Here is a 68572-nt window from a genome sequence, read left to right as displayed (position 1 = left end):
CGCCAAGCCCGGACTTGGGCTCCCCTAAGGCACAGGCCACCCCCACGGCACCTGCTCGGCAATGGCCGCCTGCACGTGCCCAGGGCAGTGCCAGCCGGTCAAAACCAGCCGGTGCTGCCACGGAGTCGCACTCTGCAGTCAGTGTCCCGGGTCATCCGTTTCTGTAAAGTTTGCAAATGTGGGACCTTGTAAGCTCAGTCCGTCTCTCCCCAGCGGAGGCCACTCCATCCATCACGGGGTGTCTGTTCCGAGAGGCCGCGAGGGAGGAGGAGTGAGTGGAGTGAGCGCGTGGGGGGGGGGTGTAAATGTCTCGCTGGCCTCACGGAAAGGCCGGAAAGGCCGGCGGTAACAGCTCCCCCCGGGCCTGCAGCGATTCCAGCGGGTCCCTGCGGAGGCAACTCCACACGCCCCGCATCCCTGCTGCTCATCCCGGAAGGAAACGCGGTGGTTTGTCCCTCTCTGTGGCGTGTGACAGGCGACGAGCGTGTGAGAGGACAGGCTGAGCTCGGCGCCGGGCGGGCGGTGGCCGTGGGTTCCTGTCACTCCCGGCTGATGCTCGCCTGTTTGCCGGTCTCGGGGTTTGTAACGTGGCTTCTGTGCCCACCGCGGGGAGGCGGAGGGGCACGGCCAGGCCACGTCAGGCTCTGTGATTGTGGGCTGCTCTTGTCAGCGAGAGGCCCCCCACATTGGGGGAGCCTCGGACGCACCTGCCTCTGGGCTGTGCCCGGCAGCGTACGGAGAAGGGGGGCTCGGCGGCTGACTCGCCTGTTAGGGTTCGAGCTGGGAACTGTCCCCACGGGGGCTGTGAGGTTGTGTGAAGACCCTCCTGGGTCTCCCCTGATGCACGTGCCGCTGGGAGGGTCCCGGTCCTCCCCGGACCAAGCTCCGTGCACGAGCGTCACCCGCCCGAGCTCCAGCGTCCTCCCCGAGCGCCTTGCTCTAAATGGAAGCGGCCAGTGGCCAGACTCGGCCAGTGACGGAGGGTCGGGGTAAGAGTGGGGCAGCGGGATGGGGCGCGGGTCTCAGAACAGCCCCTCTCCCTACAGACCGTCCGGATGGGCCGCTGCCGGGGAGGGCAGGGCTCGGGCTGTGCCACGTGGGATCCCAGCTCAGAGGAAGTGGGGGGTCCAGAAGGAGGTGGGGGCTCTCCCGGAGGCGGAGGCAACTTCCAGAATGGGGGAGAGGCCGTCCCAGCGGGCCCCGGGGAGCTGCAGGGGGAGGAGCCCTCGTGGGGAGGGTCTGGAAGCGGGTGGGGGGAATGAACGGGGCCAGGGATGTCTTGGCCTGGAGATGGGGAAGCGGGGGCAGCTGCACAAACTCTGTCCTCACCCCCGGAAGGAAAGAGACCTGCTCAGGAAGTGGGGGGAGGGCCTGGGGGTGCAAACTCCAGACCAAGGCTGTTCAGCAGCTCAGGGGCTTCTCTGCGAGCTCGAGAGTCTCCGGCCGCTTGTGGGACAAGAACAGGAGAGAAGGGAGGGGGCAGGGCAGGCGGAGAGGGCGGGGAGGAGCCCAGGCCACCTGCAGACCCTCATGGGGGGGCAGTGACCTAGGAAGCCCACTGAGCCTGCTCCCCACCCTCCCTCTGCCCCACGCTCCCACCCTTCCCACCTGACCAGGGCCGTGACCTTGGCCGACCCACCCCTGGGCCCAGGGACTGTTAACAGTCTCCTCCGTCCCCCTTGGCTTCGGCACCGTGTCCCTGGGAGGGGAACCGCGACATGGGAGGCTGGGGTCCCGCCCGAGGGGACGGGCAGGGAAGGGTCGGGTGGACGTCATTTTCCCTGTGTTCTCAGCAGCCGCACCGAGCCCTGTCCCCGGGGCACCCCCTGGTCACCTCGGGATGGAGCCCTGTCCCCGGGGCACCCCCTGGTCACCTCAGGATGAGCGGAGGGAGAGCTCTGCTGAGGGCACGCTGCCGGTTTATAACTCCCGTGAGCCCACTCTTTCCTGGGGGGGCCGAATTCTGTGTTTTCAGATTCTGACACCCACTTTCCACACGTTTGTAACCAAAGCCATGCTTATCTGTGATCGACTCGATTAGGGGTCCCCACTCGCTGGGGTCCCCACTCGCCGCGGTGTTAAGGGGAGGGCCTCACACGGGGACCCCTCGCCCCCCTTCCTGTCTGTCTGCTCATTGGAGAGCGACCCCTGCGTGGCCCGAGCACCGGCACAGAGGAAGCGCCATCGCCGGGGGAGCGGGGGCTGCTGCCGGGGAGCAGGCGAGGGGCTGGGATGGCGAGGTGACAGGCCGACAGCTCACAATCTAGCCAGGGCGTGCAGGAGCCCCCAAAGCTTGTCACAGGCTCGTCAGCAGGCAGGACGGGATGGAAACCCCAGCTCTGCCCTCGGTGGCTGTGTGGCCTTAGAAAAGCGAGCCTCGGTTTCCCCATCTGTAAGATGGGCGCACAGCAGAAGCTGGCAGGGTGGCTCAGAGGACGGATGCAGCCCAACATCCGGCAGAGATGAGTTCCATTCCCTCCTTGGGTGTCCGTTCCCCCCCAGACACCCGGGTGGGGGGGGGTGTTGAGGCAGGAGGGCTGTGGGTGAGGAGTGAGGCCCAGGCCCCAGGCCAGCGGACGAAGGGCCTCCTGCCCGCTCTGAGGTCAGCTGCCCCCAACACGGAGCCGGCCCCCGTCCCCCGCGCAGCTCGGGAATGGCCGCGTCCCAGGTGCATCTCTGCCAGAGGTGCTGACGGCAGATCAGCGGGTCGACGCGGGGACAGGAGAACGGTGCCCGCAGGGCGTGGGCGAGGGTGGCTCAGGCACAGGTTCCCTGCCGGGCAGGCGGCTGCTGTGAGTCCCTTTCCCCGCGTGAGAGGAGAGAAGCTGGACACACTGTGTGTGGGCCTCTGGACTGGCCTCTCGGGAGGAAGCTCCTGGGCCGCCCTCCGCTGTGACCTGGGGGAGCGTCCCGGGCAGGCGGCCCTCGGTCAGCACACAGCTGGCGTTCCCTCCCCTTTCCTGTCCCACTAAGCGCAGGCTGAGTCCTTGCCCCCCAGCTGTCGCCTGAGGATTTCTGGTCCTAAAAGGACCGCTGTGTCTCTCCGGGGTCGAGGGCCTTTTGTAGAGAAGGGATGTCGCCGCAGCGAATGCAGAGCCTCGAACCTTCCACAACAGCTGCTTCCGGAGAAAGTCTCTCGGCTCAGACACCGTGTCGTCAGCGACGCCAGGTCCAGGCCGGCCAGAAGCTGCCTAACTCAGTGTGCCCGGCAGTCTGTGCGTGCGGATGAAACCGGTAGAAACCCACGCTAATTGCAATGCCAGTCATTTCCAACAGGAAAGTAAATGGTTTTAGTCACCTGACTGTGGACACAGGAGAGAGAAGGTGGCTTCATCCGAGGGTGGGCGAGGCCCTCCCGGCCCGGCTCCCCGGCCCCTCTCCTGCCTCAGCTGCTCGGCCTGGACCCGACACCCAGCCCCTCCTCCTGCCCTCCCTCAGCTATTTCCAGAAGCTTCTCACCGAGCCTTTGGGATGCCATGGCCTGGGCTCCCACGGCCGGAAGCCTGCTCTGGGCCGGGTCCCCTCCCTGCTGGGCTCCCCTGGGTTGTGACTATGATCTGTGGGTGCCAAGCTCTGCTCCCAGAGCGGGCCCAGGGCAGGGCCTGGCCCCGAGCACCCGGGAGAGCTTTGCTGAATGAAGGAGCAAGTGACCCACAGTTCCTTGCGGGTCTTTGGGGACTTCTGGACGCCCGTAGAGAGAGGTGTTGGCCTGGTCCTTTGCTGTCTGCGACCGAAGGCCTTCTGGCTGCGGCCCGGCCTCCCCGCGGGGGTGGAGGGGCTGGCCCAGGGCAGTGGGGAGAGGACTGCTGGGCAGAGCAGAGGGGCGGCAGGAGAGCTTCCTGAGGAGGCCACGCTGCTGGGAGGGTCCTTGGGGGGGACGGGACCTCCTGCCACCACCCAGCCCCCGGCACCCACCTCTGGAGCCCTGACAGCACCCAGCTCCAAGCCGGACTCCACGCGGGCTGGGGTCCTCCCTCTCCTGTCCCTCCTCGCAGCCCCGCTCCCCACCCTGTCCCCCTGCCACCCCGTCCCAGACCCGGCGCCCTCCACGGATCCTCGCTGTTCTCTGCAAAGCCCCCGCCCCTCGGAAAGAGCCTACAGAGACTCTCAGGAACAGTTTAGGGCAGAACAGCTCTCAACCAGCGTCTTTGCCAAACGCTTTCATCTGGGAGCGGGGAGGGGGGCAGCTGTTCACCAGGAGGAATCGTCGCACAAGGCGTGCTCACCTCTTCCACGTGGGCGATGAGGAACGGCCCCCATGGGCTTGGGGATGAGGTGCACCCCGAGGGGCCTGGCTCTAGGGTCCAGAACACCTCGCTGGCCTCCCAGGGTGGGCAGGCAGGGGGAGGGGACCCAAATCTCTTTGAAGGGCTCCTCCTGGCTGGGGGCCAAGCCGCCCCGCCCCCCTCACCCCCCCGCCCACAGCCCCCCGGGAACCTGCCTCAGGAGGTGAGTTTCTCAGAGTGAGAACCAGCGTCCCAAAGCCTCCTGGAGCCAGATCCTGAGTGGCTGGCACACGTACCCCTCTGCCCACAGGTCCTGAGGCCTCTGTCCCGTAGAACCCACGGGGGGGGGGGTAAGGGGGGGCTGCCCAGACGGTTGTCACTGCACACCGCGGGGCTGGTCGCCCGGTGGCAGTAACCGGCTCCCCTGGTGACGGTTCCGCAGGAGGCGTTCACGGCGTGCTCCCAGCCTCCACCGCTCTGGCACCGCGTGGGGGTGCCCTGAAGGCGGCTCCTGTGGTCCTTCAGCTGGCCCTCCGCTCCCACAGCCCAGCGCACCCCTGGCCCTGCCGGCCCCTGCCCCCTCCACCGCTCTAGCGTGTTGCCTCTGCAGCCCTGACCTGGCCTTGCTGGGGCTGGGTGTCCTGGAGGGAGAAGCAGCGACATGAAGAGGGAGACATTGCAGGCGAGGGCTTTCCCACTGGCCACCAGGTGGCGCCATTGACACAGGACAACCAGGGGAGGGGAGGGGGGGGGGCACCATTCCTACAGGACCTTCCAGACTTTGGCGCCTGCCCCACCCCCACCCCCAGGACCTCCAGTGACTGGCCTCCTGGCCGGAGCTTGTCTCTCAGGACACAGTTGTACAAGGGCCTAACCCTGACCCCTGGCGCGGTGAACATGGAATCCATGTTGTGTGCGAAAGGATGCCCCGCTGGTGCTTTCAGATCGTCAGGATCGTTCTTGGTGAGGCAGGGGCTGGGGAGGGCGCACTGGGCCTTACTGCTTCTCCCCAAACCAGTTAGCAAAGAAAGCCTAACCCTGGGGGTGTGGCCAATGGTCCCCCCCAGGACCCCAAGCAGGCCACTCACTCTGTCTCCCTGTCACTGGGCTGCAGGAGGAAGGTTGTAAGACCAGGCCTGTGGGGGGGATCGTGTGGACTGCAGAGATCATGCTGATGAAAGCGCTGTGGCGGGAGCCCGAGTCCTTGTCCCGCCGCTTACTCGCTGTGTGGCTTTGGGCAGGTGGCTTACCCTCCCTGAACTCCAGCTTCTTCACCTGTAAAATCGGGGCAGTACCACCTACCCCCTGAGGTTTCTGCCCGTTGCTACCTGGTGCAGAAAGGGGGACCCGAAGGCAAACCTGCATGTTGCGAGGAGGCGGGACTGCCCTCCACCAGCCCTCTCCAGAGCACGGGGCTTGAGGGAGAGGATGGAGGGGGGGCCCGGGGCCGGGGGACGCCGGGGACCGGAGGAGCGGGATGCTGTGGGTCTCAGGCACTAGGGTCACTGTGAGGGGCCCCTCCACGTGGTGGGCTCCTCCTGGCGCTGGAGCTTGTGAGGAGGAAGGAAGTGACTTCCCACGGCCGGAGGAGGGAGGAGAGGGGTCCCCTTCCCGGGCACTTCTGCTTCCTGTGCATCTGCTGCCCACAGTGCATTCTGGGAGGAAATCCAGAGAAGGTGGGCAGTTCCTGGGCAACGGAACCGAATTGCAGCCAGGCCAGGCCTCACGCTCGCCTGCTTCCCCCAGCTCCCCCGCTCCCCCGGGGCAGGTGAAAATCCTGGGGAGCGTGTTTTCCTCTCTAGACAGGGAGCACCTTGAGGGCAACACTGTGACATGTTTTGCACTTCCACTGCCTGGCATACAGTAGGTACTTAATAAGTGTGTGTGGGAATAAACTGAAAACAGAGGCCAGCGATTGGTCCAGTTTGGGAATCGTTAGTCTTCGTGTGGACAAGGCCCCTCAGGACCTCAGGGATCTCTGTGCTCCCCTGTTTCCTCCTCCTTCAGGGCTGCCGCCTCCTCCATGAAGCCCTCCTCCTTGCTCTGCATACACTTCTCTGCCGTTGAGCCGGGCTGGAGCAGTGCTTAGGAGCACAGAGGCTGGGGCCATCCTGAGTCACTTGCCCTGGACACATTTCTTAGCCGAACGGCCTTGGGCAAACGTTATTTAAACCTCCCCGGGCCTCCGTGTCCTCATCTGCCATGGAAGTGATCACCGCACCCCCGTCACGGGACTGCGTGAGGACTGAATGGAGTTGTTGATCGAAGGGCCTCGTGCGAGGAGCTGCGAGGAGCTGGTGTGTTGCTCAGTTCCGCTGGGTCACCGCTCCTGCCCCGGACACGGGCCCTCGACGTGGGGTCTGTCATTCATTCCTCCTCCGCTGCGGCCGGTGCAGGTGCGAGCAGATGCTCAGCAAAATGGACGGGACGGACGGATGGAGGGACAAGCAGACAGGTGGCTGGGCAAAAGCAAGCTCTGAAGAGCGCTGTCCCCCAGGGACCTCACCGGCAGGCTCTGCTGTGGGAGGAGGGGGGCTTCCCTCTGCAGCAGAGCCCCGTCCTCTGCCCTCTCCCACCTGCTCAGCAGCAGCTTCCTCCAGGGCGTGGGGAGGGGCCACTGACGGGTGTCCGTCCTGCACGTTCACTGCCCGGCGCCCGCCTGGGTGAGGAGGTGAAAGTTTTGATGAACATGAGCTTCTGTGGTTCCTGTCACTCTGGGTCCTGGGCCCACCGGCTCCTGCCCGGCCCCTTCCTGCCTCTCCCCGGGGGCTTCGTGGCTCTCCGTGGCTCAGACACTCACTGGAGACCCAAGACCCCACCCGCCTCTTATCCAGTCACCTCTGTGCCCTCCGGCCTGGGGGCTGCCAGGGAGGTCTGCCATCCCCTGAAGCCAGTGGGAGTCCACTCCGTGCCAGGCTTGGTGCTGGGCACCCTCCTCCACAGCCAGCCTGGGGGGGGGCCCTTTATCCCCTGACGCCACTCACCATCCGTTCACACGCCCGTCCGTGTTTATTGAGCACGTACTAGGTGCCGGCTCTGAGCTCTGCACAGGGGGCAGAGGGGAGGAAGCCCAACAGGAGGCACCAGGCAGGTGGCAATGCTCAAGGCTGCAGGGCTGCGGAGAGCGTGGCTGCAGTGTGAGGGGGCGGGGGGTGTGGGGGGGGGGGGGGGGGCAGGATCAGAGCTGGTGCCCCTGTCGCTGTTCTGAGGCAGCCTGGCACGCAGCCACCTCCTGATGCCAAGTCCTGAAGAGACTGCTGGAGGCGCAGACGGATGCCTTTAAAACGCTCCCTCCACGCGAGGCATTAACGCGCCGTCTCTCACCACGGCATCGAGGTGCTTAGACAACCTGCTCCCCACAGGCGCTCGGGAGCAGCGTGAAGCAGATGATCTGTGTCTCCCCGTGACACCTGCCGCCATGTATCACCGTGATGGATCGGCAGTCAATACCGCCGGGCCCCGCCGGTAGGAACGGTCTTGCGTTCATACGTCTTCCTCACCTGGTGGGCGTCCGCTCCTGCCCGCCCCTCCCAGCACTCCAGGCGTTGGTGGGAAAGCCTTGTAGCTTTCATCGTTCACGTTCACGTGCAAAGCAGTGTGTGTGTGTGTGGGGGGGAGGGGAGCTTGCTCAAAACATGGAAACTGGACCCCATGGGGCCTGCGGCGGGAGGTGGGGGGCAGGCTCCCGCGTCACACAGCGGGGCGTTAAAGCCGCCGGCGCACCGGCCCTGGTCTCCAGCAAGCTGCTTGGCCTCTGGGGGCGTAGTGTCCCCCTGTGTACGGCGGGGCTAATGACGTTGATTGCGGTTAATGGAGCAAGAAGGTGAAGAGCCGGCATGTGCTGAAACCCAGCCTCCCTGGCCCTGCTCCCTCCGAGCGCCAGCACGCGGTTCCTCACCACCTCGCCCGACCCTTCCCTCTGTCCCTCCAGACACACCACCGCCCCCCCCCACCCCCCACAGCTCAGCCGGTGCTGGGCTCCAGGGTGCCAAGGGGAAAAGCTCCCCATGTCTGTGCTGCTGGCCGGAGGACGGGGCTGTCTCTGGGCCAGATGGGAAGCCATTCCTGTGTCTCCTGGGGGGAGGGGAGCTCAGGTTTAGGGGAGCTGCAGGGAGGTGGGCTGAGAGGGGCATCCGCTGGGCCTCTGTGGGGACGGGGTGGCCCCTGCTGGTGAATGACCTGCCACGTGTGTGGGGCTGGGAACGGTGGCTCCTGCCCCCACCCTAACTGCCTGTCCCTCCTCCATCACCCACCTGCCCCTTCCTGGATCCTCCTCCCACCCCCACCCCAAGCCCTGCTCTCTGATGCGATCATCATCGGGGGCTCCTGGGCTATTGCCAAGGGGAAGGTTTTGGGACCTGGGCTTCTTTAAACAGTTTGAGGAGTGAGCGGCTAACCAAGCCCTGGGGTTACCATGGAAATCTGTGTCCTATCAGGTACAGTGTCTTCTGGACCCGCCACCAGCCAGAAAGGGGTCAGGAGGGAGGAGCCCACCCACCTGGCAGGTGAGGAGGCTAAGCCCCGCCCAGCTCTTCTGCAGGGGAGCCCAGAGCCTCACCTGGCGCCTGGGGGCGGGCGGGGAGGGGGGAAGGGGGCTGTTCCCACTGCTTGAGCAGGAAGTTGGGGTCACTGAGTGGAGCAGGCCACGTGAGCCTTGAGGAAGCAGAGGGTGGCCAGGGAGGGGCTTGGTGGGGACACGAAGGGGAACTGTGGCTGCCAGCGGGCTGTCCTGTCCTGGGAACTAAAGAGGAAGGAGAAACACTGCCCAGGAGACCCCATGGAGAGCCGGCCTCCACGGCGGTGGGCCCCGCCGGGCCCCCTCGCGGCCCCCCTCGCGGCCCCCTGGCTCCTGGGCCTGCTCCTGTGCCCCTGGACCCTGCGGCTCACAGGTACCTGTCCTCCCCCGGCGCTGGCTCTGCACATCAGAGCCGCTTTCATCCCGCCGCCGCCGCCGCTAATTCCCGTCTCCTCTGGGGGATTTGCTGGTTGCCTTTGAACACTGCACACTTCACAGGGGAAGCCGTGGGGACCGGGGATGTTTAGCTGAGGCCTTGCAAGGTGGCTGGGGGGGCGGGGCACTCCGCCCTCCATGCTGACAGCTCCCTCCCAGCACCGCCTGGCCTCGGGCCCTTAGACAGGGTGGGCGGGCCCTGCCGTGCCAGCGGCCACGGGCATGGGGTTGGTGCAGGGGTGAGAGTCCCAGGGACTCCAAGGCAGAAGCAGGACACTGAACCTGCCGAGAGGCAGAGCCGCCCCGGTGTTGGTGGTGTTGCCGTGTCAGCAGGGAGGGGAGGGGAGAGGAGGGAGGCTGTAACCGCTATTTTACAACGGGCGCCAGACCTCTCCGGGGCCAGCGCTGTCCCCTCCTGGCCCCAGGCCCGCTTGGAAGCTGGGTGGCCTGGGTCCAAGGCAGGACCTGGGTGGGTGACCCTGGGGTGAGTTCATCCAGGCCAGGGAACCCCCGGGAGGGTGCCTCGCCAGGGCTGCCCACACTGGGGTCCCTCGTGCTCAGGGCAGCGCTGACCCGGGACCCCCCTCACGAGGTGCGGTTCTCCCTCTTCACCCAGACCTCCATGAGGGCCAGGAGCCGCCCCGCGTCCCCCTCCGCCTGTCGCTGACGCCATGAACGTAGCAGCTGTTGTTACCATGAGTCAGCCTCTCTGAGCTCAGCGCCCCTCGAGGCACCCTAGGGGTGCTGTCCCTACCGGCACCACTTAGGGGCAGGGAACGGAGACCCAGGGCCGGGGAGGCCGGGAGCTTGTCCGAGGTTAGCGGGCGAGCAGAGGTCAGGTTCAGGGCTGGGTCAGCCCGAGCCCCGAGCGAGGACCCCAGGCAGTGGGCTCTGGGGTTCCACTAGCCTTTCTTTGTAAAGAACTTCCTTCAAGGGAAAAAAAAAAAATCTCCCCTCCTACCCGCCAGGGAGGCAAGAGCAGAATGCAGGGTGCCTGCCAGGCCTGCAGGCCCGGGCCTGTGACATGTCTCCTCGAGGCTGGTCACCTGAGGCCCTCCCGCCCCCGGGAGCCGGGCCAGGGCAGAGACCAGCGAGGAAACGCCGCTTGTTGGGGACGCTGCCTTTGAACTCACACTTAGTCATTTTTAGCGTAATTTCCCCAAGTTCCCATCCTTTCTGTTTGTGGGTCCCTCCTCCCCAAAAGGGCCCGGACACAGCCTGGAGACTGAGTGGAGGAGGCTGCAGTGTGAAGTGGTTTTGTAACATCTCGGCTGCAAACGAACGACAGATTTCTCCAGTGTTGCCGTAAATCATGAAAAGAGAAACTGCTCTTTCACAAGAGGGGAAACCACCTGTGGTCTCCTGGGCCCTCTGGGGGCGGCAGACAGCACCCCGTACTCCTGGCCCCGCCCCTGCAGTCCTGTCCGGGCTTTGCGGGTTTGATGAAGGAACCTGCCGCTCCCACATCCCCTAACCCCCCAAACTCCAGCCATCAGCCTGGTGCAGCCAGCTCCATCAGCGCCCACAGACCCAGCTCGCACCCCTCACCTGTGTCCCCAGGGGCCCTCGGGGAGTGTGGTCAGGGGAGCCCAGGGTGATGCAGGGTTGAGGCAGGCCCGGGGCGATCAGCCTGAGTTTGAATCAGTTCTGCAACTCACCCCGGGACCCTGGGCAGGTTCTTAATCCCATGGTGCCTCGGTTGCCTCATCTGGTAAATGGGTGTGATAGTAGTGCCTGCTTGCTAGCACGTCCTGAGACCAAGTGGTTAGGACACATGGTTAGGGCTCAGAGAGTCAGCGCCCGCCAGCCTGGCAGAGCCAACCAAAACACAAGAGTCAGCTGACAGGCTCAACATCCGGGCGAGCCCCCGGCCCCTTGGGGTCACTCTGACCTTCCCGTGGTCCCCAGCACACCCTGGTGGCATCTCTGGGCCTCTCTTGCTCCATTTTCTCAGAGGGCCCGGCAGCCGCCTGTGGTCTCAGGGGCCGCTGCCCTCCTGAGACTGGACACCTGCTCGAGCCCTGCTCCCACCAGGCCTCAGCCACCCCCAAGGGCCTTGGGGCCAGGCGGGCCAGGGGCAAGTCCTGCCTTCTTCCACCGACTGCTGTGTGAGCTCAGGCAAGTCACTTAACCTCTCTGAGCCTCAATGTCCTCAACAAATGTCAGTCCCCTTTCTCTTCCTGGCCGTTCCAGGGCCCTGGGCGGTGTTATTTCTCAAATATCCATCGAGGAGGACCAGTTCTAGGCACTGGGGGCACCCAGGAGTGAACAGGGCACAACCCCCACTCTCAGCCTGGGGAAACGGACTCTCCTGGAGTTACCCGGTGCGGGTGCGCCCGGCCTCCGTTTGCTCTGGACTCCGGTCCTTTCTGCCTTTGACATGAGGAGCCTCCTTCTCACAGCTCCGGCTCCGTCAGCGCCGCCTCTGCCTGTCACTGCGTCTAATCCCAATACAGGGCTTTGGAGGCTGGCAGAGAGCACCTATCCGCTGGGGAGTGTGTGTGTGTAGGGGGGCTGGAGGGAAGTGGAGCGAGATGGGAGGAGAGAGAGCAGGTGGGTGGGTGGCAGGCCCAGCAGGGACCAAGGCTGGGAGGCCAGAAGGCAGAGCCGGGAGGTTTGACTGGCGAGGAGCAGCGCTGGGCAGAGCGGCGGGATGGGTCCCGCGGGGCTGCCGTTCCGGTGGATTACAAACGCCCGCCAGGCAGGGGTTCAGACGCCGCTGCTGTCGGTCCTGTTGCGCTGCTTTCTCTAAAGTGTGACATGTGATGCACATACAGAAAAGCACAGCACCCCTTCTGAAACAGGCCAAGGAGGAGAACACGCGTGCCTCTGAGCCCCTGTGCCCCAGGCCCCCACCCCCACCCCTTCGCTGCGTGTCCCTGATACAGTCCTGCCCGCTTTGGCCTCTGCCCGGGTGCTCAGAGTGAAACCGCGGATCTTCCTCTGTGGCGGCTCCTTTCATTCAGGGCTGCGTCTTTGAAGATCTATCCAGTTGATGGTGTGGCCGACGTTGGTTCATTTTTATTGCCAAAGAGCAGGGCTGTGAACCACAGCCCGCGGCTAAGCCCAGCCCACGGCCTTTTGGTCTGGCCCACGAGTTATGAATGGTTCTTAGATTTTTAAAAAATATTCTGTTATTGATTTCAGAGAGGAAGGGAGAGGAAGAGAGAGATAGAAACATCAATGATGAAGAGAATCATGGATCGGCCGCCTCCTGCACGCCCCACACTGGGGACTGAGCCCGCAACCCAGGCATGTGCCCTGATCGGGAATTGAACTGTGACCTCCTGGTTCATAGGTTGACGCTCAACCACTGAGCCATGCTGGCTGGGCGGTTCTTAGATTTTTTTTAATGGTTGGGTGGGGGTGGGGGAGGAATCAAAAGAAGAATATTTCACGATACGTGAAAATTTCACTGTAGGCACATTTCCGTGTCCGTAAATAAAGTTTTATTGGGACAGGGCCACCCGCATCGTTCATAGCTCACCTAGGGCTGCTGGCGCCCTGCCTCAGAGTCAAGTCTCTGCAATAGAGACCATACGGCCCGCGAAGCATGAACGGTTCACCGGCCCTGTACGGACCGGCTGTCGGCGCCGGCTGGGGAGGCCCACTGGACGGCTGTGCGCCATCTATGTGGTTATGACCCACTTTCAGGTGCTTCCGCCGGGGGCTGGAATGCGCGTGTGGTCTCCGCGCACACGCGTGTGCGGTGCCTCCAGGGACACGTTCCCATCGGGGCTGCCCGCCCCCCTGGTGGACGCTGAGCTCCCAGAGGGCAGGTGCCCCGCTTGGTGCTGGCACCGGGAACACGTACGGTAACAGGACGATTTCAGCGCCTCAGCGACAGGCCCCCCCAGGGGTTCCAAGCGGGTGGAGGTCGATGCCACCAGGGGAGGCGCCTGGGCCGGGGGGTCCTGGTGTGAGCCTCCCGGCCCCTGAGCCTTAGGCTGCACTGGGCACAGGTGGGGAGACCGGACCCTCGTGTCTGGTGACGGGGAGAGGACGCAGGAGGGCTGGGCAAATGGACCTGGAGCGGGATCTGCCTCTCGCCCACTCCCTCGGACCCTCCTCCTGTTCCCTGCTCTGTGGGTCTGGCGGGGCCGCCCTGTGGTGGGAGTGTGGGTGTCAGGCACTGGGATGGGGGTCCATGACAGAGGATGGGAGGGGTGACTGGAGTAGGCTGCGAGGAGGAGATTGGAGGTGGATGTGAGATTGGCAGGCAACGCGGCTGGCCCCTGGTGAGCACAGTCTGCCCAGCCTGGGTCTGGGTCCGAGCCTGGGTCTGGGTCCGGGGAGACTGTGGCGAAGTCACCTGACCTCCTGGTGCCCGGCCCCTCCCACGCGGGCCTCTGGCCAGCAGCCTGGGGAGGCGCATCTAGGAGCCTCTGTGACTCCTCAGGGCGGGTGGGGGCCTAGGGCTGGGGACAAGGTGGTGTGGAGGGCTGGCTCCCCTCCCGCCCCAGGATGGGTGGGCTGCAGTGGGGAAGGGTGGGGCCAGAGCTGGAGCCCCTCCGAGGCCTGGGCCAGACCCCTGCTTGCTGCTGATGGGCCAGGGGGAGGGGACCCTGCAGGAGCGAGCACAGCCCCAAGCCCAGGGCAGGGAGTGTCCCCTCTCAGCGCTCGGCCTAGGGTCAAGGGCACAAGTCTGCAGGCCCTTGGCAGCACGAATTAAAATTTAAGGCCTGCAAACCCTGTGAATCAGCGCCTCCCCTTCTCGGACCCCACCCTAAAGAGCTAGGGGCCCGGAGACAACCTATACACAGGGCGATCCCCCGGGTCCCGTGCACAGCCACAGGCAGGTCACACCCTCAGCAGCCATGGCAGCAGTGCGTTTAGATAAGACCCCCTTCCTCCCAGGCGGCAGCCCCCTCTCCCACCCCCACTTCTTCTTTTTTATATATATATATATATTTTATTAATTTCAGAAAGGAAGGAAGAGGGAGAGAGAGATAGAAACATCAATGACGAGAGAGAATCATTGGTTGGCTGCCTCCTGCACGCCCCGCACTGGGGATCGAGCCCGCAGCCCAGGCCTGTGCCCTTGACCAGAATCGAACCTGGGACCCTTCAGTCCGCAGGCCGACGCTCTATCCACTGAGCCACACCGGCGAGGGCCCGCCCCCACTTCTGAGCCTCTGGACGACTGCCTGCCCCTGAGCCTCTGCTCCTGTGCCCACTGGCCTGGAAGGTGCCCTTTCCCTGCCCACCTGGCGACTCCAGCCTGTCCGTCAGTCCGCCAAGGTCACCTCTGCTATTCCTCTGCCCACTCTCCCACTGACCAGCCCTGCCCCAGGGTGTTCCCCTGTGATCTGAGGGTGCAGGAGCTCCGAGGCGTGGGGCATGTCTGAGCTCACCTGGGGCAGGTGAGGGTGCGGACACAGCCAAGGAACAATTATCAACCTTAAGAGGTGGGCGTGTAAGAAAAGCCGGAGAAAGGGCACAGAGAGGTGCGGGCTGGGGGAGCCTTGGAGGGAGGTGTCTGCAGGGCCAGGGTCAAGGCCAGAAACGGCAGGAGCCACAGCTTAGCGACCTGGGTCTGTGCTGACCTCCTGCTGCGGGGAGGGCAGGAGACTGGGCCGAGGCAGGGACAGGGGCAGGGACAGGGACAGGGGCAGGGTCAGGGTCAGGGACAGGGGCAGGGACAGGGGCAGGGACAGAGGCAGGGATGGGGCAGGGACAGGGGCAGGGGCAGGGGCAGGGACAGGGTCAGGGACAGGGTCAGGGACAGGGTCAGGGACAGGGGCAGGGACAGGGGCAGGGGCAGGGGCAGAGACAGGGGCGGGGACAGGGGCAGGGACAGGGGCAAGGACAGAGGCAGGGATGGGGCAGGGACAGGGGCAGGGGCAGGGACCAGGGACGGGCTGGCTGGTGGAGGAACCGTGCAGTGGTTTTGGCGCGGAGGGGACGGATCTTGGGGAGGTAGAGATTTAGGGGAGTCAGGATAACTGATCTGGTGGAGGGTCCCCCGGAAGGAGCTGGTGCACTGACAGGCAGGGCATTTGTATGTTAAAGAGGGGCTGGAGGGGCGGGGCTGAGCCCGCAGAGGGACGCGCTGAGGCGAGGGTTTTGGGCGGCGGCGGAGACCGCGTGGCCGTCTCTAGGTTTCCTCTCGTCACATTTCTCCGGGAAGATGATCATGTTACTCCCCAGTTCAGAAGCCCTCAGAGGCGCTCAGGTTTCCACCACAGGGTTGGCCCTCTGCCGTCCCCCTCCCTGGCCCCCCCAAACCCTTTCTTTCAACTCCGCCAGGCTCTTGAGTCTTCCCACTCAGTGCCCTGTTGCAAGACTTCTAGAAGCTTCACTCAAGGGCTTTCTTGTGCTTAGATCCCCCTCCCCGCCCCCCGCCCCCCGCCCCCTTCCGCTGCCTCCTACTCTCCCTTCAAAGTGCACGTGGTACAGGGACGGGAGGGAAGATCACGTGTTCCCACTGCGATGCCAGGAGCGGCCTGCAGCTCCACGTCCTTCTTGGTCCTGCTCTGTGGAGTCTGCAGTGAGCACGTCGTGCTTTAATAATGGGGGTGGAGGGGGGGGGCGGGGGGGGGGCTGAAGAATTACAATTTAAAAACCAAGTAAGGGCCCAGCCCAAGGGCCGCCCCCAGCTGGTTGCCCGGGGCTCCTCTGGTCTCGGCAGCCCTGACTCCCTTCGTCCCACACGTCCCAGCTGGCATCAGGGGGGCCCGGCCTCCCTGGTGGGACTCTAGGTGGGCACCCCCCAGGGGCACCCCGTGGGGTCCATTCCCCTCTCTCCATTTCCCCCACCCCCTTCAGCGGCAAGGAGCAGAGCCCCGCTCCACCCCTTGGCCCTAAAATCATCCCCACCCCCTCCTGACGCCCTTCCTCGAGGGTGGAGGGGGTGCAAAGGGAGAAACAGAGGCAGCGGCTGCAGCAGGCGGGGTCGGGGGGCACACCCTCCAATGAGCTCCACGGTTTGAGCAACTTGCTTTTCAAACGCGGCCAAGAGGGAGCGACTACAAAACCCCCGGCAACACCGCGAGGCCCTTCCCTTTACAAACACCCGACACCCCGCACCGGGCTCGTCCCGCGCGGCCGGCGGGCACCCACGGTCCAGGGTCTGGAGGCGTGAGAACTGCGGGCCGTGGGAATGCCCAGGCCGCACCTCCGTGCGCCTCCCGAAGGCGGAGGCGGTGAAGGAGGTGACAGCCGGGCAGATGGCAGCGTCCCGTGGGCACCGGGCTCCCCGCCCCGCCATCCGCACGCTCTGTTCAAAGGCTGCCCGCCGGCGCCTGCCCGTGCCTCCTGCATCAGCACTTGGCCACGCGCCGTCCTGTTCGATGCGTGTCCGCGAGGACTGGCCGTGGTCCGGGGCATCCTGGCGTTCACGCCCAGGCAGACGGGCGCTGAGATGAAACCCGCAGCCCCGCCTGCGTCTTCCCAGCAGCCCTCAGGGGCCTGTGCAAAGAGGCCGCTCCGGAGATGCCAGATTGAATCGGGGGCAGAACCCGGGGCCTGAGACACAGGCCGTGGGACCCTCTCCTCCGGAGCTGGGGCAGCGAAGGGCTCTCTCCCCCTCGGCTGACCAGGCTGGCGCTCAGCCCACAGAGGGGACGGAGCTCCAGGCAGAGGGGGGCTGGGGCCAAGGCCTGGCCCAGGAGTGGGGGGTGGGGGAGCAGCCAGGAGGCCGGGATAGCAGTGAGTGGGGAGGCAGGGGAGAGATGGGGCCGGTGCCAGATTCTGGGGTGAGGGGATGTCATCGCGGTGGTGAGGGAGGATGCTGGCGGGGACTCCTTGGACCACGGGCTGCCCAGGACCGGTCTGTAGAGGCTCACAGGCCACCAGCGTCTGCTCTGGGAGCCGCAGGCCCTGCTGGAGCGGGGGCGGGGGGGGGGGGGGGGCAGCGGGAGGCACCCCCTCACGCTGCCGGGTCCGTTCTCATGGTCCCCAGACTCCTGGGAGCCGCCGCCGTGTCTGCCTGTTCGATGACCCAAGTCTGGAAAAATGGCCTCGGTTTCCGCTCCCTTTGAAAGGCCGGTGCTGTCACTGAAGTCTTTTCTTCGGCTTGCTTGAGACGTTGCAATGGCAGCATGGAGTCGTGGTTAGAGTGTGGGGGTCCAGGACCCAAAGGGACCCAGCGTAACATCCCATCGCTGCCCACCTGGCTGAGTGACGCTTTTCCCTCCTCCGAGCCTCAGTTTCCCCATCTGCAAAAGGGGAGTGTGCCCAGGATGTAAGGTCCCACCAGCCCGTGGCCGAACAGGGTGCCTGAGAGTGCTGTGCAGGGCGGGCTGTGCCCCCAGGAGTGGCTCCGGGGGGGAGGTGTGCGAGTCCTGCAGACGGAGAGGTGACCCCGACGCTCAGGGACAGCAGGGAGCAGGAGGACTCTGAGTGTGGGAATAGCACGGCACAGCCTCAGGAGCCTGGCAGGCCTGGCGTCTGCGGGCAGCGATCTGAGGGCCGGGGCCGCCGAGCTGGGCTGTGCGGGGCCTGCAGACACGGCTGGACCCTCCAGGCCAGGCCAGGACTTGCAATGTTTCTTTAAACGGTGGCCCGCGGTCCAAGGATGCACGTTATAGTGCGACCGTCTGAGTCCGGTTGTGTGAAACGAACGCAGCGGAAACCAGGAGGTCACGAGCAGCGCCTTTAGCACAGAATGTCCATGTTGTGGTTGTGGTTCAGCTGCTTGTCTTGAGCTTGTACATTGACTTCGGGCTCCTCCCTGGGTCTCCTCTGCGGCCGGGGCAGCTGGGCAGCTATGGATTCCAGGGGCAGCGGGCAGGCTCGGCTGGGGAGCAGGGGTTCCAGAGCTGTCAGCCTCAAACCCGCTGTTCAGGGGCCACAGGTTCAAAAGAACCGGCAAAGGAAGGAACCAGGCCCAGCGGGTGTAGGCAGTGTTTCCCAACACGGGTGACGGACAGCGGGTGGGGCGGCTCGTGCCCTGTGCTGGGGCCTGTCACGGGAAGGCCTCGGGCGTCATCTGACTTCCTTGCCTCCTGCTTGTCCCGGGAGCGGCAGGCTGGCCCTGGGCAGCTGTACGCGTTCCTGGCCCGCCCCCCTTCCCCCCCAACAACCCTATATAAGCTTGATGTTGTTGTTTTTCCCGAGTTGCAGGGGAGACACCGGGCTTCAGAGAGGGAAAGTCACTTGCCCAAGGTTGCACAGCCTTTAGGTGACGGAGCAGGATCCAAACCCAGGCCTGCGCTTTCCCACGCGCCCCTCCCCACTTCCTGGCCAGGCCCCAGCTTCCCAGCAGTCCCTGGGGCTGCGAGAAGTGAGGGATGGAGGACGTGCCATCCCCGGAAGTGGGGGTAGGCAGCTGTGAGGGGTGGGGAGGGGGACACGGCGGTCCTAACAAACAGCCACGTTCTCAGGGGCAGCGGGCTGGGGCGGCCTGGGGAGCGGGCCTCCCGGACACAGGCTGCCCCTGTTTTCCAGTCCAGCCCACCCCATGGACCCCACCCGCCAGGTGCGCCCCCTCCCTGCTCTGCACCACCCACACTCACGGCTCCCCTGGCTCCCTTCCAGACGCTGATCCACGGGAAGGTGCCATCTGGGGGCGGGGAGAGCGGGCAGGGGCGGAGACAGCCTGCCAGCCGGGTGCCAGGACGGCGGCCCTGCGCCGGCAGGGTTGGGAGTGGACTCCCTCGTGCACTTTCGTGCCACTCAGCGGCCCCACTGGGCTGTGCCAACTGGGCTTCCCCGGCTCTCCCTGCTGCTCCGCCCAGGAATCTGAGGCTCCCCGCCCCCCACCCCGGGCCGTTTGCCCCTCTCGGCAGCCCCCGAGGCTGGCTGGCTGCCCGCCCACCTTGTCCCACACTCCCTTCGCCTGGACCAGCGGCAGATAATGATGCAGCAGCCCCGGGCACAAGCTGGGCACCACTCACTGAGCATCCAGCGCACTCCCTCGGGACACTCGGGCTCTGCGTGGGCTCCCTGCCGCCCTGGGGCTGTGGTGAGATGCGGGCAGGGCAGGCGGGGTGCCCTGCGCTCTCCCGAGCCCCTTCCCTCATGCCCAGCCCGCAGCCAGGCCCTGGGCTGCCTGTGACACCAAGCCCGCCCCTGATGCCTGCTGTGCCTGGTGCCGCCCCGGGCACCCCAGCCCTGTGCCGGCCACACCGGCCTGGTTCTGACCCCACTGCCTGGCCGGATGCTGCGTTTCTTCCTCAGCACAGACAGCCCGGTCCAAACCCCGGCTCCGCCACTTGGGACTCTCTGGCTTTGGGCCCCTCAGGTCCTCGGGTTTATTATTATTATTTTTTTATTGATTAAGGTATTACATGTGCCCATATCCCCCCACTGCCCTCCCTGTCCTCGGGGTTTTGTCGGGGCGGTTTTGCGGCTGCGTAGTTGCCGCGTGGGGTAGTGGAGGTGTTGAGCTGACACAGGGCATGTGTTTTCCACTCATTCCCTCCCCTCTGTCCTTGGGCCATTTCCAGCCCACTGTGCATATGTGTTCCTGCCTCCTTTGCTTCTTTTTTGTTTTTGTTTTTGTGTTAATCTTCACCCAAAGATAGTTTTCCATTGATTTTAGAGAGAGTGGAAGGGGGTGGGAGAGACAGAGCGAGAGAAACATCGATGTGAGAGAGACACATCGATTGGTTGCCTCCCCTGACCAGGGCCAGGGATCCAGCCTGCAACCTAGACACGTGCCCTTGACCGGAATCGATGCCGGGACCCTTCGGTCCGCAGGCCTCCGCTCTATCCACGGAGTCAAACCGGAGAGGGCTGAGTGCCTGCTTCCAGTTTGCTGATGACCTCCAACCAGGACGCCAGCGTGTCCCTCCCCCACCTCCCCGCCGGCCGCCCACCGGCTCCCTCTGCTTCCCTGCGGGGACGTGGCCAGGACAGGGAGCCCTCCAGGCCTCAGATGGGGGGCTGTGGCCTCACCAGGGCCCCGAAGATGTTTGTTGGAGGCGCACACATGGTGGCTGAAAATGACTAGGAACCTGCCGGCAGCACCGAGAGTAACTGGGGGACGCTCCACCGCCAGCTGGGGCAGCCTGCGCCCCGGAAGGTCCAGGAGAGGGGCGGCTGGGCTGCTGGGGCCCGGGTCCGGGTCCGGGTCCGGGGTGCTGACACCTCAGTGAAAGGAAGGGGCAGTGGAGGCCACATGGCCAGGCCAGAGCCAGGCACCTCGTGTGCCAGCTGGGCTGGGACCCAGGTCCACGGAGGCTGCGGTTTCATGGGGTCTGAGTTCTCCTCTCTGCATTTTCACGACCCTGACCCTCTGAACTTAAAGTAACGAACCCCCCGGCCCCCCCGCCCCGAACTGTCGAGACGGCGTGATTGCACTGGCAGATCCCACCATCTCTGGAGGTACCTCGCATGCGGGGGGCTCTGTCAGACAACCGGTGATGTCTTCCTGCCGCGACAGACAGGACGGGGGCCACGTGGTGCCGCCGCGTGCCCCCTCCCAGGCCCGGAAAGGCCTCCCAGACACACGCAGAGGAGGAGCAGGAGCCGGGGGGTGGCGAGCCTCTGAGTGGCCCCGTGGCCGCCTTCCCGGTGGTTTGGGTCCAGTTCCAACCTCCCGGGCCCCGCGGAAACACGAGCGGGGTCTGCGCTGGCGCCTGGCAGGGTCATGAGAGAACCAAACGGGAGGACACGGAAGAAAGTGGCAGGGCTCCCCCTTCTCCCCCCACCCCCACCCCCCGCTGTCCCCGCCCTGGGCTCAGGGACTGAGTAGGAGCTGGTAGGGGAGGAGGTGGATGTCCCAGGCCGAGGGCACAGCCGACGGGAGCCGGGGGCTGCTGGGCGGGGTGAGTGATATTCATCTCACCCCTCTCACCTCTTGTCCTTCATGGCCCCCCTGGGACCCCAGCCTCTGCCTCTGCACCCCACCCTGCCCCTGCCTGTCTCACACAGACCCCAGCCCTGAGCCAAAGCGCCTCATTTGACGGTAATAGTTCAACAGCGACGGCGCCACCCTGCAGCAGAGCCAGGGGCACAGCCGCTGTGCAATCCGCCTGCTCCGAGGGGAGCCGGCCGCTCCGCGGGCCCCCCACGTGTGAGCATCGTCCTGCGAATGACGGGCGACAAAGCTGACCCACGGTGACACCCAGACGTGCCAGTCCGTTCCCTGGAACTGTCAGTGACTTTGGGGAGGGTGTCTCTCCAGTTGCTCAATAAAAAAACTCTAAGTATCAGCGTGGCTGGAGCTCGAGGGACGGACGGGTGTGAGGCCAGCCCTGTCCCGGTCCCCCCTCTTCCAGGGGCCCGCCCGCCCCCCTCCCCCGGGATCCTGCTCGGGGCTGAGTGGAGAGACCTGAGCAGAAAGCAGCTGGCCTGGCGCCAGCCCCGCACTCCAGGCGGGAGCCCACGCCTGGCCTTCCCAACAGAATAAATCTCGCCGCTTCCTGTGCGCGTCTCAGACGCATGATCTTCTCCCGATTAACAACCTGGCCGGCTTGTTCTTGGCTGCTCGCTGCCGACCTCAATTTAGAACTGTCTGTTGTTTGGCGGCCGAGAGGGACGGTGCTGGGGGACGAGGCGTGCTGAGCCGAGCGGCTAGTGCAGCTGGGCCTGGTGTGGGAGGTGTCCCCTGGCCCAGCGCAGCCGCTGCCCGCTGCCCGCTGCCCGCTGCCCGCTGCCCGGTATCTCAGGAGCCTGCAGGAGGCGGAGGCCTGGCCAGGCAGGCTGCGGCTTTGGGGCTCTCAAACTGCTTTCCTAGGGTCGCTAATGGGGGTGGGGGTGGGGGGAGGCAGCTCCCACAAAACTGCCTTTGTAACCCTCACTGAACATCACGGTGTGGACGCCTCTGTGCTGTGGGAGAGCCGCTCCCGGGCGGGCGCTGCTGGCTGTAGCCCATAAAACCTGGCGAATCCTTCTCCGAGCTGGGACTGGGGGAGAGCCTGTCCCCGGGGCCGGCTCCCTCCTCCTCCAGGTGGGCAGCGCTGGGCAGACCTGCCTCCCTCCTCGTGGCCGGCCCGGAGCTGTTCTTTCTGCCGGGAAGTGTTTCTTCATTCTCTTTCCTGCTTCCTTCCTCCTCGCTTCTCACCGTCACCAGCTCTGCTTCTGCTCAGGCCGTGCTGTTAGTCCACGAGGCTTCCTGCCTTTGGGCAGGGGCGTGGTGGGAACAGTCGGATCTTCTAGGGCCCCCCCGCCTGGCTCCCCCCTCCCCTTTGGCTGCTGCCTCTGAGAGATTGAAAGCTAAAACTGGCCCGGCGGGGTGGGCGGGGCTCAGTGGTTGAGCATGGACCCAGGAACCAGGAGGTCACGGTTTGATTCCCGGTCAGGGCACATGCCTGGGTTGCAGGCTCCATCCCCAGTGTGGGGCGTGCAGGAGGCAGCCGATGGATGATTCTCTCTCATCATTGATGTTTCTATCTCTCTCTCCTTCTCCCTTCCTCTCTGAAATGAATAAAAATATTTAAAAAAAAGGGGGGGGGGGAGAAGCTAGCAGCTTGACCTCCTGACCATCGGACCCCTCGTCTCTGGAAAACGTAGCTCTCACACACCCTGCCTTGGGTGTGTCGGGAGCGGAATCGTGTGTAAGGCACTGGGCACCCCCCCCCCACCCGCCCCCGCTCGCCGCCAGGGCGTGAGGCGTGGGAGACAGAGTGAGAGTCAGCCACGTCTCCTTTTCCTTCCTCTGCAGGAGGGCAGTCGGTGGCCCACACTGGCCCCCCCATTCTGGCCTCTCTGGCCAACCAGGCCGTCTCCTTCGGCTGCAGAATCACCTACCCGTACACCCCAGAATTCAAAACCTTCACCGTCGGCTACTTTTATGTGAACCGCCAGGGCCAGGAGAGCGCCGAGGAGCCGACTGGCTGCCAGCCCAGCGCAGGCCAAGAGAACCAGACCCACACCACGGCGTGCCAGGTCACCCCCAAGCTGCCCAGCGCACTAGCCACCGGCACCTACTACTGCTCCGTCCGCTGGCTGCGCGCCAGAGCGAGGGGCCCGGGCACCTTCATCCTGGTCCGAGGTGAGGCTCCGGGGCTCTTCCCGGGCAGAGGGCCCAGCGGCTTCGCGCAGCCGAGTTTGGGGCCCGGGGTCTGAAGCGGGGTGTGTTCGCCTCATCATTCGCCTTTGGCTAAACAGAACCAAGCCTCCTGGGGAGCCCCTGAAGCGCCGGGGCGAGGGCAGAGGCCTGGGGTGCGGGCCTGCCCCGGCCACCTCGGCCCCGTGCTCTCATGTCCTCCGGCACAGGAGGGTGTCGGGGTCTGCATGTGTGGGCGTGAGTGTGTGTGTGTGTGTGTGTGTGTGTGTGTGTGTGTGGCGGCCTGGGAGTGAGCACTTGGCTCGTGTACATCTTTCTGAGGACAGATTCCTAGTTTTCATCATGTTTTCTCAAAGGAGTGACGACACCAAGAAACTAACAGTCTGTCACCGAAGCCACGGTTCTCTGACCTGCCCTCCGACTCCCACTGGTGGGGGCCGGGGCTCCGGCACCCCGAGTCCTGGCCATGGCTCCCAGTCCTGCTGCTGGCCAGGCTGTGACCTTGGGCCTGGTCTGCAGGGCCGTGCCCTGCCTGTCGAAGGCCTGTATGGGGATGAGCGAGACCTGCACGCAAGGGCGGGGGCCTGGTAACAGGATGTGCGTGATGAGTCACAGACACTGATGTGCCGGCACGCGGTCAGCGCTCCAGCCCTGTGCCAGCCGGCGGGAGGGAGGGGGGAGGGAGGGAGAGAGGGAGAGAGGAACGGGGGAGGGAGAGAGGAAAGGATGAATGGCTCAGGGAAGGGGCTAGGCTGTGCTCTTCACGGCTTCCCCAGCACCCCTCCCTCCGCCCCGTGCAGGCCAGGCGCCTGCCAGGCCCGAACCAACCATGCCCTCCGGCCTCACCATACCTGCCCACGTGCCCCGGCCCCCGTGTGGAGAAGGGAGGCCGGGGAGGTGAGGTGACTTGCCGCGGGTCCCACAGGCAGCTCTCGTGGAGCGGCTCCTGAGGCAGGGCCCTTAGGAAGCATCCGGCAGCTGACCCAGGGAGGGGCTCAGCCACCGCGCGTGTGGGAGGAGGACATTGGGAGAGGCGGGAGTCTGGGGTCCTTGTGGGGGGGGGTGTAAGGGGGTCCTGGGTAAAGGGGACCAGGGATTGGGGCCTGGAGGTTGTGGGGTGAGGCATCACTAACCCTTCTGATCCCTGCCTTCCTCCTAGACACAGGCTACCGAGAGCCCCCCAGGGTCCCCGAGAAAGTCCTGCTCTTCAGCTTCGTCGGCATCCTGGGTGCCCTGAGCGTCCTGGGCACGGCCCTGCTGCTCTGGAGGAAGGTAGGGACGCCCACGCGCCTCGGCGCTGCCCTTCGCCCCTCACCGTCGCTGGGAATGCCCCGAGGGCCCAGGGCTGCCTGCCCTCCCTGAAGGGTGTCCCGGTGCCTAGGTGGACAAGCCTCAGTCCCCTCCCCTTTTTTAAATATATTTTTATTGATTTCAGAGAGGAAGGGAGAGGGAGAGAGAGAGAAACATCAACGATGAGAGAGACTCGTTGATCAGCTGCCTCCTGCACGCCTCCTCCTGGGGATCAAGCCCACACGGGCATGTGCCCTGACCCGGAATCGAACCGTGACCTCCTGGTTCATAGGTCGATGCTCAACCACTGAGCCACGCCGGCCTGGCATATCCCCCTTTTTTTAAATGGGAATTCCACACCCACCTTGTCAGGCGATTATGAGGATTCAGTGAGACTAAGAACAAGTTCTCTGCAAACTGTCAAGTGTGACCCGGATGCCAGTGCCTGTTCCACTGTCTGTGAGGCCTGCGCACTCCAATAAGAGAAAGGAGCGAGAACTCCAGGTCCCGGCAGGTAAATCGGACCCCGTTCCAACCCTGCCTCTGCCAGGCCCTGGCTCCGTGGCCTCAGGCAAGTCGCCCGCCCCCTCTGAGCCTTCCCGCCCTAGGGGTGGAACAGATCATATGAAGACTGGCCTGGCAGGTTTATTGGGGGCGCATGAGACCCAGCAGGGAATGTGTGTGAGGCCCCACCTGGCACCCCAGAGGCCCATCTTCCTGAGCAGCCATCGCGCTGTGACTGGGGGTGGCGCCGGCTTCTGCCTGAGAGCGAAGTAGCTCTCGAGAGCTAATCCCGAGTAAATGGGCTGGGGCTGGCAGGCGGCCAGGCTTTTTAATTAGCTTCTGCCCAGAGAGAGGCTGCTGCTCCGCCGCCGGCAGTGCGGTGCCTGCGATGAGGGGCGTGCGGCGACCGCCTCCCCGGGCCCCCTCCTCGGAAGGGGCTGGCGGGGCGCCTCCTACTGTCTCTTCTCTCTGAGCCCTTTGGCTGCCCCCACCCCCCCCACCGCTACCCCTGCCTCCACCACCACCACCACCACCACCACCACCACCGCCGCCGTTAGTGCTGCGCGTGGCCGCCAGCATGAGCTTTCTGAAACCACAGCCCCTCCTGGCCCCTCCCGCCGGAGGCTTCCGCTCTCCATCCTCTTCACGCCCCTGCGAGGCCGTCCTGACCCCCGGGCAGCTGCGCCTCTCTCTGGCCACGCTGACCGTCTTGGAGCTCCTCAGCACCTCCAGGCCCGGGCACATGCTGTTCCCCTGCCCTTCCTCCCTGGCTGCCAAACGAACTTCTCGGGCTTCAGGTCTTAGGCGTCCCCCCTGCCCGGTGAGGGTCCGCCCCTCCCCGTGCCAGAGCCTGTCCCCGTGGTCCGTGCGTGTGCCCTGCTGGGAGAATGCTGGTCCCGTGTTGTCTCCCCACCGGGTCCTAAGCTCCATCTCTCATGCCACCCAGCTGGCAAGAGGTGCCTGACAGCTGTGTGCTGGCTGCTGAGGGCCACCTGCGTGCCAGGCACTCAGCCTCTCACAACTTCCCTGAATCCTCGCACCAGTTTTGCAGAAGAGGGTCATTGATGGGAAAACTGAGGCCCAGGGAGGGGAAGTGGCTCGCCCGAGGCCATAGCCGGGAGGGCAGTGCACTGTTCGCTCAGCACCGCCCCCAGCAGTGGGGACCCGGCCTCGCTGGCCCCCGGGTCCGTGGGCAGTGCCTCGTGGGTCTGTGTCATTCCCGGGCAGGTGAGTGGTGAGGCGCAGGCCTCGGAGGCATCCGGCACGATCCCTGGAGAGGGCGGGGGCTGGCGCTGAGCGATCCGCTTGTGTGCGGCCTCACGGCAGCCTGCCACCCTGTCCCGGTGGGTCTGCCAGGAAGGGGGCAGGGGAGTCCTTGCTCCCACCCTGAGCCCTGGCTGGCTTCCTCGCAGACGCAGATGCGGGCTTCCTGGAGGCAGCTGGCTCAGAGGATCCCGGCCGCGAAGATTCCGGCCCCGAGCACGGCCCGCCCCGAGCAGCCTCCGGCCGAGTCCCTCTACACGGTGAGTCCGGCTGGCCTGGCCCCCCTCCCTCAGGCCTGGCCCCCCTCCCTCAGGCCTGGCCCCCCTCGCTCAGGCCTGGTGTGGGTCTGGCTCCCAGGCTTGGTCATGCACCCTCTGTGACCTCTCTGAGCCTTCAGTTCCTCATCTGTAATCTGGGACAGGAAGTCCCACTGGCGGGCTTCCTATGAAGGTGAACCGAGATTCCGGGCGTGGCCCTGACCCCTGGCAGGCATGCCCATGTGCAGTGCCCAGGTCCCCTCCTGGGCCCGCCCCCCCACTTCTGAAACGAGGGTCTCGGGGCAGGAGCTGGTGAGGAACGAAGACAGTTCCTTCATCCAACCAGATGCTCCACCAGCTCCTTCCTGTTTTTATTGCACAAACATCGTAGCGACAAGAGTCACAAAAAGCGGAAAAGGTTGGGCACTGTCCCAACCCTTAATACCAACAGCTTTCTTTTCTTTTCTTTATTTTAAAAATATATTTTTTAATTGATTTCAGAGAAGAAGGGAGAGGGAGGAGAGATAGAAACATCAATGATGAGAGAGAGAGTCATTGATCGGCTGCCTCCTGCACGCCCCCTACTGGGGATGGAGCCTGCAACCCTGGCCCTGACCAGGAATCAAACCGTGACCTCTGGTTCATAGGTCGATGCTCAACCACTGAACCACGCCGGCCGGGTGACATCAATGACTTTCAATTCTTCACACGCACCCCGCACCCCGCCCACCCCCTCCCCAGCACTACACACAGACATAGTTTTGTATCCTTGTGATCAAGAGGAGACACGGCAGGACGCCTTTCCATGGACCGTGGATCCTCCATCACTAATGGTCTCCATCACTATTTGAGGGAGAGGCTCAACCACGTGCCCAGCTGGGTGTGCCCACCGGCCCCAGCCCGCCCACCGGGCAGCACGCAGCCACTCTGCCTGGCGGCCGGGAAGGCGGCAAACGTTCTTGCTCAGTTCTGTCTGTCTTAGTTCCACGAGCAACACATGCTCATTGTAGAGAACGTGAAGAATGAGTGCCGCCCGGGGTCGGCTGGGGTCTCCAGCCGTGCGATCTAGAGCCGCCAGGCTGAGATCTTAGCTCTCTGCCTGGGGGTGCAGAGCCCTGCGGGGTCCTCAGGCGCCCCAGGGGCGTGTTCGGGGGCCGCCTCCAGCGCTAGGATTCTGCCGTGTTCGCTGTCACTGCTCCTGTCCTCACCAGCCTGGCTCACACATGAAACGTGGGTCCTTCCTCCATCTCCATGGCACCCCACACAGAGGGCATTAGGACGTGCCTGCTTCCTCAGGGTGGGGCAGCCGGGGACGAGGCAGAGGGACTGTCCTTCTGAGGCAGCGCCGACAGCTCCAAATAGAACAGAACAAGGCCAGCGCCCCCAGGGTCTTCAGCCCTCCACCCAGGGAGTTTCCACCAGCCTCCGCTCCCCACGCGCCCCAGACTTCCACATACGCTCTCTTCCCTCCCAGCAACTCACAGTGGGTTTTCCCACGAGGCCTTCTGGTGTCAGCTGTTAAATAAAACCTCTCTCTCTCTCTCTCTCTCTCTCTCTCTCCCCCCTCTACACACACACACACACACACACACACACACACACACACACACGATCTCTCTCATATATATCAAGGGAAGAAAATAACCATCATCCTAATTCTGTCTTCTTTCAGGATAAATACTAGTAAGATTGACTTCTATACCTTCTAGTCCATTGAAAAAACAAAACAAAACATACAAAGAGACCCATACATACATTCACACATGCTTTTTTTTAAGTTGGAGTAATACAGCTTTTTTTTTTTCATGTTACACTGTCTCGTGAACATCTTTCCACGTGAATAATATTCTTCTACAAGATCGTTTCTGATGAGAGACTCCCCTTTGCGTGGAACCCCGTTCTCGCCTGGGTTGAGACTCCTCGGAGGCTCGGGCAGCCCCTCTGGAGCGTGGGGCAGCGGGCAGGAGCGGGTGCAGGTGGCTTGGAGAGGTTTGAAGGTGTAAGGGAGGCCACGGGCTTTGCTGGCCAGTCCCTGCCAGCTGGGATTGGACCTGGGCAGATACCAATGACATTAATCACAGGGATGATCATGTCAGGAGCCATTTGGTGAGTACCTACTGTGTGCCAGGCACCGAGTTAGGACTCCCACCCATTATCTCATTCATTCTCACAGTGGGGGTTTTAGGATACAGGTGTTATCCTCATTTTCATTTTATTTTCTAACTGCCTACTGCTGGTATGTAGACATGTGATTGGTTTTTGTATATTGACTTTGTGGAGAGGGTGACCTTGCTGACTTCACTCATTAATTCTAATGGTTTCTGTGTAGATTCCGTTGGGTTATCTATGAACCCAGCCATGCCATCTATGAAAGTGGAAGTTCCATTTCCTCCTTTCTGACCTCATCCTCTTGCTTTGTTTTTCTTGCGTTATTGCGCTAAGACCTCTGTGTGATGGTGAATAGGAGTTTGATAGCAGGCATCCTTGTCTTGTCCCCTACCTCTGGGGAAGGAGTTTTGTATATTCCTCTCTATGGATAGATTATTGATTTTCAACCTTTCTTCTTTTCTAATATATGCACTTAACACTATGAACTTGCCTTTATGTGTGGCTTTAGCTGTATCCCACACGTTTTTTAAATTTAATATTTTATTTATTTATTTTGAGAGAGTGAGCGAGATTTGTTGTTCCACTTATTTATGCATTCATTGGTTGTTTCTTGTATATGCTCTGACTGGGGATCAATCCTGCATCCTTGGTGTATCAGGAGGATGCTCTAACCAATGCCTGTATCCCGCAAGTTTTGATATATTTTTATCATCTTTCAGTTTAAATTGTCCATGGAGACTTCCTCCTTGCCCCATGGGTGATTTAAGTGTGGTTTGCTTAATTTTCAAATGTTTAATTATTTTCTAGTTATTATTCGGTGTGTCTTTTAAATTTCTCACCAATTCCGCTGTGATCAGGGAATAGATTCCGTATGATTTCAATCCTCTGAAGCCTTCTGAGACTTGCTTTGCGGGTCAGCCTATGTTCTGTGCGTGCTTGAAAAGAACGTGCGTCGTACCTGGCTACGCGTTTCATACATGTCAGTTACATCAAGTTGATGCTGTTAAAATATTACATATATTTTTCTTTAGTCTAATGGGTGTTAAGAGAAGTGAGTTAAAATCTGCCCGTATGATTGTAGGTTTGTGTATTTCTCCTTCTAATTGTGTCAGTTTTTGCTGTTTATTCCTGTGGGGAGATGCTCATGATATCCTAAGACGGGAAAGAAAGCTCTCGTACCAACGCCCTTGTTCAGCAGCACGGACTTGGAGTGGGCCAGACAGACGGACTTGGAGTGGGCCCGACAGACGGACTTGGAGTGGGCCCGACAGACGGGCTCAAAGCCCACTCGTTTTGCTCTGAGTTCTGCTCCTTAACCAGCTGACTCTTGGTCTGTAAGACGGGGCTAATGATACAGCATCACAGCTTGCAGACATGCTACGACTCCTTCCATCTTAAATTCCTCATCTTGAGCCCACACCCCCTCCAGCAACCCCGCTTTCTCCAAGGCTCCTGGCGCTGTCAGACCCCCACGATCAGTGTCTCTCTCGCCTTTCCCACCTCCTCTTCCCCAAAACCTTGCTTCTCAAGGTCACCACTGACCTCCGCGTCGTGAAACCCAATGGCCAGTTCCTGGTCCTCCCCTTCCCTGACCAACCAGGAGCATCCGGCCACTGACTTCTCCCCCCTCCCTGACACACTTCCTTCCCTTGCTTCTGGAACATTCCACTCTCTCCTAATTACCCCTCCCCTTAACCCCCCCCCCCCATTGCCACACCTCCTCAGCCTCCTTCACTAGCCCTCCCAGCTCCTCCCCGTTCCTCCCACTCCTCCCATTGGAACCCTGACCTCTAAGGGGTGCAGTCCTGGGACCCTTTTTCTTTGCTCTTCACTCCCCTCCCTGGGTGATCACATACCGCCTCTCGGTTCTGAGACCTTCCACACTCTGATGGCCCCCAAATGGCTGTCTCCAGCCCAGGCCTCTCTGACCAACAGGCCTCTCTGGACACTCCATGGGTTTCTCTCAGCCCGCGTGGGGCTGAGTGGCGGCTCCGCCCGTCCTGCGCTCGGGCTGCAGGCCTAGCGGTGCTTGCTCTCCCGCTCATGTCTGATCCATCAGCACATCTGTCTCTGAGCGCATCTGGAACCCGACCCAGCAGCCCTCCGGCTGCCCTCTCGCGCCTGGAGTCTTGCCCTGGGTTTCCACCCGCCGGCCCGTCGGGGTCCCTGCCGCTCGGTCTGTCCTGCCCCCACGGCGGAGGGATGGGGTCCAGCTTAGACAGAGGCCTCTGCTCTGCTCAGGCCCTGGGGAGCCTGGGTCCTCGGAGAAGCAGAAAGCCCTGGGGTCAGCCAGGCCCCGGGGAGCCCGAGGTGCAGGAGCCTGTGTCTCCCAGGCCAGGAGCTGCAGGCGCCAGAGCAGCCGTGGGCTGTGGCCTCCGCGGGGTGACGGGTGGGAGCCAGCAGCGGGGCCCCAGGCCGCGCGGACCCGGGAGCTGGAGGCGGGGAAGCAGTCTCAGGGGCCACCTCTAAGGGGGCTGGTCTCTCAGTCAGTGGCACAGCCCTGCGTGGCCCCGTGGGTTCCGTTCACACCCTCCCCGCCTCTCCCTCCCTCCCTCCCTCCCTTCACCCTGGCCTCCTTGCTGCTCCCACACACCAGGCACGTCCCCCCCACGGGCCTCTGCTCCGAGTGGCCACTCCCTCACCCCCAGCCCCCTGCTCAGACGCCCCTTTGCCAGGAGGCCTTTCCTGGCCTCCTTTTAAAATGGCAACCGCCCCGCCCCTCCAGGGCCCAACCTCCCCATCTTCCTGGCCCTATGGCCACCTTTCCCCCTCATGATCCGTCTGCCTCACACCCCCACCCTGCACAGCTCAGTGCCCAGCACACAGTAGGTGCTCAGCGATCTGCCATATGGTGAGTGGAGGACAGTTCTCGCCTTCCAGGTGCCTAGGACTCTGTGGGGTTCAGTGCTAGGCACAGAGTGGGCACACGGGCATCAGCATGTGGTGCCACTCTCCCTCCGCAGCTCCCAGACACCTCCTCTCGGCTCCGTGCACCTGCCTGGGCCGGTGCCCTCAGTCCTGCACCTAGCCCTCCCTGCTCCTCCCACTCCTCCCTGCTCCTCCCACTCCTCCCTGCTCCTCCCACTTCTCCCAGCTCCTCCCAGCTCCTCCCTGCTCCTCCCTGCTGCTCACACTCCTCCCTGCTCCTCCCACTTCTCCCAGCTCCTCCCTGCTCCTCCCTGCTCCTCCCTGCTCCTCCCACTTCTCCCTGCTCCTCCCTGCTCCTCCCTGCTCCTCCTGCATTGGGGGCTCTGCCACCTCTGCCTCCCCGGGCTCCTGTCACTGCAGTGGGCGCTCCTTCTCCACTGCTCCTGCTCCCTCCCAAACAGCCTGGGTCTCAGCCCCGCCCCCAGCAGGAGCCACGGGAGCACAGCTCTTGCACTTCCTTGGTCACGGGGGTGGGTATGACAGGGGACCAATGTCCAGGACCCTTGGTTAGGCCCTGGCCCAAGGCAGCCGACTTCAGCTCTGGCCTCAGGCTGCCTGGAGGAAGGCCTTGGCATTGACTTCACAGCTCTGCCAGGGCTAATGCCATTCGGGTTGGCACCATTGCCCACTGGGCAGCAGGAGACAAAGGACATGGAGAGTCTGAGTCCCAGACAATCGTCCCACCATAGCCCAGCCCAGCCCAGCCCAGCCCAGCCCAGTACAGCCCAGCACAGCCCAGCCCAGCCCAGCCCAGCCCAGCCCAGCACAGCCCAGCCCAGCCCAGCCCAGCACAGCACAGCCCAGCACAGCCCAGCACAGCACAGCACAGCACAGCACAGCACAGCCCAGCCCAGTACAGCCCAGCCCAGCCCAGCCCAGCCCAGTACAGCCCAGCCCAGCCCAGCCCAGTACAGCCCAGCACAGCCCAGTACAGCCCAGCCCAGCCCAGCCCAGCCCAGCACAGCACAGCCCAGCACAGCCCAGCACAGCCCAGCCCACCACAGCCCAGCCCAGCCCAGCCCAGCCCAGCCCAGCCCAGCCCAGCACAGCCCAGCCCAGCCCAGCCCAGCCCAGCCCAGACCCAACTCAGTCCCCGCCCACCCAGTGCAGCCCATTGGGAGGCCGGGCCTCCTCTCCCAGCAGGCACACCTGAGGGAGGCAGGCCTCCTCCCCACCGAGGAAGGAGTGGGGTCTGGTTCAGAGCCTCAGAGGCTGTCCTGTCACCGAGGCTGCCTGCACTTCCCAGCCGGTGATGCAGGTCACACCTGGATGAAAGGCAGCAGCAGGCCAGGACCTGTCAGCGCTTCCCTGCCAGCTGCTGCCTGCCAGCCCGCTGCAGCCCTCCCTGCCCTCCGCCCCCAGCGGCTCCTGCCAGCCCGCTGCAGCCTCCCTGCCCTCCGCCCCCAGCGGCTCCCCCCAGCCCGCTGCAGCCTCCCTGCCCTCCGCCCCCAGCGGCTCCTGCCAGCCCGCTGCAGCCTCCCTGCCCTCCGCCCCCAGCGGCTCCCCCCAGCCCGCTGCAGCCCTCCCTGCCCTCCGCCCCCAGCGGCTCCCCCCAGCCCGCTGCAGCCTCCCTGCCCTCCGCCCCCAGCGGCTCCCCCCAGCCCGCTGCAGCCTCCCTGCCCTCCGCCCCCAGCGGCTCCCGCCAGCACAGCCGCCTGCCACTGTGGGCAGAGGCCCGCGGGGTCCTGGGCAGGGAGCTCTCCGCTGGCTCGGAAAGCCTCTGGCCACACGGGAGCACGCGGAGCCGGGGCCAGAGGTCTGAGTTCCCATCTTGGCTCCACTGAGGGGCTGTGACCTGCAACACCCCTGGGCTAACGTGTCCCATGTGAGCGGGACACGGGGAGGGGGAGCCACTGAGGACCCCAGATCTGCTCCTCTCCTGGCTGTCAGCAAGGAGCCCTTTCCTCCCTTCCCTCTGTGACCAGCGTGGAGGGGCAGCACATTGTGGAGGTCCAGGCCTGGGTGGACAGAGGGAGAGGCTCAGGGCCACCGAGGCACAGTCACCATTCCCGCGCCAGGTGGCGGTGGTGGCGGGGCTGTGGGCAAGCATGATGGGCCTTGGCTTCTCCTGGGGCAGCCCTGACAGTACGGCGTCACAGCTCCCCCTGGCGCAAGCCGTCACAGCTCCCCCTGGCGCAGGCCGTCACAGCTCCCCCTGGCGCAGGGCAGCGCCTACACTGGCCGTCACAGCTCCCCCTGGGCGCAGGGCAGCGCCTACACTGGCCGTCACAGCTCCCCCTGGCGCAGGGCAGCGCCTACACTGGCCTCAGGTGGAGGGTGTCAGGCCTCCAGCTGCCCCCAGGCCACTGCTGCCTGACTTCGGGGCTGGAGTCTGAGCTGGCGCCCCCTCCCAAGACCCACCCTCTTTCTGGCTCGGAGGCCCTGGAACTGGTCCCCGGGGCCATCTTGCCATCGCTGTGAGTGATGCCCATGACACGAGGGTCTCCCAAGAGCCCGGTGGTTTATTACACGGTTTTCATGCCCCAGCGCCTCCCGGTGCCTCCTCCTGCCTCTGCGCCTCCCCCCTCTCTTGCCTCAGAGCACCACCTGTCTCTCAGCCTGCCTCAGCAACCCCTGCTTGCCGGTTGCCAGGGAAACCACCTCCTTGGCAACCAGCCGGCATCCCTAGGACATGTACACGTGGGAAGGAAAGGTTGCTGCCTCTTGCTGAGGCTGCTGCTGGCTCTGCTCTGAGTCCCAGGCAGGGTCCAGGCTGTGACCGCAGAGAGGGGAGGGAGGTCTCAAGCCTCCTTTGATGCTCATTCAACTGATGATGATTCAGCAGTTATTAAGCACCTACTGTTTTCCAGACCCTGGGCTGGGCCCATCCTGCACAATATCTCATTTAGTCGTGCCTCGAGCCTGCAAGATAGACGCGATTGTTCCCATTCTACAGACGAGGAAACAGAGGCCCAGGAAGGCTCAGGGGTTGCCTCTGGCTGGCAGGTGTCAGAGCTGAGAGTTGGACCTAGTCTTGTCTGATGTCAAAGCCCTGGTTCTCTCTACCCGAGGGCCCCGCTCAGGCTGCTCATAGCCGGGCCGAGAGTGTGTGGAGTCCCAAACACACACCCGGCGAGCGAGGAGCCCTTCGTGGCATCGGTTGGTGCTGCCTCCGAGTGTGCCAAGCACAGCCATAGGTTCCGAGACCCAGAGCCTGACCAGGTACAGCTTGATGAGAGAGGAGTGTGACCCCAAAGGGTGCCAGGTCATCTGTGAGTGCCGGCTGGGGTGGGCGTTACGGGAGGTCTGGATGCTGTGGATGGGTGGGGCCCTCACAGGGGCAGGGGTTTGGGGCCAGGGGAGTGAGGGTGGCTGGCAGGAGGGCATCATCGCTGCTATGGCCACGGGTGTCTGGGGTCTGCTGGCTGGAGCTTGGAGGTGGTGTGAGGGAGGTGGCGGGGGGAGGGACAGAGAGGAATCCCCCTGTACACGCGGGAAAGGGGTGCAGAGAGGGACTGCAGGTTCACAGGGGTGGCAGTGTGACCAGGCATGGCATGGCGGGCGGGTGAGGTGGGCATCCCCTCGCAGACTAGGGCCCAGAGGGTTCTGCCGTCCTCTGAGCTCTCGCAGCTGCCGGGGCCAAGCCCTGCCCCGCTGTCCCCGTCCCTCTGACCCTCACGCGCCTCCTGCAGGCCCTGCAGCGCCAGGACACTGAGGTCTACGCCTGCATGCAGAGCGAGGCCGGCAGCCCGCCCGCCAGGAGGACCTTTCTCTCCCAGGTAAGCAGGGGCAGCCAGCCTGGCTCCCCTGAGCTCCGTCTGACCCCCCAGGTGTGACGTGGGGGGAAGAGGACCACGGGGTGAGCCCTGCTGTTGAATCGGAGCGCTCCCGCGAGGCAGCTGGCCTGGTGCCAAGAGCACTGGGCGGTTGGAACCCCCGCCCCACCCCTGACCAGCCGGCAGCCCTGCCCACGGCTGCCCTCTGTGCCCGAGGCTCCTGCTGTGCACCGAGGAGCCGGACAGCACTCACCTCCTAGATGTGCCGAGGGCCGGATGCTGTAGTGGGGACCCAGCCGGCCCCGTGCCGTGTGCGCCATGGCAGCTCCCACTGGGCGCAGTGGCGTGTCTGCGCTGGCCAGTCAGGCGTCCGGTGTTAGTCCTCTAGCTGCCCCCAGGCGGATGCTGGTCGAAGTCAGGGGCCGGAGTCTGAGCTGGTGCCCGCCTGGCCTGGCCTGGCCTGGCCTGGGCAGGGCTCCCCCTAATTGTCATGCTGGGGGCCAAGGTGTGTTTCACTTAGTCACGATTCTCTTTCACACCTCAGTTTGCTCATCTGTAAAGTGGGTGAGTGACACTTGGCTGCAAAACCGAGTGCCCTGAGTTCAAACGAGTTCCAAGTGAAGTATCATCTACAACAGAGATTTGGACCCCGTGAAGCAGGAGGGGCTGTTAGGCGGGGACAGGAACCCGTGGGCGGTGGGTAGGCCCGTGGGCACCTTGGAAGAGCCATCAGGAAGTGAGAGGGGCTGATGCTCGGTCTCCCCCGGCACAGGGGCCCAGGCTGGTGCTGTTTAGTGAATCTCAAAGCTCTTCCTCTACTAGGCCTTGACCCCCAAAGATGTCTGGGCCATTTCAGGCAGTGCCCACCCTGGGCCAGGCCTTGGGGTGCTGCCCAGGATGCTAAGACAGGCCCCTGCCCTCCAGGAGCCTCGGGGCTGAAAGAATAGGGTCACTGACCCGACAGACACACAGAGACATGGTGGCCCCGTCCGAGAGGGGGGCTCTGGAGGGACAGACCAGGGCTGGGAGGGGGTCGTGGGGTGCTGAGCAAGCCCTGCAGGGTGAGTAGGAGGTTTGGGGGGAACAGGTGGTGTGGAAGGAACAGCCCAGACAGAGGGAAGAGCATGTGGGGAGGCCCTGAGGCAGCAACGGAGGTGGGGTGGAGGGGTGGGGGGAGGGGCAGGAGGGCAGAGAGCAGGGTCGGGGGAGTGAGGGGAAGAGGCTGGCGAGGAGGGCTTGGGGACAGGACAGGCGTCCCTGTCACAGCCACGCAGGAGGCCAGTTTGCTCGCCTCTGACCGGAACTAGATTGGTGTGGTTTGTTCTTCCCCGACCTGTTACTTTTCATTTCTTTCCCCAGGAGAATGCGCACCGATTTCAGGATGAGAGCGAATTTAACCTGGTCTATGAAAATCTCTAGGACCAGCTCCGCCCGCCCTTAGGTCTCGCCGCGGATCAGAGGCTCTGGGGCCGCCCCTCCCTCCAGAGGACTTGATCGGGACCAAGAGTGAGGCCTCAGGGGGCGCCGGGCACTCACCCCCACATTCTAGGCTTTCCTGCCTCGGTCCGCACCCACCCCGAGGGGCACCCACTGCGTGTTCCTCATCTCCAGGCCTTTGTCCAAGTCGTGCCCTCTGCCCGGTGGGCCCCTCCTCAGTGTTTAAGGGCTCCCGTGGGCCCCCCATTCCCAGAGCCCTCCTCGGCCTCCGGGCTCACCTACAAGGCCCCCCGAGACTCTCAGGAGGGACCCGGCGAGGGACCCGAGTCGGTGCTGTGTTCACAGGAGGGGAAATAAAGGAGCAACGGAGACTAGGCCCCACCTCGCTGCCCCCGCCCACCTCGGCCCCAGGCGCAAGGTGACCGCACAAGGTGACCCTGGGCTGGCCTTGGGGACAGAGCTGGGGGCTGAGCAGGTGGCCGAGTGCCTGGGGCGGGAGCAGGGAGGTCTGGGCTCCGGTGAGGAGGGGTCCCGCTTGTCCTGAGCGGGGGAGGGGGCGGTGCTGGCTAACCAGGAGCTGAACAGCCTAAAGCTCTCTGCCCCCCAACAAGGACCCCAAGGTTGTCTCCCCTCCGCCTGGCCCTTGGCACCTGTGGTGCCAACTGCTTCCCCAGCCCCTGCTCCTCAAGCCTTCTCCACCCTTGGGCCTCAGGTGCTCCTCCTTCCACCCTAAGGCCTGGTCCCCCAAAGCCCCCTTTGTCTGGCCGTCCTGACCCCACCCCCCTCCTCTGTCTTTATCTGCATTATAGCCGGCCAGGGTCCCCAGGACAGCCCTTCCCTCCCGCCACCTCCCATCGCGGTCCAGCTCCATGGTTTGGTGCCTGGGGGCTCCCCTGGCTGGGTGGAGGGGTCCCTTCACGTTGCAGAAGCTCAGGCCCCGTGTGCACATGGCCCCTCGTTTCACCCCACCGCAGCCCCTCGTTATGAGTGGAAGCCCATTTCGCAGGAAGTCAGGAGCTAAGGGTCAGATCACCCAGGCTGTTGGGCTGCCCCCACCCCTCCCTCGGCTTCCCTTTGGTTTCTCATTTGTAAAATGGCCAAGCCAGTCCTCCCTCCCGCCCCCATCTGCCATCTGCCCCTCACACACAAACCTGGACTGTGTAGGGGGGGGTGGGGGGCCGGACCCTGGTAGAGAATCTGGGGGTGGAGGGGGCTATGGGCTGACTTCCGGCAGAAGCGCCCACCCCTCTGATAGGGGACAGGAGCCTTCCTGGGTCCTCGCCTCCCAGCCGTCAGCCCCGCAGCGAGCGCAGCAAGGGGGGCCCTGAGCTGGGTGAGGTTGATGGAGAGGCCTCTGGGCCGCAGGAGGCTGGAGCTGAGCGAACCCGTGCTGCTTAGCCAGACGAAGCTGCCCTGGGCAGGCCCGTCCAGGTTCTGGCTCCACAGCCTGGGCAGCGGCCAGTGGGGGGGCGGGCGAGGGGAGCCTGCTGCTCAGGGTGCAGTGAGCCTCCCCAAGAAACCCAAAGCCAGCCAGACCAGGAGGCCGCTCCCTGGGCCTGGGTCTCTCATCCTCAGCCCCTGGGCCCCAGGCCCTCTGGCTGGAAACCAGCCTTTTCCAGTTGGCTCTGAGGGTAAAGGGGGGAGCCTGGCAGGGTTACCCCGACACCGGGCTCCAGGCCCCAGCAGGCTGCCCTGCCCCCACACTCTTCTCCACGTGGGTCCCATCCCTCCTTGTGCTCCAACCTTCCACCGCTCCCCCCTCACCTGGAACAGAAGCCCAGCTCCTCCCTGTGGCTTCCGGGCCCTCAGGGACCAGCCAGTCACCGCTGTGGAGCAGACAGAGCTGAGCCTGGTTCAGGGCAAGGCTGGGGGGCAGGCGGCTTTCCTGTGAGCAGGACAGAGGCAGGAGGAGGAGGAGGGGGGTCAGGGTGAAGTGGGGGACCCTCGGAGGGGCTTTGACACGGGCGAGGGTGGGGTGTGTATGGGGGAAGAGTTCTGGGACTCCAGGTGTGGAGCAAAGAAGACTGAGCACCCCCCCGCCCCCCTCCACCCCCAGGACTGAGAGCCCATGGAGATGGGCTGGTGCAGGGCAGGGGTGAGGGGTGGCAGATTACCCCAGTGGGTGCAGGTGGCAGAAAGGAGGGAGGGGACAGAGAGCTCCTCCAGACAGGCTGGTAGCCTGGGTGTGACTGAAAGGGGGGAGAGGAGAGAGGGATCACCTTGAAGGTCATTTGGGGGCTGGGGGGCTGGGCCCCCCCAGTTCCTCCTCTCAGCAGCCATGTCCACTTGAGCTGGGTCTCAGTGACAATCAAGGCCTCTCAGCGTTGCTCAGAGGGGACAGATGGGGAGCCCTGCTCTGCACAGGCTCAGCGGGGTGCAGAGGGCGTGGGGGGCCTGGTGTGCCTTCCCTTCCCCACAAATCCTTCAGGAAAAGCCGGCTGCAGGAGGCAGCGTGGAGGGGTCCGGCCTCCTGGGGGCTGGGGACCCAGGCTCTGTGGCTGCCCCAAAGGGAGCACCAGTGTGTATGGGGGTGGGGGGAACGCTCAGGAGGGGCTAGAGAAGGAGAGGGGTGGAGAGAGTGCCCCAGGAAGGGAGCCTGATGGGGAGCAGGTGAGGCCCAGGAGCAGGGAGCCTGGACCCTGAGGTGGATGGCAGGCACCCTGGGGTGGACCTGGGCCTAGAACTGCTGGGAGAAGCCCCAGGCAGCCCTGAGGGCCAGGCCTCCGGAGCTGCCGCCCCCTGTCCGGCCTGGCCTCAGCCCCAAGGCCCCACTGAGGGGGGTCTCGGGGTGCTCTCCTGCGGGGCCTGCCCTTGCGCTCCCGGCACTCCCCAACCTCTGCTCCTAGGTCGTGCCCGCCACCCTCTTCAGAGCCTCGGCTTCCGAAACACTTCAGGTACTTCTGATGCCCACTGTGCCCTGCCGGGGCTCGCAGCCCGCAGCCCCCCTCTGCCCTGCTCCCTCGGCACTTGCCGGAGAAGCCATCCCTGGAAACCAAACTGCAGAGCGGGTGTGGGAAGTGCGCGGCGGCCCCTCCCAGGCAACAATTTCCAGAGGCTTCTGCAAAGCAGAGTTTCCATGGGAACACGTGCGGGTGCCCAGGGAACCCCACCTTCACAGCCGGCATCGTGGGTCCTAGGCAAGTGGGGGGACGGTGCTCCGCCGGCACAGCCACTGCCTTTCGCCCGCCAGCCCTCACTAACCAGAAATCAAGTTACCGGCAGATTTGCCCTTTTTTACTTCGCATTGAGAGGCCGCGCTCCACCCTGAGGGTGCCTCTGGGGTTTCCGGGATGGATTTTTACGTTGTTCAATCGTTTTCCTGGCAGAGCGCTCAGCCAGGAGGGGGCTGACGGCGGGCGTCTCTCTGTCCCTCCTGGGTGCCAGCGGATGTCCCTTGTCCACCTTCGGGGCCTCCGCAGTCCCGAATCCAGACTCCGGGAGTTGGGGGCCTGGCAGGAGGCACCGAGACACCTTCCTTCCCAGGCCTCCCTGACCTGCCGTGGTAACCACAGCCTCCAGCCTTGACCGAGCCTGGGTCAGGCCCCGCCCTCGGCACTGGGTGTTAGTATGTATTTTTTTAAAATATATTTGTATTGACTTCAGAGAGGAAGGGAGAGGGGGAGAGAGATGGAAACACCAATGATGAGAGAGAATCATCAATCGGCTGCCTCCTGCACACCACACACCGGGGATCGAGTCCACAACCTGGGCTTGTGCCCTGACTGGGAATCGAACCGTGACCGCCTGGTTCACAGGTCGACGCTCAACCACTGAGCCACACTGCCAGGCAGTATGTATTTTTTAAGGTATCTACGCAGGTGAGGTGGGCGCCTATTGTGGTACCAACAAACCAAGCAAAGTGAAATTCCTCCGATGCTCTTGTCCCCTCGGACCCCCGTCCCAACCCTTCCCGGAGCTGACACTGAGTCACTGGGTGTGCTCCCCTCCGGGCAGACACACGTAGACGCGCACACACACAAGCGCACAAGCTGGGCCGTCCTCGCGTGGGGTTCTGAAGCGCTTCAGTGGCACCTTCCGTAGGTGGGATTGGCCTTGCTTTGTTCACGCAGCCCCCGTGGTGGCGGCCTGCGGTGACAGCTCATCAGAGCCGCGGGCTCGGCGCACAGCGAGGGATTCACAGGCCCAGGACCCTAATTCGATCAGGCTCCCGTCGTGGCCTTGGCCGCTGTTCACAATGTCTCAGCGTCACCGCAGGGGCTGCGGGGAGCATCCGCGGACACACCGGCAAGCTGTCAGGGCGTGGACGGCGCTCACAGGCGCTGCCGGGTCCTCGGCGCCCAGGCGGGGCGGGTCCTGCTCCTCAGGCTGTCTGTCCGCAGCATCTCCCTCCCTCCCGAAAACCCCCGTGAAGTGGGGCCTTGGCTCCCCCTTTTACCAGAGCAGATGGGCCAGAGAAGCAGACTAGCTAAAGGTCACGTGGCCCAGAGGGGGCATCGCTGCGCTGGCTCCGACTGTGTACAGTCTCGCTGCCTCCGTGGGTCAGCGGAGGGGGGTTCCGGGGCGGGAGGGGCACAGAAGGAGCCTTAGAGGGCTTGGTGCATCCAGGGTGCGGGCAGCCCGTGAAGGGACGAGCTTTATTCCGAGATGACCTGGCAGCTTACACGCTCACACCCGGTGTCTCAGAACTGTGGGCGTCGGGGCCTCCTCCCTCCCCCTGCCGTGGTCTCTCTCCTTGGGCAGATGGCGTCAGGGAGGTGCAGGGGCCTGGTCTCAGGCCGCCTAGACATTTGGATCCCCGGCCTCCCTGGCAATTTCAGGCGCAGCTCGCCTGGAGGTGTGAGCGCCCCGTGGAAGCTTGATAATCTGGGATAACGCTGCTGTAATTGGCATCGTTCCCCACTTACAATCCTCTCGCTACCTGAAAACCTACTTGCAAAGGCTATATCTGGAGAGGGTTTAATTTTACCGCTTTGTGGACCCCCAGGGGCCGAGGAGGAGCAGGGCTTTTTCTGTCACCCCTTTGCCCGCCCCATCCCCGTGCCCCAGTGAGCGCCACAGGCCAGGGGACCACGCTGGCTGACCTCACTGCCTCGGCTCAGGGCACAGCCCTGTACCTGGTTCCCACCGTGGGTCCCAGCTGACCTGGTTTTCTCCCCAGCCCCCCCTTCCCTCCTCCTTCAGCCCACCCATTTAGTCTCCCCCCACCCCTGCCCCTGTGCTCTGGACGCCAGGGCCTCCTGGGGAGATGGATCTGCGTGAACTGATTCAACGAAAGGAGGTCAGAGCAATGCATGAACTGCTTGGTGGGGGAGGGTGTTGTAGGGAAGGCTTCGTGGAAGAGGTGGCACTTGAGCAGGAATTCCTGCTCAGATTCAGAGGGAGCATGGGAGCATGGATGGGCCTTGGGGCGACTGGGGCCAGAGGGAGCTTGTCAGAGATGAGGCTCCTTGGGGGACACCTTGCTTGTCTCCTTCTGTGCCTGACTCATCAGAGGGCTGAGGAGCCACTTGTTTAAAGAGTAAGTGCACCTTTTCCTCGGCTGGAGATTGAGTGCCAGTTCCTGACAAAAGAGGGAGAATGGTTCTCCTCCCCCCGCCCCCGCCCCTAATTTCCAGGAAGTGATCTCTAATTAGCACGTGACCCATCTGACACCTGTGAAAACGGAGACAGCCGTGCCGCACCCACAGCCGGAGAGGCACAACAGTGGCAGTGCGGGTTCTGGGAGGCCAGCCCCTCCGCCTGGTGGGCAGGGGCGGGCTCTGTGCAGGGCTGCTGGAGGCCCAGCCCGGCCGGCCCAGGAGACAGGCCAGCACAGCCCGGCTTCACCTCCTGGCCGCCCGGGCTGTCAGAGGCTCCGATCGATGCCACGTGCCTGTGGAGCGGGCGTCAGGGGCCCTGAGCCCTGTCAGGTCGGTTCTGCTAATTGATCCCAGAAGCCCCTGTCACTGCCGGGGGAGGCCTCAGCCGGCTCTGCAGCGGCGACTGCTGTCCCTCGCCTCGCCAGATGGCCTTCCCTCCCGCTCAGCTGGCTCCAGGCGAGGCCAGGCAGCCCTGACCGTGGGGGGCCTCGGGCCCTCCAAGCCACCAGCAGAGCTAAGCCCAGGGGGTGCAGGGAGCACTGGAGAAGCCCCCTGTGGGTCCCTCAGGCCCCAGTCACAGCCGCCCCAAGAGTGGCTGGGTCAGTAGGGGAGGCTCGGCTGCTCAGGCCCTTAAAAAGTTCCCTACTCCGGGCTTTTAGGGCCCAGCCTCAAATGCCCCCCAACTTCCTCCAGGTACTGCCTCCTGTAGGGGGAGCCCTCCGTGCTGTGTGTGGGGAGGGTGGAGCCAGGAGAGCTCTGGTTAGGACCAGTCTGTGCAGTGAGTCCCAGGGGGTGAGGGGGGCTCAGGTCCAGATAGGAAAATGGTACCTGTGGTGGGTACAGTGAGCCCTGCCCCCGCCCTCCGCCTCCTCCCCACCCCGCCTCTGCCCATGCCGTCGGCTGGCCCTGCTTCCTCCGATGAAGTGAGGGGCTGGGAGGGGCCGAGCATTGAGCCCAGGTTGGTGGGGCCCCTCAGCCGCTCCTGCACCCCATCTCAGTGCTGGAGGATGCAGCTGCCTTCTTTCTGGGTTCGAGCCTGGGGCTGGAGATGGTGGGGAGCTTCCGGACGCTCCATCCCAGAACCACCCCGCCTTCGGGGAGCAGCAGCGCCTGCTAGCAGGAATGGGGTTCTTTACAAGGTGATGAGAATGTTCTAGAATTAGATAGTGCTGATGGTTGCACAACCTTGCCACTATGCTAAAAAGCTCTGAATTGTACACTTTTAAAGGGTGAATTTTATGATACGTGAATTGTATCTCAATAAGAGGAAACAAAATCTGCCCCATTTAAACACTTTCGGTCAGAGCATACACACATGTGCACACCTCCCTGGGACCGGATCCAGCTCCGCCCTCCACCCCTCCACCCCTCCACCCCTTCACCCCTTCACCCGAGCCGCCCTGCCCTGTCCCCTTTCCTGCCCTTCCTCTGCAGCCTCTCTCAACCTTCAGGCTCTAGCACATGAAGCTCCCTCTGCCTAATAATTAAATGCTTACTAAGTTCTTATCTGGAGCTAGACACGGTTCCCATCTCTATATATAAAAGGCTGATATGAAACGTGTTCCCTCGGGAGTTCCACCGGGAGATGGGCAGTTCGATCACTCATTCTGACGTGCGCTGACCACTAGGGGGCAGCACGGAACGAAGGAAGGCCCTGGCTGGCAGCCGGAAGGCCCCGATAGGCCCTGATTGCCAGCCAGGTCTAGGGACCCTACCCCTGCTCAAATTTCGTGCACCGGGCCTCTAGTCTCATAGATAAGGAAACTGAGGATCAGAGAGATGTCGCAACTTGCCCAAGGCCACACAGCTGGCAGATGGTGCAGCTGAGCTTCAAGCCCCAGAAGGAACGTCAGAGCTGGTGCCTTGTGTGGAGGGCGGGATAATGCCCACGCCCAAGATGCCCACAGCCTGATCCCTGGAACCCGTGAGAGCCTTTGCAGTGTGACTGAGGGTCCTGAGATGGGGAGATTCCCCTGGATGATAAGAGGGAGATAACGGAAGGCGGAGGTAATGGGACTTGGAGTCAGAAAGATTTGCAGCTGCTGCGCTGCTGGCTTTGAAGCTGCTGGCTTTGAACGTGGAGGAAGGGACCACGAGCCCGGGAATGAGGCTCCAGAAGCTGGAAAGGCAACGAAGCAGAGCCTCTGGGTGGAGGTGGGCCTGCTGACACCTCGGGGTCCGCCCAGCGGCACTGGCTCTGGATTTCTGGCTTCCGGAAGAGTAAGAGAATAAATGTGTGCTGGGTTAAGCCTCCAAGTTTGTGGTAATTGGTTACAGAAACCCATGACACAAACACGCTCTCCCTCCTGAAGCGTCTGTTTCAGCCTTGCAGGCTGGGTCCTCCTGGAGAAGCCCTGCTACGCCCTGGTCCAGGCACCCCCCTCCCCCATCCCCTCGGCTCCTGTGGATGCCTCCCGCAGCTCTCACCTGGAGGCTGCTGTCGCCATGGCCTCTGCTCACCTGACCTTGGGCCTCATCTGTCACTCAGCACTGACCTCGCCAGGCTAGCACTGACCTCCTCCTCCTCCAATTGGGGCAGGCGCCTGGGGCATGGCAGAGGAGGGAACTGAGGCTTAGAGAGGAGTAGCGAGTGCCCAAGGTCCCTCAGCCAGCAAGGTACAAAGCCAGATTTGAACTTGGGCCTGTCTGAATCCAAAGCTGATGTTCCCAACAGCGCCTCTCCCAGTGGACAGTCAGTAAATGTCCCTGAGTGAGTGACAGGCAGGCAGCACAGGACCCCAGGGGAAGCACACTGTGGTAAGGCCCTCGGGAGCCCCAGGGGGGCAGTCACTCCGCCTGAGCAAACCAAGGAAGGCTCCCTGGAGGCAGGCCTCGGAGGGTGAGGGTAGCTCAGGGGGAGGAAATGATGAACAACGGCCTGAGGATGGAGGGAGTGAGAGGGCGGGAGAGGGGAGGCGCTCGGGGAGATGACCCCAGGCCCAGGTTGTGAAGGGCTTTGGATGCCAGGCTGAGGCCTGAGGAGCACACGGAGGTTGGGGAGCAGGAGAGCAAAATCCCTTACACTGCTCTTCAGGAGGCCACTCGAGTGAGCGGCTCCGGGGAGGGTGGCCTGTTCCAATTTGGAAGCTGCCGAGATAGGCAAAAGGGGCTGGGGCTGTGTCAAGGAGGCGGAGGTTGGGCAGGGGACCAGACTTTAGAGCCATTTAAGAGCGGAGGCCAGCAAGACCTGCTGACTTGCTGGCCTCAAGGCATAAGGGTGAAGGGGTGTCCATGCCCCCATCCAATGGACAGAGGCTGGTTTCAGCAAACACGGCCAAAAGCACAGACGTGGAGCCGCAAAGTAAGGAGAAATCCTGGTGGCAACCAGGAGGAGGTGTCCCAAAGACAACAGAATGGGTCAGGACTCAGGAGACAGGTCAAGGGTGCAGACAGGTGGTAAGGAAAAACTGGGAAGGTCATAGTGGCCACAGCTGCAGGATGAATGAGGTAGTTAGGGAAGGTGCACCAAGAGGTGACCAGGGCCCCCAACCCCAGCACCCATCTGGATCCATATGGCACTGAGCCTTTCCTGGTGGCCTCCGCTTTAGGGAAACCTGATAGCAAATTCCAAACCAATAAGAGCAAATAAATGAGTGGTGATTACTGACAATAGGAGAGGGTACACCACAGGGTGCCTCCAAATAGCATCTCCTCCAGTATGTTTTAAGTGCTTTATAGGTCATTAACTACTTGACAGAGAGAGCCTGACACTTAAAGCGAAGAATTCTGTGCCTCTGCCAGGGAAAATCAATCAGAAATGAAGACAGAGCATCGCGGGCGTTAGGATGTGCTGGGTGGGCAAACGGGGTTCCGTTCATACATAATCTTAAGGTCCTCTCCATTGTGTCAAGTGAGAGGCACAATGTGAGGTATTTGAGGCCATTTATAACCCCCCAAACTGGAGGTTAGCTGCACTTAACCTTCCCCTTTTAAATATTCCAAAGACATGGGAAAGTACAGAAACAAGTTTAAAAATCTAAGGGTTCCCCCCCGCCCCCCGATTCTGACAGATAAAACATGCTAGCTACGGTGGAAGCACTCGCTTTTAAAAAATGTTGTATTTTCCTGCCTTTTCAGGTCCTTTCGGGGAGGCTTAGGCTGACCGCCCATCCCTGCCTACGATACCGCTCCTTCCTCTGAAATCCGAGTGTAATTACTGCCTCTTTAATTAACTTGGCGATTAATCACCACCTGCTTGTGAAACAGCTTTTATTGTCCTTGTCCATCTTGTATGCAGGATTCTGGTGGGGGGCAGGGACCAGGCAGGTAGCGGGAGGAGGAGGGACAGGCAGGCTGGGCTCTCCTCAGGGCCTGGACTGGGCAGGGTCTGCTGGAAGGGGAGGCCTGAGAAGGCCTGATGTGCAGCGGGTCAGCTCCCTCCCGGCAGTTCAGGCAGCGGCCGGGTACCAGGATGGAGATGAGCCGGGACGAGTGGCAGGAGAGCCGTGGCAGCCTCGCAGCCGGAATGTCCTTTCCTGATGGAGCTTTGCTGTGGGTTGTATCGTGTTTCCCAAAGAGATAGCGGTCCCTGGGACTGTACCCTGAGTGAGAAATGGGCTTCTTGTAAATGTCATCAACAGAAGGTCATACTGGATTAAGATGGGCCCTAAAGCCAATGGCTGGTGTCTTAAAAAAAAAAAGTATATATCTTATTGATTTCAGAGAGGAATGGAGAGGGAGAGAGAGAGAGAAACATCAGTGATGAGAGAGAGTCACTGATCGACTGCCACACTGGGGATTGAGCCCTCAACCCGGGCATGTGCCCTGACTGGGAATCGAACCCTGACCTCCTGGTTTATAGGTTGATGCTCAACCACGGAGCCACGCCAGCCAGGCAATGGCTGGTGTCTTTATAAGAGGTCATGTGCAGACAGAGACACAAGAACGCACTGTGCCACCAAGCTGTCTCTTCTGCACGCCGGAACCCGGCTGCCCAGGGTCTCAGCGTCTTCGTGGCCAATTAAGGCTCCCCACCCAACTGCGGGAACAGCTCCTACACCCTCCTTTGTCAGAGGAGGCCTTTCCCCATCCCTTATCAGAGACCACCTCACAATTCAAGGGGTTGCCATCCCCCCAGAAGAGCATGCCTGCTCAAGTTAGTTTGCTTAATGATAGCTGTCGGGGCTCCTCCCACACGCCCCCACACCCTCAGAGGTGGGCAAGATAGCCTGGTTGGAGCAGAGTGCTTCTAACTTCCTCTGTGATTTAGAGAGGAGGGGGCCCCAGGGAGGGAGAGGCCCCGCAGGCTACCGGGATTTCACCATGGAGACTGGGGCTGTCTCATTCCTAACATACTGTGCCCAAGCACACTATTCTACGGGTATAGTAGTGTGTTCATTGAAATAACTCATCTCCTAACACATCTGCTCTAACCCAGCACTCTCTTTGATAGAGGGGAAACTGAGGCCCTGACACTCCACAGGGCATCGCTGCGTGGAGGAGATCTGGGGTCCGGGATGCAAGCATGTCCCATTTTCAGTTCCCCCATTCACTCCCTGGTGACAGCATTTCTCCGCGCCTCAGTCTCCCCGTTCTTAAAGGAGAATACCAATACCAGCCGTAAAGACAGCTCTAAAAACCTGTGTGCACATTTCCCATAAATTCAACCCGCAAACACGTTTTGAACACCTACTGTGTGCCAGGCCTTGGGGATACAGTGGTGAGCAGCACAAACCTTGGGTGCCGACCTCAAGGTCCTCCCTTATTTGGTAGAAAAGGACAAAAACAAGCAAACTCGAGTGGTTAAGTGTTATGATGCACAGAAACGGCCAGGAAAAGCCTGCAGATGTCAGGGGGCCCCAAAGAGAACGGTGGGGACTGGAAAGAAAAGGCAAAGAATGAAACCCATAACCCCCCACCCCCACGGCCTGAGCCCGTTCTTCCTCTCAGCCAATCAGGCGTCAGCCTCGCCGGTTGGCCGACCAATCAGGAGCCGGAACAGGAGCGCTGGTCGCGGGCCACGGCTTCCCGCGGGAGGGCGGCCGGAGCGCGAGTGCCCCGCCCGCCCCGCCCTCGGCCCCGCCCAGGCCCCGCCCCGCCTCGGCCGGCCGCGCCTGCCTGGAGCCCCCGGGCCAGCGGCCGGCTGCGGGGGTCGAGTATTGTCCGAAAGGCCGGAAAAAGAGGAAAAGGGGGAGGTTGGGGGGCAGCCACGTGGCCGAGAGAGGATTTATAATATTTTCTTTCGCCATCGACAATATTGCAAAATGTGTGAAAGAGACCGCACCGCCGGGACAGGAGCGTGAGGGCGCGGGCAAGGTAAGCAGCCGGGGGCACCGGGCGAGGACTGGGCCACCCCCCGCCCCCGCCCACACACACACTGAGCGGCTGTCGCGGGGTCTGCGTTCGGGTCCGCGCTCTATGGGGTCCCGTGAGCCTTGGGCGATGCGGACGCGGCTCCGTGAGGAAGCGCCGCTGGGTGGTGTGGACGCGGCCCCCGGGCGCCGGGGCGTCTTCTGGGATCTGGGGCCGCCGAGGCGGTGGAGACCGGCGCGGGCGCTCCCGGGACCCCGCGTGGTGCGGGCTGATCCCCGAGGCTGAGCTTGGCAGTCGGCGGCCTCGCGGAGGGTCAGGCGGTGGAGACGCCGACTCTGCCCGAGGCACCCTCTGGGACCCGGGGCAGGAGAGGCTGCGGGACCCGCGCTGGTGGCTGGCGCCGCGGACCCGCGAGCAGGTGTGGACGCGGGCGGGGGCGGACGCGGAAAGTTTGCTGCGGCGCGCGGCGGGCGGCGGGCGGCGGGCGGCGGGCGGCGGGCGGCGGGCGGCGGGCGGCGCGCGGCGGGCGGCGGGCGGCGGGCGGCGGGCGGGTCTGGGCGCCGCTGGGGGCGCCGCGCTGGGGGCTGCGACCCGCCGCACCCCACGTGGTCCCTCCCCGGGGTGATGGCTCCGGGAGCCCAGAACCCGGCCTCCGCTGCTGCAGAACTGAGTCCTATAGGAAAACCAGCGGAGATTGACTGAGCCTTTCAGACAAGTTCACCAAGCACCCGCCCTGCCAGCTCCCAGGGAGGAATCCGAGGGACAGGAGCCAGCGTGGGGTCCCCACACACTCTGCTAACAGCCGAGGGATGCAAACCCGGTCTGGTCCAGCCCAGAGCCCAGCTGCTTCTCTCTCTCCACCTCCGCCTCAGTGAGGAGAAAGGGGGCCCAATGTGGTAGTGTGTGTGTGTGTGTGTTGTGGGGGGGTGTGTGTGGGGGGGTAGGAAGGCCCTGGATTGGGACCCCTGGATCTGCCTCCCACTGCCTCTTTGTGGCTCCAGGTGGCCCCACAGTACCAGCCAAGGGAATGAATGGGGGAGGGAAGACAGTGGTGGAGGGGGAGAGTATTGGGCAGGTGATGCTACTGCCCACCTGCCTCATCCCCAGGGGTGCTGTGCTGGGGGCAGATGGGGTGACTCCATCTCATCTCCCACTGCTCTCTGTCTTTTGCCCCATTCTTACTCCCACACCCTCCTAGTCTCGGTGGTTCCTCCTACCACAGGTCTTTTGCACATGTTTATTTATTTATTATTTTTTAAAAAAATATATATTTATTTATTTCAGAGAGGAAGGGAGAGGGAGAGAAACATTAATGATAAGAGAGAATCATCTATTGGCTGCCTCCTGCACACCCCCCTTACTGGGGATCAAGCCCACAATCCTGGCATGTGCCCTGACCGGGAATCGAACTGTGACCCGATTCATAGGTCAGTGCTCAACCACTGAGCCACACCAGCCGGGCTGTTGTTTATTTTTGGGTCAACAAGTAGCCAGTAAACATCCGTGTTCTAGGCATGGCAACTCAGTGATGAGTACGACAGACCCAGTCTCCGCCCTCTGGGACTTCCAGAACATGGCAGGGACATCGATGATAAACACAGCCAGGAAGGGAAGGGGCCCAGGGACGGGAGGCAGCCTTGGGTGGGCATCAGGGAAGGCTTCTCGGTGGAGGTGACAGTGAGTCAGAGGGATTAAGGCCTCCTCATCCTTTGGGCCCGGGGAGCCTTCTCGGACTCCCTCTGACCTGACACTTCCCTCGGACAGGCTCTCGTCGTCTGGGGCCACTCCTTCCAGGGACATTTTTATGTCATCATTGGTTCAGTGTCTCCCCCACTCCCCTTGTAAGTGCCATGAGGGCACGACCTGAATCTCTTCTGGGTAGATGGTCGGCAAAGCCAGTAAAGAATGAGCAGACTTCCCCCAGAAAGACGGGAGCCGCTCAGCCAGCTCAGGCATCCAGATGATCCTTTCCCCTTCGCTGGCCTGAGTCTCGGGCTCCACACCCCACTTGCCGTTCACAGGAACAGAGTAAAAGAAGACAGCCCAGTGGGGCAGAGAGCAGGGGGAGGCCTGGCGCCGATGGCCCACTGACCTGCCAAGGCCGGCCCGCGGGAGTGGCCCTGCCCAGGGCGGGAGAAGGGGGCCTGGGACCGTGCCTGTCCTCTTAGCTCAGACCAGCCTGTTCCTCATTCTTCTGCTCCAAGCCTTCCAATGCGACTCTGGGAGAAGGCGGGGGCCAGCAGGCTCCCCAGGATGGCCAGGGCTCAGGGCCACACAGTGACTGCCGGGCCTCCACCTCCCACCTCCCACCTCCCACCCAGGGCAGACAGGACCCTGGGCAGCGCCTCTCTGACCTCGAGTCCAGGCCTCGTACTGCCAGGTGACCTGCAGTTCATTTAAATCCTGGCTGGAAAGTAAGAATCAGGCCCAGAGGGACCGGCTTATTTTTATTTTTTGTTGTTTTATACTCAGTGAATGTCTCCTCCCTGGCACTGCCAGACCTGTGCGCCTGGCACTTTTCCTGTGGCAGACTCTGCTCTCAGAGGTGCCCGACAAAGCTGTTAGTGCCCTCCCCACTCCTGCCCCCCCACTTCAGGGGGTTGGGCGGCCTCCATTCATGCAGGGCTGGAGGAGCGTCTGCATGCTTTATTCAGCCTCTGGCAGGGACAGAATAAAAGCCGCTCCCCACTCACCCAGTCAGACAGCCTCCTGACTGGAACTGCTTTAAAAAATTTAATTTGCAGTGATTTACTTCCTTCTGTTCTGTGGGGATCACCAGCTTTTAAAATATGTGTTTAAATCAGATTCACAGTTCCCAGAGCAACTTTGACTGCCTCCCCCCATCCAGCAGAGAGAGCACTGGATTCGGAGTCAGTGACTCAGAGATTCAGACCAAGTTCCGCTAAAGACTTGGTCTGAACCTCTGACAACTGCTGTGTGACCTTGGGCAGTTACTTAACCTCTCTGCGCTTCCACTAGCTCCTCTGGAAACTGAGGTTAATGATAATCCTTCCCTCACAGAGTGTTGAAAGGATTAAATTAGATAACGTCCCGGGAAGAGCTGTGCCACGCCAGGCCCGTGTTCTGTTCCCCAGGACTGGCCGTCCTGCTACTTAGTCTGGTGACCTTGGGCGGGCCGCGCAGGCGCTTCTGCCCTCAGTGTCCTCATCTGAAAAGCACAGGGGTTGTTCTAGGTCCGAGAATCTAGGAGATGAGGCCACAAAGCCCCCCACCTCCAGCCCTGAGCCCCCCACTCACCTCCTCCTACCCTCTGCCAGACTCTTCCCCTCGGCCCCCCTTTTTCATCATCAGAGCACTAGGTTCTAATTGGACCTGGCCCCTCCCCAGCTGCCTCCCCTCCCGGCTCCCTGTGAAGTCAGAGGGTTGGGGCCCCAGGGGCCTGCCGAGCTTGGCTCATTTTCAGGAGCAATTAGTTGTGATGTCACAGGCCCCGGAGGTGGCCTCAGTGGGCGTGTGGCCAGGGCCTCCTGGAAGTCAGGACTCGGCTAGGCTGTGGCTGCGGGGCTCCCCCAGGCCCCGGAGTCCCCGTCGCCGGGGGTGGGAGCAGCTTCCCAGGCAGAGCCAGTCCCGTTTCTGGACTTGATGCTCCGCGCCGCCTGGCGTCTGAGTGTAAATGAGTTCTACCCTGGGCTTTGGCTGGCAACTGTCTGTTCCTCGGGAGCGAGGGGCTTTGTCAGGAAGAACAAAGCTGTGGGTGGTTTGGTGGTTTGCTGGTTTGGAAAGCTCACTCCTGGGGGAGGGCTCAGTGCCTCTCCGTGTCTCTGGTCCTTGGTCCTCCGGCTCGAGGGCTTTGTTTGGGGTGTTTAAGTCCTGTGGCTTAAGAGTCACATATGTTTGTGCGTGTGTTGGCTGAGGGATATTTTTTCTCTCCTCCTTTTTGGCTTCCACCGTGTATTCTGTGGAAGCTAATTCCAGGGACTGAACTTTTCAAATCACTGCTTCAACAGCTTTTAAAAATCTGGACCTCGTTACTCCTGTCATCCATGTGTAAAGATTTAGGAAAAAATTCCAGATCCGAGGGTGGGCAGCCTGGAGGATTACAGCTCCTGGCAGCGCGCACTCACCGTCGACCCGGGGTCAGAGCCGAAATGTCGGGCGCCTCCTGGGACAGGAGGGGAGAGGGGAGGGGAGCAAGGTCTGCTCGCTGCCAGACATCTGGATATTTAGAAAACATCTGGGTGGCTGGATTTTTCAGGTTTCTGCCTGACATTTAATATCACCAACACTGAGCCTGCCTCCAGTCCCCTGCCTCCCAAACACACCCAGTCCCTCCCCACCCCTTCCTGACTGACGGGGAAGCAGCATCCATTCCTACAATCCCCCAGCGCTTCCCCCTACCGGAAATCTGATGGGCTGATGACATCATGGCTGGCTGCTGAGCGATGAAGTGGATGCCACAAAGAAATCCGACATCTCAGATGGATTCTGAAATCAGTTTCCCCCTGGCCGTAGTTAAAGGCACGGAGGCAGGAGGATGTGAGCTTTTTTTTTTTTTTAAAAAAAAACAACACAAAAACAAAAAATAAACCTAAGCCTTGCCCCGCATGGAAGACAATTTTTTAAAAAGCAGACAGACCTTTTGGACGTCATCCTATTTTAGCAGCGATGCTGGTGTTTGTGAAACGAGAGCGGCTAATGAATCAGACCTGAGCTGGGCGTGCGCGGCTCCTTTCTGTGGAGTTTTTGTCCTTATTCACTAAGAAAGGAGTGGGTTAGCTCCCTCTTTACCTTGTTATTCAAATAGGATAGCTGCTTTTTTTTTTTTTTTTTTTTTTGAGGCCAATAAAATTCACAGGGCAAATTGCTGGTTTATGTTTTTCCAGGAATCCATTTTTATGAAGTGACCGTGGGCCTGACCCGGTCTGCAAACATTGCATTTTCCTCTGCGGGGTTTTCTGGCTGGGAACCTGTTAGGGGGACGCAGTTAAGCCTGCTTTTCAGTCTCCTCTCCGCAGGCAGGGCCAGACCAATGGGCCAGGCGTTTCATGGGATGAAAAACCTTTGAAAGGACAAAGTCTGAAGAGGAAGGACAGCACAGAGGGCCATGAAAGAAGCCCCAGGGCAGCCTGGGGGGGGGACCCACTGTCTTCCCCCTCCCCAAAGGGGTACGAGGACCTCAGAAATAGCCCCCGCTGAAGGCTCGCCCCTGACGCAGGCCCAGGCTGCAGGGAGCACAGGGTTCCAGGTGTCAGGCGCTGGCACAGGCCTTTGGAGTCTGACAGACCCGCATTGGAGTCCCAGATCCTGTGGACAAGCTGTGAGGTCCTGGACAAGTCACATCGCCTCTTAGTCTCGGCCCATGAGCGGGCCCAGTGACCTGCCCTGCCAGCGGGGAGAATTGGTTCTGCTGGATGCCCCCCCCGATGCCCAGTCCCTTCAAAGGGCGCTGGCTCCATCTCAGAGCAGGAGAGGCCAGTGTAGACTCTGGGGTCGAGTCCACTGGCTGGGTTTGCATCCTAACTCTGCCAGCCACCGCCTGCCTGCGTGATGACACGGGTCTGTGCGATGTTCTCCGTGCCTTGGTTTCCTCATGTGTCAAACCATAATAAGCATAGGACCAACCTCATACCAACCTCCTGGGCGCTGGGAGGACTGACACGGTGAGCAACAGCAAGTGCCAGCTGTTGCTGTGAGATGTACCCCTGACCCCGCAGGCAGGGTGCAGGCCGGGCTGCTGGGCCTGGGAAGGGAGGGTGTGTCAGACTGAGCACAGGTGGAAGGTAGCCCAGGACTGAATGGAACAGCCCTCATCTCTGTGCACAGAACTTCCCTGGCTCCCCATTGCACAAAGGGGTAAAGTGCCCTCCTTGTCGGGGCCCCAGGTACTTCACACTTGGGCCTCGTGTACTGCGTGTACTGCGCTTCTCTGCCCTGTTTGTCCGTCCGCCCAGGAGGCGGGGCATCCCGCCTTCTCTGGATGCAGTACAGCGGGTGGGTCTTGATATTGAGCACCTGCCATCACCTTATTCTGGGCACTTAATCTTTTTTTTTTTTTTAATATATTTTATTGATCTTTTTACAGAGAGGAAGAGAGAGGGATAGAGAGTTAGAAACATCGATGATAGAGAAACATCGATCAGCTGCCTCCTGCACAACCCCCACTGGGGATGTGCCCGCAACCAAGGCACATGCCCTTGACCGGAATCGAACCTGGGACCCTTCAGTCCGCAGGCCGACGCTCTATCCACTGAGCCAAACCGGCCTTGGCTTATTCTGGGCACTTTACATGGCTTAACCCACATTTATTTTATTTTTTTGACTGGACTAAGTGGCTTTATTAGAGAAAACCAGATTAGATCCTCACACCAGTCCCTGTAGTTCGTACAGCAATTCCTATTTTAGAGGCAAAAACGGGTAGCTCAGGGCTTATTTTGTCCAAGGTCCCAGAGCCTAGATGGGAGCCAGGGGTCGGGCTGAGAGTAGAGAGAAGTCTGCCTGGAAGAGCATGGTCAGCAGGGGGAACAGAATGTGCAAAGACATGGGTCTTTCTCCCAGGCTGTATTTCTCCAGTCCCTTCCTCAGTGAGCAGAGAGGCAGGCAAGACTATGATGGGGGTGGCCTCCAGGTCCCCAGTGGGGGCCAGGCCTGGGGCATGCCCAGTTCCGCACTCGAGGAGCTGCCCAAGTTTGAGAGATACAACCCTGAGAGCTAGGTCCCCTTTGAGGCTGGAGAAGCCACTGTTCGGAGCAGAGGGGTACCAGCAGCTCCATCAGCACAGAGCGGACGGGTGGCCAGTGAAGGACTTGAACCCAGACCGACCTGGCCTCACCCCCTTTAGCAAGACCCAGCTGGTGTCCGTTCTGGGGGAGCCAGGATCTTGCAGATAAAAGCTACTCGTGGCTGAGATTGAGCCCTGCCCCCAACACAGGGGTTTCCGATTCCTATCCAGGCCACTTCCTCCTTTGGGCAGGTGAGTCAGGCCTCCGGAAAGTTCTCAGGGCCTCTCTCCTTGGTTAGAGCTTCTCTGAAGACTCTAGAATGTTCTAGGCTTATCAGCTCCCTATAACCTCAGCACCACCCCTCACGCAGGGGCTGTTCTTATCCCCATTTCCCGCTCAGGACCCCGAGCTCAGGGAGGAGCAGCTACCTGAGGGAGGCCCCGTGGTGGACTGGGCTGTCCTGCTGTGCTCACTGTCTGACGGCTGCTGTGGGCGCAGAGGGCCTGGCTCCGTGTGCTGCCGAGAGCTGGGGCTGAGGTGGGGGTTTCCGGGGCCAATTTCAGCTCACACCGAGAAGCGCTTTCTTCCAGTTGCCCAGCGGGGAGTCTTTGCAGGAGTGAGCTCCCTGTCCTCACTGGAGTTCAACAACCTCTGCACGTGGGGGCGGGCAGATTAGGCAGATTAAGGTCAGAGGGGCTTACGTCCAAGTTCCTTCAACCTCTCCAAGCCTCAGTTTCTTTATCTGTGAAACGGGGATATGACTACCCGGCGGCCAGTTAAGGCAGTTAAGGGGCGCTGTAAAGCACCCAGCCCCTTTCTGGCCCACAGAAGGTGCCCAGTAAGTGCCACCGTCCCCTCCTGGCGTGCCCACGCTTCCCCTGTAATAGGCTCTGAGCACCGAGTGGGGAAGGGGCCCCTCCAATAGCCCTGCCCTGTGGAGCAGGCCCCTGCTGCCTCCCTGTCGGGGGAGCCGGAGGTCCAGGCCAGGGAGGGCCAGCCCCTGACATCTGCCTCTTGGTCTCGCCTGTCAGCTGGACTGGGTCATGGCCAGCCCCTTGGGTAACTGGGAGGCCCCGCCATGACCTTTGGCAAGCATGGTTTTGAGGGCAGACTCGGAGCTCCCATTTCAACGTTGGAATAACCTCTCTGCTCCAATCACAGCCCCACCCAGGCTGCCCCGGAGCCTCCCCGCTTTCCTTGGCTTCCTGGCTCCCCAGCCAGGGGACGGCCCTCGGGACCCAGTGGGCTCTGTCATGGTGCTCCGGGCAACTGATGTTTGTTGAGCTGGTAGTGACTCTGTTAGGGGCTTTCCTTATAATTCTGGAGCCCTGGCCCCTGTGGCTCAGTCCATTGGAGCGTCTTCCCCTGCTCCGAAGGGCCGCAGGTTCCTTTCCTGGTCAGGGCACATACCCGGGTTGCAGGTTCGACCCCCAGGTATGTCCAAGCCTTCATGTCTTTAAGGCCCTGCTCGGTGGTGTTGCTTGCCAGTCCCTTCTTGGGCCGCCTCTCTCAAAACCCTCCTTCCCCGTGTTCCCACAGCCCCGAGCGCTGCCTCGATGGTGCGATGACCCAGGTGTGCAGCTTTCTGTTCTGAGTGTAGTGGGAAGTTCCTCGTTTCGCATCCTGGCTCCCCTACGGGGTGACCACGGGCCATTACGTCACCTCTCTGGTTTTTCATTTGACTGTGGCAGCCCCCAACTCACAGGGTTCTCTACGGGACTGAGTGAGGCTGTGCCTACAAAGCAGCAAACCGTGTGCCTCGGAGAGTCGGCCAGCTGGACACACACGGTCAAGCACATTATCGTTATTAGTGGTGCGTCCCTTGAGGGCAAGGCTTTGTGTCTGGTGCCCTGTTCACCGCCAGGCAGAGATGGGGCTCAGAGACGCTTCTGGAATGAACGGGCAGCCGGGTCTCCTGTGTACTTGAGAGCGCTGATGACACTGCCGGTAGCCTGAAGTTACCATGTATGAATGCCTACATCCTCCGTTTAATCTGGACCACATTAAACCCACTTGGCAGATCATGTCATTGAGGCTCAGGCGGACTGGGCTGCCGGCCTGAAATCCAGTGACTGAGCTGGCTCCTGTACTTGGGTCTGGCTGACTTTGCGGTGCGGTGTGTTGGTTAGGTTGTGGCCTATTATGCCCCTGGCTGAATGGTCCAGACACGCTCTCCTCTCCGTCCTGGGTGCCCGTCCCCATCTCTAGGCCACCCCTTGAGCTCACTGAGGTGAGATGACATGGATTTGGGGGCCCACAGTGATCTGTCTGTTCATGAGTCCTGCACCCTATATAATATATGCACACATATGTGCACACATGAGCACAAATACACACACATGCACATACATGCACACACGTGACCTCCAAGGCCAACAGGTTCCCCCGGGTCTCCAGAGCCAGGTCTCTGCAGCCACAAACCACGTGAAGTCCCTGTGAGGGCTGCGGGGAGCCGTCACTGCTCACGCACCCTCTCCCTCAGTCCTCCACCTGCTCGCGCTGGAGCTCACACCGAGCAGCGGCACTCGCGGGGTCGGAGGGGCTTGGAGACTCCGCCCTCGGCTCAGTGTCCGGGGCCAGCCAGTCTCACCGGCCCGGCACCAGCCTGGGACCTTGCTGGGGGCCTTGGACACCTCCGCGCTCATTCCCTCATCCGTTCGGTGGCCCTGCAACCCCAGGCCGTCCACTCTGTCTCCCCAGCCAGGTGGATGGAGGCTCGGGTCGGAAAGTGGAGGATTCCTGGGGGAAGAGCAGGAGAATGTCCCCTGGGGGCCGGGATGGTGTTTGGAGCCCTGGCTGCTGAGGCCCCGGGCCCGCTGCGGAAGGAGCTGTGCCAGTGGCTCTGAACCTGGTTGTCTTCCCTTGAACTCAACTTGGAGCCACTGTGGCTGTGCCCGTCCTGGCAGCCTCTGGGAGAGGGTGGGCAGCCGGAGGGTGAGGGAGGCAGGCCCAGGGGCTTCTGGGCAGGGATGAAGACAGTGACGGGCAGGGAGGACCTGTGTGGGGGTTGAGCCTGGGCAGGGGGCCCAGGAGGAGCAAACCAGGCCCCTGAGAGGTCCATTCGTTCATTCATCCGTCGGTTCTGCGTATGTGCCCCGCAGATCCGGTGCTCGGGCCTGGGCACACCGCATGGACAAGACCCCTGCCTTCACGGAGACCACATTCTGATGGAGGAACACGGACAAAAAATTAAACTAACATATATTGAAAGTAAAGTATATTACTGTCCAGAGTGATAAGTGCTAAGAAGAAAAATAAAACAGGAAAGGGAAACAAGGGGTGGATTAAAAAAAAAAAAAAAAAAAAAGGTGTCCAAGAAAGCTCCAATTGGGAACGTGACCTTTGAGCAAAGGCTGCAGGAGGTGAGGGGTGAGTCAGAGGGCTCTCTGGGGAAGAGCATTCCCCCCCCCCCCCCCAGGGACCAGCAGGGCACCGGCCTGGAGCTGGAGGAGGCTGGCCTGGGGGGGGGGGGGCGAGGTGGGGGACCAGGAGGAGGCTGTGTGGCTGGAGGGGAGGGAGGGTGGGGAGGTGGGAGCAGATGAGCTCAGAGAGGAAATGGGGGCCAGATGGTGGGGCCTCCTGGACTCACCATTTAAAAGGATCCCTCTGGCTGCTTGGCTGCTGCTTTGAGAATAGACTGGGGGAGGGGCAAGGGCAGCACCAGGGAGACGAATGGGCGGCTGTTGAAAATAATCTAATAGGATTTGCTGATGGAGTGTGTGTGTGTGTGTGTGTGTGTGTGTATGTGTGTGTGTGAGAGAGAGAGAGAGAGAGAGAGAGAGAGAGGGGTGGTGTTGAGGCTGACTCCAGAGAGTCAGAGAGTTCAGGTCCGTTCACTGGCCTAGAGGCTCAGAGGAGGCCCTCAGGGAGGCCAGGGCGGTTCTTTCCATCCATGGGGGCCCCGTGGATCCCAGCCCAGCCCCAGGAAGGGCCACCCTCTCTGTGCCTGGACTGAAAGTGGCCCCTGGGCCGATATGAATCCTCCCCACGCGTCCTCCGACCCATCCATTCACCCACACACAACCCACCCTCCTCCCGTCCCTCCCTTCCTGTCCCTCCTCCATCCCTCTTCCCACCTATCTGGGTGCTGTCACCCATGAACTGGACAGACAGGTCCCTGCTCTCGAGGATTCGACATCCAGTGTGCCCGGGCTGGAAGCAGCTTCTCCCCGGGGCAGGATAAGGCCAAAGGATACTCTTAATCCTTTTCCGTTTCAGGGCACTCGACACATTTAGGACTACATGTGATCGGATTGTTAAGTATTTCTAGTCATTTCAAATGAGGTCCCTATCACTGAAAACTCTGGTCAGGTCCTGCCTCCTGGTGTGGGTTCCAGAAAAGCCTGGCCGAGTGAGGGCTCCATGCTGGCAGGGCTCAGGGCGGGAGGGTTCTGAGGGGGTGGCCTTCATACCAGGCAGAGAGGGGAAGGGGCGTAGTGAGCCCAAAAGCACGGGGTAGGGAGGATGTCGAACAGGGTGGTGTGTGGCGGTGGGAGGAGGCTGGGTCCTACTCTCCAGACGCGGACGAAGGCCACGGCCTTCTCCTGGCCTCGTGTCCAGCCTTGTGCTGCTGGTCCATCCCCTGTAGAGTAGGCAAAGGGGTCCTTCTGGAACCCGAGTCTGCTATGCCCCCTTCCTCATCCCCATGGCTTCCCACTGCCTGGAGGAAAGCCCTCCCACCTGCCCCCTCTGCAGCCCCACCCTCCCGACATCTAGCCTCAGACTGGGCTTCTTGTTCTTGCTTCACGCATTTGGCTAAGGTGTACTGTGCACCTCCTCCATGCTGGCACCATGATTGCACTGAAGGTTGGGGACTATGAGAGGAAAGAGAATCATTCATGGAGTCTGGGATCAGGTGTCTGAGCTGAGATCCAGAGGCCGAGCAGCAAGTGGGGAAAGAAGGGACGGCTAGAGCTTCAGGAAGAAGGGACGGCTAGGGCAAGGCCGAGGCAGGCCTCAGCGGACCCTTGGGGGAGGCAGGGTCCTGTGCCCACCTCAGGGCATCTGCTACCTCATACCCCACTATTGTCCCGACTTGGGAGGTGCAGGGGCTGAGCCCGGGCAGGTGGCAGGGCCAAGATATAGGTTGAGATATAGGGACCCTATCATTTAAAAAACTAGCTTTCTTCAGATACAACTCACATACCATAAAATTCACCCTTTTAAAGTATACAACCCAGTGGTTTTCGTATTTTTATAGAGCTGTGCAACCATCACCACTATCTAATTCCAGAACAGTTTTATCCTCCTCCAAAGAAACAGCGTACCCATCAGCAGTCACTCTCCATCCCCTGCTCCCAGTCCTTGGTAAGCCCTCACCTGTTTCCTGTCTCTGGATCTGCCGGTCTGGACATTTCATACGGGGAACCCGACAGCCTGTGACCTCTGTTGTGTCGCTGCTTCACTGAACATCGTGTTTTGTTGTTGTTGCTGCTGTTACTTTCCTCTGACGGGCTCGTTCCTGTTGTAGCATGAACGGCACGTCACTCCTTTTTATGGCCACGTAACATTCCCGTGCTGGCTGTGCCTCGTGTCCACACTTGGCTTATTCACCCACCAGCTGGTGGCGTTTGGGCTGTCTCCATGTTGGGGCTGTTGTGAATAATGCTGGTATACACGTTCTGTACAAGTTGAGCGGACACGTGTGTTCATTTCTCCTGGGTAGATGCCTGGAGGTGGAATTAGGGGTTTTAGAGTAACCCCTCCCCCCCCCCTTTTTTTTTTGTTAATTGATTTCAAAGAGGAAGGGAGAGGGAAAGAGATAGAAACATCGATGATGAGAGAAAATCACTGATTGGCTGCCTCCTGCACGCCCCACACCGGGGATCGAGCCCGAAACCCGGGCCTGTGCCCCTGACCGGGAATCGAACTGTGCCCCCCTGGATGATAGGTCGATGCTCCCCCACCGAGCCACGCTGGGGTAACTCCTGGTTAACCTTCTGAGGAGCCGTTTTCCACGGTGGCTGCACCGTTTCTCCTCCCCCGCAGCGGCCCGCGAGGCTCCGGGTCTCCACATCCTCGCTAACACTTGTCATCGCCTGTCTGGGGTGATAGCCGTCCTGGTGGGAGAGAAACGGTATCTCTCCGTGGCTTTGACTAATGACTGGTGATGCTGGCGTCTTTTCAGGTGCTTATTGGCCATTTATATGTCTTCTTTGGAGAAATGTCTGCTCACATTCCTTGCCCATTTCCACATTGGGCTCCTTGTCCTCTTATTGTTGCGTGGTAAGAGTTCTTTATATTCCTGGGTACAAGTCCCTCATCAGGAGAAAGGACCTGGGGCCCCAGGCCCAAGTGCTGGGCCCCCGGCTTCCCTGAGCTCTGTGCTCCTGGTCCCGGCTCTGTCCCCGAGGCCTCGCCGAGGTTCCTCCGCCTCCAGCTGCGCAAGGCCACCGCCTGCCCCGCTTCACACACGCGGGCAAGCCCTTCCCAAGGCCCAGCAGCTGGCTTTCATATCCAGGAAGCAGGGAAATGCCGCTCCTCTCAGAGCCGCCACCTGTTCCACGCTGTGACACCGCCACAAGCCGGCTGTGGCAGATCAGCGCCTCTGGCTGGGCCCAGAGGTGGAGCCCCGGCTTCCCCAGCCGCCGCCTGGGGGGTGGGGGGACGGGGGACGCAGGCCTGTGCTGCGGGAGGGCCGCCCGCCAGGGCCGCCGCAGCCCCCTGGGGCCAGACCCTCCCTCGTCCTGCTTATTTAAACTTTCCTGAACTTTCCACAGCTTGTAAGTTGAGATCCCATAACTTTGAGAATCAAGGGACATGGTAAGAAAACAAAACCCGACCACGGCCGCTGGCTGACTGGGCTCAGACCTCAGACGTTTGGGGGCTTCTCTCTCGGTGGCTGCCCAGGGCTGAGTGCCGGGCTGGGCACTTAGGAGCAGTGCTCACGGGCCGGTCACATGGGGTTTCAGCCCCCCCACCCCCACTACCCTCTGGGCTGGGGTGTTGGCCCCACTAGCAGCCTCCAGCCTCGTGCCAGACTGCACAGGGGAAGGGGGGGCACCCTGAGCCACTGCACAGCAGCTGCCCTCCGGGACGAGTTACAAAGAAGGCAAGGGGCCTGGCAATCAGGGAGAGGGGCCAGCCCAGCTGGGGGCCTGCGGCGCAGCCTCCGGAAACGGAGAGGGGTCTGGGGTGGGGGGTGGGGGGTCTGAACTGTCCTCACAGAGGGCTGGGCTTCCCAGGGCAGTGACGGCACCAGCAGGCAGCCTGCACACAGGCTGGCACTCGGGCTGGCGGGGGACTGGCTTCCGGGGATGGAGAGAAGCAGGTGAGAAGCCAACTGGGGCTGACGGTCCCTGGCCCCACGTGCCTGGCCGCGAGCCCACCTCCCTGGTGGCGCTCCCACGTTAAGGAGCCCTCTGGTCCCCTCTCTAACCTTTGCTCCACGGCCCCGGGTCTGGTTCGGACCCCTCCCCTCCAGCCCCCCCAGCAGCGCTCTCCCAGGAGACATCGGGGTGCAGACAGCAGTTTTCTCCTGCGCAGGATGGGGCCTCAGGGCGTGCTCCTCGCTCCTACAGCGCCCCAGCTGGGCCTGCCACCCGCCACCTGCCACCCGCCCACGTGGACCCCCCTCTGCCCCTGCTGGCGCGGCTCTGGCAGGCTCTGAGCCCCGAGGCCCTCTGCTCACTGATTAGGAAGCAAGCAGCCGGTGGGCTCCGGAGCCAGAGCGAGAGATTTATTGTGGGTTTTAGGGGGCGTTTAGGAGCGATGTGATAATGTCTGTGAACGCACTTTGTAAACTGTAGCGGGGGAGTGCCGTGCACACGTGAGGGACTGTGGCTGGGGAGGGGCAGGGGCTCACCCGGGAAGCCCCTCCAGCCCCCGGGGTGGAGAAGCCCTGCTGGGCTCCAGGGTGGCAGTCCCAGGCTGCACGTGCTGGAACAGGCCTTCCCGGGCCTGCAGGCCTGTCTGTCGCCAGGCAGCTCTGGAGTGAGCCGTGAGCCAGAAAATTGCCAGGTCCCTCCCTCGCTGAAGAGGCCCAGTTGCACTGCAGTGATGGCGACCTGCTTCCTGCTGCAGAACAGGGAGGACTGTGGCCTCCTGACCCCTCTCTGGGGGGGCTGAGATGCCAAGGGGACAGCAGCTGAACCGGCTGTCTTCTCAGAAGGGGAGCTGCCTACAGGCAGGGGCAATGCCATCACATCTTTCTAGCCAATTGTTACCATCTGAGAAGGTTTGTTGAGCACCTACTATGTGCTTGGCACTGCTCTAGATGCTGGCGGGGCGGGGGGGGGGGGCAGCAAGGATCAAGGCAGTCAAAAAACCTCCATCCTCACAGAGCTTATAAATAAAGGTAAATAAAGACAATTTTAAATACTGATCCCGTTACAGAGACAGTAAAATGGGAAAACTGGGAGCTACGGAAGTTAGGCCGGGAAAGGCCCCTCTGCGGGCCTCCTCACCCCTCTGCAGGTGGGCCCTTCTCCGTGGCCTCCAGGAGAATCCTGGGCTCTGAGGGCTCAGCTGGTGCCCCCTTCACCTGCCCATCGCTGCCACGAAGGCTTGTAGGCTAGGCAGACTCGGGGCTCCCAGGCCTGCAGTCAAGGCTGCTCTGGCCCTTGAGCTGGGACTGGCTGCCTCTGTTAATCTAGAGAGTAATGAGAAGTGAGCTAATGCTGTTTGAGAATTACCGGTGCTGGGCGCTGTTCGAAACGTCAGACCTGACTTATCTAATTTAACCCCCAGCACAACCAGATGATGTGGGAAATGTCATTAAGGGTCCCATTTTTTAAGACAGGGAAACTGAGGCCGGGCGAGGTTGTGTAACTTGCCCAAGGCCACACAGTTGGTCCAGTGGAGCTAGGATGTAAACCTCCAGGGCCCATGCTTTTCCCTGTTCCCTCTGTCTCCCTCGTCAAGGTCACAGCCTTGAACTTCACCATTGCCAGGCTGTGCTGAGTGGTTCCACATGCCTCATCCCGCCTCAGCCTCATTTCAGTCTCTTAAGTCAGCCGGTCTTTTTATGATCTGCCCCCACACTTTTTATAGAGAAGGAAACTGAGCCCCCCGGGCGGGGAGTCCCAGCTGCGAGGTTGGGAAGTCAGGATTCGAACTCAGACTAGCTCACCTCAGAACCCAAGCACCTAACCTCCTGGCTCCCCTTCCTCCTTGCTTCCTCTTTGTCTGCTGTCTTGTTTGTGTCCCCGAAAGCCCACAGAGGCTGGGCTGTCCCCCATATCGCAGGTGGGCACACCGAGGTCCTGGCCAGTGTTCTGCTTGGTACGTGGCTGCTGGCTGCTGAGCTGGGCCTGATTCCCGGCCCCGCACTGAGAGGACTCCTGGCCCGGCCGCCGTGGCCAGGAGGTGGTTGAGGAGGTGGGGACAGGTTCTGGCCGTTGGCCCAGGTGTGCAGGCTGTAGGAGGGAGGCCTGCCCGGAGCCAGTGCTGGGATCCAGGTGCCTTCCTCTCCATGACATGCCGGGCTCACCTGGATTTAGTCTGGATCCAGCTCTGAGGTGGGAGTCTCACCTCCATGCGGGGCAGGGGCACTCTGGAGGGCGATGCAGGCTCCTGGCTCAGTGCCCTACCAGCCTGTGACCTTGGCAAGGTCACCTTCTCTGAGCTTGTCTTTCCTCTGTGCAGTGGGATCCTGATACCTGGCTGGGTTCGTGAGATAGGATTTTAGGAAAGCCTGTGGTGTCTGGGGGTGGAAAGGGGTGGCCCTTGCCTGGACCCCTCTCGTCCACTGCTCAGGAAGCAGCCGGATGAAGGGGTGCCAGGACAGCTGCCCAGGGGAGGCATCACAGCTGTGCCAGCGGAGGCGGGCTCTCTGGGCCCCCAGGGTCCCTGACCAGCCACTGCCCTCAGACCCTGTGGCCCCGAGGCCTGCTGTGACCTCACAGGTGCCAGGGAGGCACAGCTGGGCCCTCCCTGAACCTCCTGGATACTCCCCAGGTGGACACCTCTGGGAGGGTTTTGATGCCAGTCTGAGGGCAGAGGCAGCAGAGGCCCCGAGGCCTTGGCAGTGGGATTAAGGTGGGAAAAAACGAAGCGTGGAAATCATCAGCTTCCTTGGTTGCCAAGAACCGCCTGGAATGAACATTTGGGGCTTTTAAAATGAACATCAGCTGCAGGGACCGGTGCCCTGTGCCCACCATGGCCCGGGCTGCCTCGTGGGTTCCCGGTCTGGCTGTTCTCTGGTTGCCCCTCAGCCAACACTCACTGAGCGCCTACTGTGGGCCAGGCCCCGGGCCAGGGAGGGTGGGAGGATCCGGGCCGAGAGCAGCAGCCCTGTGGCGAGAGCGCAGCCGCAGAGGCCACAGTGCCAGCCTGCTAGGAACCAGGCAGGGCGGGTGGTGGGAGCAGGGAGGCTGGGTGGCCCCTGGGGGTGGGGGAGAGTGCCAGAGGCTTCCCCGAAAAGGGGCCTTAAGGGCGAGGGTGGGCATCCCCCAGAGAGGCCTTCACAGCACCGGGGGTGAAGGGCGCCTTCAGGACAGGCCTGAGGGGCCGGCCAGGTGGGCAGCAGCGAGCTGCAGGCCGGGGTTCTGTCAAGACGGCTGCCAGGTGGCAGGGCCAGGGCAGAGGCTCCTGCCTGAGCCTCCTCGTCTCTAAACTAAGCTGGAAATGTGGATTTTATGTGAAAATTCTCGATTTTTAAAGGATGGGAATTAATTTTAATTTAAAACAAAAAATACCATGGGGTCAAACCAAGCATGGCTTTGGCTGGATTGGGCCCATGGGCCAAGAGTTTGATCCCCAAGGCGGTGGTGATGGGGAGGGGCGCTGAGGTGGAGCAGGCTGGTTAGAAGTGGGGGGCCGTGAAGAGGGAGGATGCTGGGCAGGGTGGGCCCTGGGATGGTGGGGGGATTGTGAAGAAAGAGGTTGGGGTGGGGTAGGCCAGTGGGATGGAGGGTTTGTGAGGGGGTGGGATGGGCCGGTCGGGTGGGGGCTGGCCTCACCCCACAACTGCGCCAGTGCAAGGGGGTGCTGAGCGAGGGTGGGCGGGGGCTAGAGGCAAGGCCCCCACCCACCCCAGCCCCGCGCGCCGCGGCCGCCCGCCGCCTCCATCCGGGCCTCTCCCCACCTCCCGCCCGCCCCCGCCCGCGCCCGCGCCCCTCCCCCGCCAGCGCGCACGGCTCCCGCCGCCCCTCCTCCGCCCGCCCGCCCTCCGCCCGCTCTCCTTGGCTCCCTCCCGGTCTCTCTTAAGTGCCATCGAGGGGCGCCGGGAATTGCAGCCAGTAAATCGCGTCCCACCACTCAGCAGCGGGGCCACCGCAGCGGCGCCGCCCGCGCCCGCCGGGAGCCCTCGCCGCCCGGGCGCCTCTCCAGGGCCCGCGAGGCCCGCCCCCCACCCGGCGCGGCGCTGCGCAGGGCCTGCCCCCGGGCCGGCCGGGGCGCGCGAGGCCCGCGCTGGAGGCGAGGACGCGGCGGCCGCGGGGCGCACGGCCCGGAGCGCGCGGCCCGCGCCCCCGCGCGCCCTGCCCGCGCCCGCGCCCCGCGCTCCGGAGCCCGGCCCCGCTGCCCGGGCTCTCCTGCGGGACCGATGCCGGCCCTCCGGCCACCAGGGTAAGGGGGCAGCGCGGCTCGGCGGGGTGAGGCGGGAGGATGGGCGGGCGCCTGCCCCGGGGACCCTGTGCCCGCCCAGCACCAGCGTCTGGCACGTGGGGGCGTCTCAAGTTTCCTCCCGAGGCCGGACAGGTGGCGAGAACGCGGGGGTGTGATGCTCTACGGCTGGCACTCACTGCGTGCCTACTGCGCGCCGGGCGTGACCGGCTCATCTGAAGTGTGAGGTGGCGTGTTTTTGTCCCCATTGTACAGATGAGAAAACGGAGGCTAAGGGAGGCCAAATTGCTTGCTTAGGGTCCCCAGCTAGGAAGTGACCTCTCAGACTGCTTGACGCCAAAGCCGAGCCCTCCCCACTGGGGCGCACACAGCCCCTGAGTGAGGGTATGAATTTTTCATTGTAGAAAAAAGAAAAAAACCAGCCATTGTCCCACCACCATAATGCAGCCACTGTAAGCGTTTTGGTTCTCTGTGTCAGCCTCGTTCTCTTTGCCCCTTTCTTTAATGAGTGTGCGGTTCCATTCTGATTCTAGCTCCTAGGAAAATGGGGACACTCCCAGGGTTAGCGCAGGGATTGGGTAGCTGTGAAGGAGGGGAGGGGGAGGGGCCAGGGCCTGGGGGAAAGGGGCATCCGATCCCTTCAGCAGGGATCCCTGGAGCATTGAAGTGCAGAGCAGCGCGGGGCTCTGGCCCTGGGGGAGATGGGGACAGCCCAGCCCATGTGCTTCCAGCAGGAGGGCTCTGTCCAGCATGTGGGCGGCCTGGTCCCACACCCTGCCTCTGCCAGGCCCGCTTCCTCTGGGAGGGCCTGGGAGGGGGCAGGCCGCTGCTTCCCCTCCGCCAAGGAAATGGATTGCCTCCAGGAGAAGAGTCCAGCGCTGCTCAGAATTTTGCACTCAGAGCCAACATTTGGGTCCCAGCCTTCTTTCAGTCCCAGGCCTGGGTTTTGGGGCCTGCTGGGACCTTCCGGGCTCACAGGTGTAGCATAAGGCCCCATTCCTAATCCTACCCTGGGACAATGACATCACCTCCACCAGCACCCGAACTGGAGACCCCAGGCCTGTGGCCGCCCAGGCACCTCAGCCTGCCCACCCATCCAATCAGCCACAGGGTTCTGCTGGTTCTGTCCCTCCTTTACCCTCTGACCTGGCGGGCCCCCTCGCCTCCCCCAGCGTGACCAGGTCTGGGACACCGCAGTTAATGTTGTCTTGCTAAATGCAGCTCTGAGCTTCTGAGCTCCTCAGCCGTCCGCCAGCCCAAAAACCAGGCCAAACTGTTAAGGCCAGGCTTCTCCGTGGTCTGCTGTGGCCACCTCTGCAGCCTACCCCCTGTGAGTTGGATGTCCCCTGGTCCCAGAGCCCCCGAACGCTGGGTCTCCCCGCCTCGGGGTGATCTCTCCCCCAGACACCCTGTCCCCCGGGTCTGGCCTGTTGAACTCCTTATCCTCAGGGCCCGGCTGTGTCCTCTCCTCCCTGTAGACCCCCCTTTCTCCTGGGCAGTGCAGCCAGTGCCCCTTCCCATGGATACCCCAGCTCTTAGCGAATCCCCCCATGATTGCTCTCAGCCCGGTGCAGCACGGCACCAGAGGTTTCCATGTTGGCCTCCCCCATCAGACTGAGCTCTGGGAGAGCAGGGACCCGGCTGACACGTGCCCAGGGTCCAGCACAGGGCCAGTCCCGAGCGGCCAGCTCGCTGACCCTGGAGGAAGGAACGTTGGGGGTCTGCCGGAGCAGCGGGACCTGTGCTCCTTAGAGGTGCTCTCAGAACCCCACGGCATTCATTGGGGAGTGGAAAGTCACAAGCCCCCTGCCTCCTTGAGGTCTCCTGCTAGTGAGCAGATGCCCTAGATTGAGGGGCTGAAGACCCAGTTGCTCCCAGGTACCTGCAGGCCTTGACCCTCAGCCATTCCGTTCAGGCGCCAAGGCCCCACCTAGATTTGTTGGGGCCGTGATGGTGGGCACTCAGGCAGAGGAGCCCTGCCTGCCCTGTCCCCTGGGACCCCGGCCCCCACTGCCCC

The 68572-nt window shown here is 62.3% G+C and overlaps 1 protein-coding gene across 1 annotated transcript; it reads left to right on the top strand.

Annotated features, from left to right (window-relative positions):
- Positions 1 to 8891: 8891 nt before the first annotated feature.
- Positions 8892 to 36949, top strand: NFAM1 (NFAT activating protein with ITAM motif 1). The gene is made up of 6 exons (XM_008144896.3): positions 8892 to 9115; positions 22730 to 23059; positions 24234 to 24346; positions 26281 to 26391; positions 35058 to 35144; positions 36501 to 36949. The coding sequence occupies exons 1-6, from the start codon at positions 9004 to 9006 to the stop codon at positions 36558 to 36560; spliced, it is 813 nt and encodes a 270-aa protein (XP_008143118.3). The 5' UTR covers positions 8892 to 9003; the 3' UTR covers positions 36561 to 36949.
- The last annotated feature ends 31623 nt before the right edge of the window (positions 36950 to 68572 follow it).

This window comes from Eptesicus fuscus, chromosome 7 (assembly GCF_027574615.1).
Source record: "Eptesicus fuscus isolate TK198812 chromosome 7, DD_ASM_mEF_20220401, whole genome shotgun sequence".
Taxonomy (NCBI): domain Eukaryota; kingdom Metazoa; phylum Chordata; class Mammalia; order Chiroptera; family Vespertilionidae; genus Eptesicus; species Eptesicus fuscus.
The sequence above is the reverse complement of the archived record's forward strand: the minus strand, read 5'-3'. Positions and strand labels throughout refer to the sequence as shown.

Bases quoted from the DNA above. Each gene is read 5' to 3' on its own strand.
- NFAM1 (XM_008144896.3), top strand. From the start codon at position 9,004: ATGGAGAGCCGGCCTCCACGGCGGTGGGCCCCGCCGGGCCCCCTCGCG. The intron at 23,060-24,233 runs GTGAGGCTCCGG...CCTTCCTCCTAG, and splicing joins CACCTTCATCCTGGTCCGAG to ACACAGGCTACCGAGAGCCC. The intron at 26,392-35,057 runs GTGAGTCCGGCT...CGCCTCCTGCAG, and splicing joins CGGCCGAGTCCCTCTACACG to GCCCTGCAGCGCCAGGACAC.